A 60,543-nucleotide genomic window follows, 5' to 3' on the forward strand; every position below is an offset into this window, starting at 1 on the left:
AAGCAAGACCTCACTGGGAACCAAATTTGCCAACATCTTAGACTTCTCAGCTTCCAGAATGGTGAGAAAATAAATATCTGTTGTCTAAGGCCCCTGGCCTATTGTATTTTATTACTAAGACTAAGACTTGGGTCCCCTTCTTCTGCCTATGGGCTCAGCAGCTCCTCCACCGCCATCCCCTACACAGCCCGGAACCAGGCTGTCCCAGATCAGCCCGAGTGGGCAGGGTTGAGATAAACATCCTGTTTGCCTAGAATTCTTCCTTGGTTGTGGCAATCAGAACAGCCACCCAGAACAGAGATCCTCACCCAGAAGCTGGGTTCTGTGGAGCCACAGCATCTGAACAGAAGCTAGTCTAGGTATTTCAAACAGAGGGAATTTAACACAGGGGATTTATTACAACAGTGTTGGGAGGGCTGATGGAGCAAGAGGGAGAAAAAGACGTCGGGGTGGGGAAGGGGGAGAAAAAGTGGGGGTAAGGGGCACCTAGGGGGCTCAGTGGCTGAGCATCTGCCTTTGGCTCAGGTTGTGATCCCAGAATCCTGGGATTGGGTCCTGCACCAGGCTCCCTGCAGGGAGCCTGCTTCTCCCTCTGCCTGTGTTTCTGTCTCTCTCTGTGTGTCTCTCATGAATAATAAATAAAATCTTAAAAAACGGAGGGGGGATGATTTCTAGAGGCCAGGAGACAGTGAAGCAATTTTGCTAACAGTGAAGTCATGTTTCGTTTACAGCTGCTCCAGCTGAGTACTTGAATTAACTGGGAGGTTGCAGGTCTTCCCATTTTAGAGACATCTCCTAATCTTGAAATTAAAAAAAAAAAATTAAAACACTGCATGGGCAAAGAAAACTCACCTGTGGGCCAGCTCTGGTGCATGAGGCTGCAATGTGTGGCTTTTCATTAGAAGGGGGAGCCTCTGGTAGGGGCTGCACTGGAATTTCCAGGCAAAGGCAGGAAACCAGAACACCCCAGATCCGACTGGATTTGAAAAGCCAGTTCCCATGTTGGGAAGGGTTCCTCCCATCTCCAGCCGCTGTGGGTGCTGAAAGCTTCCCGAAGGAGTGCCTTTGGTTAGAATACAAATGAAAATCATGGCAAGAACTGCAGCCCCAGCTTATGTAGAACTTACCAAGTGCCAGGCTCTGCCCTGTGGTTAAAAATGAAACTGCTGTTAAGACGGGAAGTAGATTAGTGGTTGGCTGGGACTGTGGGAGACCCGCGGGGGTCAGTGGGGGAGGGACTGCTAATTACTACAGTGTTTCTCTGTTGTATAGTGGGAAGGCCGACAGGACACAAAACGTACCATTTTAACCATTTTAAAGCGTAAGTTCAGTGTCATTCAGTACAATTTCAGATGACCTTCACTGCTATCTCATTCTAGAACATTCTCTTCACTCCTACCCAAAACCCCTGTACCCACGAAGTCGTCACATCCCATCCCACCTCCCCCAGCCCTTAGCAAGCACTAATTTACTTTCTGTCTCTATGGATTATTTGCCTATTCTGGATTTTTCATGTAGGTGGAATAATGTGTTACGTGGTCTTTTGTGTCTGTCTTCTTTCTTTTTTTTTTTTTTTAAGACTTTGTTTATTTATTTATTTGACAGAGAGAGAGAGAAAGAACACAAGCAGGGGGAGTGGCAGGCAGAGGGAGAGGGAGAAGCAGGCTCCTCGCTGAGCAGGGAGCCCAATGTGGGGGTTGTACCCCAGGACCCCGGGGTCATGACCTGAGCTGAAGGCAGACTTAATGGACTGAGCCACCCAGGCTCCCCGTGTATGTCTTATTTCACTTAGTGTAATGTTTTCAAGATTCATCTACTTGCCACGCGTGGCAGTGCCTCACTCCTTTTCATGGCCTAATAATATTTCATCGTGTGAATGCACCACACTTTATTTATACATTTACCCATTGATGGACATCTCAGTTGTTTCTACCTTCTGGCCATCGTGCATAATGCCGCTATGAACATGGACATTTGCAGTTTTGGTTGGAATACTTTGGCATTTCTGCTTGGGGTGGTAAAAATGTTTTCAAATGGATTGTGATGGTTGCACGACTTGGTGAATATACCCCAAACCATTGAGTAGTACATGTTCAAAGGGTGGGTTGTACGGGATGTGAGTTGTATCTCTCTTTTTTTAAAGATTATTTATTTATTTATTCATGAGAGACACACAGAGAGAGGCAGAGACACAGGCATAGGGAGAAGCAGGCCCCCTGCAAGAAGCCCGGTGTGGTACTAGATCCCAGGACCCCGGGATCACGCCCCCAGCCGAAGGCAGACACTCAACCGCTGAGCCACCCAAGTGACCCGAGTTGTATCTCAATAAAACCTGACAATGAACCTGAAACTGCTTTAACATAAGTTCACGTTTCCTTACATAAACTGATAATGGGGCAGGGGGCGGGGGAGGACAGCTCAGGGGTTCTTTACTTAATTCCAGGAGCTTCTCCACCATTTCTGTGAGCGGCGAGTTAATTATAACTGGATTAGTGATGATACCATCAGGGCTTAAATCTTACAAGCTTGAGGAATAAATTCTAGTCCCTGTCAAAACCGCACAATAATGAAACACCCCTCCCTGTAGCACACATGTGAGGCAAGTTTTGTGGTGTCCTTGGCCTCAAGGTCAAAGACGAAATGTCAGCAGGGTGACTATGGTGGGTGGCACCTCTTACTGACAAGCCATTGGCTAAGAGACCAACCGGGAAGCATATTTGGCCACAAAAATGAAATCATTTGTACAGATCCAACTTTCAATCATCCATGCCTTCGGGGATCTTTCTGTGTGCCGGGACAGACTTTCTCACTCCCGACTCCGTTGACATTTGGGGCCTGTATTAGTTTCCTATGGCTGCTGTGACAAATGACCACAAATTCACTGGTTTGGAGCAACACCAGTTTACAGCAGTCCCCTCTTACCCAGAAGCAGATGATCCTCCTTCTGACGTGTTGTCGGAGGTCAAGAGTAGCCTAACATTACATCACGTGCCTACCTCATTCCCCTTCACTTCGTCTCATCACCTGGACATTTTATTGGCTCACGTCATCCCAAGAGGAGGAAGAGTGATACTTTTGAAACTAATATAACCCTGTGTGTTAACTCTACTGGAATTAAAATAAAAAACTTAATTAAAGGATGGGGGAGTGACGCCTGGGTGGCTCAGTCGGTTAAGTGTCCAGCTCAAGTTATGATCTCAAGATCATGAGATAGAGCTCCACGTCAGGCTCCACGCTTGGCATGGAGCCTGCTTGAGATTCTCCCTTTCTGCTCCTCCCCTGCCTGAAAAAAAACCCTTAATAATAATAATAATAATAATAATAATAATAATAATAGATATAACGAGCAAGGTCCCTGCCTTCTTGATACTTAATATCCTAGGTCAGGGGTCAGAAAGCCATAGCTCACAGGCCAAATCTGGCTTGCTGCCTGTTTTTGTACTGCCCAGGAACAAAGAATGGTTATCTGTTTTTAAGTGCTCAGGAAATAACAGAAGAATATTCTGTGATGAGAAAATTATATGAAATCCAAACTTCAGTGTTCACAAATACGTTTTTATTGGAACACCCACACACAAAAGAGGAAGAGTGAGTCCAGTACAATAAGAAGCAGAGCCTGCTTCTCCCTCTGCCTGTGTCTCTGCCTCTCTCTGTCTTTCATGAATAAATAAAATCTTAAAAAAAAAGATATTTTGAGAGAGACCACATTTGCATAACTTTTATTACAGAATTAAAAAAAATATTTTATTTATTTATTCATGAGAAACACACACAGAGAGAGGCAGAGACACAGGCAGAGGGAGAAGCAGGCTCCATGCAGGAAGCCTGAAGCCTAATGTGAGAATCGATCCTGGGACTCCAGGATCAGGCCTTGAGCCGAAGGCAGACGCTCAACTGCTGAGCCACCCAGGTGTCCCTTATTACAGAATGTTGTTGTAATTGTCCTACTTTATTATTACTTATTGCTGTTCATCTCTTACTGTGTCTAATTCATAAGTTAAACTTGATTACAGGTATGTATGGATAGGAAGAAACAGTATATCTGGGGTTCAGTACTATCTGTGTTTTCTGGCATCCGCTGGGGGCTGTCTTGGAATGTGTCTGCCACAGATGGAGGGTGGTGACTCTATTCTCTTCCACTTTTATTTTTATTTTTTAAAAAAAATTTTATTTATTTATTTGAGACAGGGATAGAGAGAGAGAGAGAGAGAGAGAGGGGACATGAGCACAGGGAGAGGCAGAGGGAGAGGGAAAAGCAGACTCCCCACTAAGCTGGGAGACTGATGTGGGGCTCAATCTCAGGACCGGGAGATCATAACCTGGACTGAAGGCAGATGCCCAACCATCTGAGCCACCCAGGTGCCCCTCTCTTCCACTTTTATTTATTTTTAGATTTTAAAAATTTATTTATTCATGAGAGACACAGGGAGATAGGCAGAGACACAGGCAGAGGGAGAAGCAGGCTCCCCGTGGGGAGCCTGATGTGGACTGGATCCCATGCCCCCTGGATCATGATCTGAGCCAAAGGCAGACACTCAACCGTTGACCTACCCGGGTGCCCCGCCCTTCCACTTGTAAAGGTCAGAAATCCAAAATGGGCCTTCATGAGCTAAGATCAAGGCGTCGGGGCGGGAGGGGGGGGCTATATTCCTTCTGAGGGGCCTCTAGTGGAGAATCTGTCTCCTTGTCTTTTCCAGGTTCTAGAAGCCTCATGCTTTCCTCAGCCCGTGGCACCTTCCCACATCCTCAAAGCAGCAACAGTGGGCTCGAACCTTTTCCTGCTGCCCATCTGGTTCTCCCTCTTCCCATTAGGTCTCGGCAGCTGAGGGCCCTCGAGAGGGTACTGTGCATCCTTGGGTGGTCCGGGATGACCTCAGTACCAAGGTCAGTTGATTCAGCAGGCTTTCATTTTGTCTGCGACCTTAAGCCCTTCTCTGTGTCACCTAACAAATTCCTAAATTCTGGGGACTAGGACTCGGACATCTATAGGGCCGTTGTTCTGCGGGATTATTCTCGTGTGTGTGTGTGTGTGTGTGTGTGTGTATACTAAGCATCATCCCTGGCCCCCACCCACTAGATGACAGTAGCCCTGCCCTTGACCCCAACCGTGACAACCAGAAAGCTCTTACTGTCGAATTTGTCCTGGAATGATCACCCAGTTTGAGACCTACGGTTCTAGGCTCTAGGAACCCAGGGGTGAGTTAAGCAGACAAGTGCCGGTCTTGTGGATTTTACATTTTCACTGTCAAACCAGCACATTTATCACATCATCCTGGGGGACACAGTGTCCCCTGCTTCTCCATTCATGTCTCCTGGTCGGTTATACCTTTGGAACCTGCAGCCTGTGGTTTCTGTGTAAGCGCAGCCAAGGCCTGATGGAATTTGGGGCTCTGGTGACAGTGACAGTGACGGTGATGGTGACGGGGCTGGGCGGGAGAGCGCCACGGGAAGCCATCGGCACAGAGGTGGCTTTGAGAAGTGAGAGCTCTGTGCTGCCTAATGAGTGACAGGTGTCAGCCCCCTGGCTCTTATCCCTCATGTCCGTGTTATCTCTCTGATTGCTTTGGCTCCTCTGTGGCCTGTGCCCTGGGACCAGGCCCTGATGCCACTTTACCCTTCCGCCCGATGACACTCCCCCCTACGCTTTTCTCTCTCATACCTGCCCCTCCCTGTCTGCACCCTGGTCCTCAGCCTGCTGTGTTCATTTCCCGTGGTTCCTGTGACAAATGTGGCAGCTTAAAACAACGCATAGGTATTATTACAGTTCGGGAGCATAGCAATCGGTCACGGGTCGCGGGGAGCTTATTTTAGCTGCTGCCAGGGCCTTGTTGCTTCTGGAAGCCCCAGGGGAGAATGCACCTCTTAACCTGTTCCAGCTTCCAGAGGCACCTGCTTTCCTTCTTGGCCAGTGGTCTCTCCACCTGCAAAGCCAGCAAGGTGGCATCTTCCTCTCTGGCCTCTGCTTCCCTCATCACCCCCCACCCTGTACCCTTGTTTCCTTATCATATTGGTTCTCTAGGGCTACTGTAACCACCACGTACCACAAACCGGCTGGTTTGAGACAAAAGAAGTGCCTTGTCACATGGTTCTGGAGGTTAGAAGTTCAAAACCGGGGACGCCTGGATGGCTCAGTGGTTGAGCATCTGCCTTTGGCTTGGGGTGTGATCCTAGTCCAGGGATTGAGTCCCACATTGGGCTCCCTGCAAGGAGCCTGCTTCTCCCTCTGTCTCTCTGCCTCTCTCTCTGTGCCTCTTATAAACAAACAAACAAATAAATAAATATCTTTTAAAAAAAAGGAAGTTCAAAACTGAAGTGCCCACAGGGCTTTTCTTTGCTTCTTCAGCAGGCTTTCCAGCTTCCAGCTTCCAGCTTCCAGGGGTGGCCTTGGGGTCTCTGGCTTGTGGCTGCTTAACTATGCTCTCTGCCTGCATCGTGGTGGAAATGGGCCCACCCACGCAGATAATCCCAAAAAATTTCTCCATATCCACTAGCCTTAATTTAAACATAGCTGCACATTCTTTTTCTTTTGCCATGGAGCATAACATTCATGAGTTCCAGGGATTAGGATGTGGGTATTTCTTGGGGCTCAGGATTCTGTGTATCACACAGCCTTCTCTCTGAATTCCAGGCTTGAGTTGCCAAAGGCCTCCTGGATGCCCCTCTCTGGATGTTCAATGAGTTGTTTCTAGTATAAGTATATCCCACATGTTACATGGGATATACTGATGCTGAAAATTCTTTTTCAAAATTCAAATTTAGCTTGTGTTTTATTTTTTATTATTTTTAAACTTATTTTGTTTTAAAGATTTTATTTATTTATGAGAGAGAGAGAGACAGAGACAGAGACACAGGCAGAGGGAGAAGCAGGCTCCATGCAGGGAGCCTGACATGGGATTAGATCCACCCTGGGCTGAAGGAGGCACTAAACTGCTGAGCCACCTGGGCTGCCCATTTGTGTTTTTTTTTTTCCTGACAACACAACCATAGAATCAAAATTGTTATCAGGAGGGGCACCTGGGTGGCTCAGGGCATGATCCTGGAGTCCCGGGATCAAGTCCCCCATCAGGCTCCCTGTGTGGAGCCTGCTTCTCCCTCTGCCTGTGTCTCTGCCTCTTTCTCTGTGTGTCTTTCATGAAGAAATAAATAAAATCTCAAAAGAAAAATTGTTACCAGTAAAACTTCCCATCTTGTCACATGCCTTGTTGTTTGCCATCCCTTCCCACCAGATGGAGCCCTGGTCACATGGATGATCACCTTGTCCACAAGATAGGCAACCTCTAACTTGGCCCCAAGAACCCCCCCCTCCTGATATTCACATGATTCTGGGATGCGTGTGGGCAGGACACCGGGACTGGCTTCTAACAAATACACGGTGAAAGGGGTGGGATGCTGCTTCAAGGATTAGGTTACAAAAAGACTGGTTCTGTCTCGCCCACCCTCTGTGTCTTACTTGCTCTGCGGAGACTGGCTGCCACGTTGGGAACTGCCGGATGGAGAGGTCCAGAGGCGAGGACTGATGCCTCCCACCAGCACCCAGCAGGCTCCTGAGGCCTGCCCACTGCCACTGGGGGAGTTTGGAAGCAGATCTTCCACCTTGAGATAAGAGGGCAGCCTTGTGAGGCACACAGAGCTATAGGTGCCCAGCTAGGCCGATTCCTGACCACTGGATAATGGAGAGATAATAAATGTTCACTTTTTAAGCCTCTAAGCTATGGGGTAATCCGTTATGCAACAGTAGATACCCAATACATTTGTTTAGTGCCCTCTTCCCCCCTCACTGGACTATGACATCTCTGAGGACAGGGATGGGTCAGGGCCCAGCCAGGGCATGCTTATGCTGGGTGTTCAAAATCTTCCATTCTGGGGGCATCTGGGAGGCTCAGTGGGGTGACTTGCCTTCGGCTCAGGTCATGATCTCAGGGTCCTGGTCCTGGGACTGAGTGCATCACACTCCCTTCTCAGTGGGGAGTCTGTTTCTCCCTCTGCTTGTGCTCTCTCTCTTCTCCCTCAAATAAATAAAATCTTAAGAAAAAATAAAGATGAGGACACTGAGGCGCCTGGCTGGCTCAGTCGGTGGAGCTGGTGACTCTTGAGCCCAGGGCTGTGAATTTGACCCACACACTGGGCATAGAGATTACTTAAAAGAAAAGAAAAAGAAAAAGAAATTTGAGGCTGTAGTAGCAAAGTGGGGGTTTGAACATAGGTTTGTGTGAGCCCAAGGATAGGGCTCCTGACCACAAGGCCATGCTGCATCAAGGAGCCCCAGTGGATTTATCTGTAGATCTTTTGTAACTCATTAAAAAAAAAAAAAAAAGAAGAAGAAGAAGAAGAAGGAAGGCAAGGCCAGGTCCTGGATCCTTAAGTACCATTCAGAGAGTGACACCCTCTTCCCCAATGTCACTTGTCTTCAAGTAGCCCATAGAACTGCAAGGTCTTTGTTGCCAGGTCTTTGGTTTTTATCTCTGCCAGGTCTTTGTTGCCAGGTCTTTGGTTTTTATCTCTCCTACATAAACTCCTTTGGCACGAGGACAAATCAGGGTGAGTGGGAGAAACCTTGTTTTGTAGAAACTCTGCCTCTAAAGGAAGCAGCAATCAGAGGAGGGGCAGCTGCTACAGGGCCCAGAGGCCCCTCCTGCCCTCAGTCAGGTCTGTGCTGGCCCAAAGCCCATCTCTATTCCTAAATAGTGTAGTGGGAAAGAATTCTGAGGCTCTGGGCCAGTCCCCAATTCCCAATCCTGGTCCCAGTGCTTCCCAGTTGTGTGGGCCTCTCTGGACCTTGGTCTCTTCCTCTGTAAAAGCAGCACAGTAGTGGTTTCTCTTCCTAAGTAGTCATGATTTTGTGGGTGAGGAATTTGGAAAGGGTTGGGCTGGGGGTCATCTCCGCTCTGTGCACCATGAGCTGAGGTGGCTGGGGCTTGGAGGATCCATTTTCCAGTTGGCTTCTTCACTCACAGGCTGGGAGCTTGGATTCTCTGGAGCCTTCCCACAGCACAGTGCTCTTACAGCTTTAAGAGACTAAGATGGGGCACCTGGGTGGCTCAGTAGTTGAGGTCGTGATCCCTGGGTCCCGGGATCGAGTCCTTCATTGGGGTCCCTGCAGGGAGCCTGCTACGCCCTCTGCCTATGTCTCTGCCTCTCTCCCTGTGTCTCTCATAAATAAAATCCTTAAAAAAAAAAGGAAGCTACTTTTCCTCTTAAAGCTAGATCCAGCACTTGTATAATGTCACTTGTGTCATATCCTGTTGGTCAAAGTAGGCAGGTGTCCTGGCTCAGTCTAAGAGCACCAGGAAGAAACCTGTTGCGTTGCTTTGCTATTACCGCCCCAACAGTCCGCGCCCCCGCCACACTGGGTTTCCACCGCAGAGTCCTGTTGTTCTCCCATCGACCACCAGATGGCGCGCTGGACCTAATAGTAATAATTGCCCTCAGCAGGCGCGCTGACTCCGCCGTGTGCTAAGTGCTTCTGTTCCTTGGTTGAGAGGAGACCTGCAATTTCTTTTTTTCTTTTTAAAAAGATTTTATTTATTCGTGAGAGACACACAGAGAGAGAGAGGCAGAGGGAGAAGCAGGCTCCATGCAGGGAGCCCAATGCGGGACTCGATTCCGGGACCCCAGGATCACACCCCGGGGAAAGGCAGGCGCTAAACTGCTGAGCACCCAGGGATCCCCGAGACCTGCAATTTCTTTGTTACAAAACAAATATAGGGGTGCCTGGGTGGCTCAGTCTGTTAAGCGTCTGCCTTGGGTTCAAGTCATGATCCCAGATCCCTGGGATGAGCCCCGTGTCTGGACTCCCTGCTCAGGGGACAGTCTGCTTCTCCCTCGAGGTCCCTCTACCGCACCCCCTGCTCCTGCACTCTCTCTCTCTCTCTCTCTCTCTAAAGGTGGATAAAGAAAACCTTTTAAAAAACAACAACAACAAATCTAGAAGAGCCCTGGGCTTTTATTGCATCATGTTTGTGGAAGAGAAGTGATCCTTGCCTGATTTGACAGAGAAGACCTATGATTATTTATTCTTAAAAAAGAAAAGAGAAAGAAAAAGAGTATTTGACCACATTATCACTATGGCAACAAATAATCAAGGAAGATAGCCCATCAGAAATGGAGGCTTCTTGGGGAGGTCATTTTTCTTCAAATATTGCAACAATTTCTAAGAGAGTCTTCCAGACTCTTGCTCAAATTCTTCCCAAGGACAGGCTTAAAAGAACAGGGAGCAGAGGAGGTTGGTAATGGAGCCTCCTGGCTGCGCAGCAAACAAGATGGATGTTTTGGGGATGGTCTCAATCTGTCATTTTCTTGAAGCTGGTTCCTCTTTCTTTCTTTCTTTCTTTCTTTCTTTCTTTCTTTCTTTCTTTCTTTCTCTTTCTTTTTTTTAAGATTTTATTTATTTATTCATAGAGACACACACACAGAGAGAGAGAGAGAGAGAGGCAGAGGGAGAAGCAGGCTCTACACAGGGAGCCTGATGTGGGACTTGATCCTGGGTCTCCAGGATCAGGCCCTGGGCTGCAAGCGGCGCTAAACTGCTGAGCCACCTGGGCTGTCGTCTTCTTCTTCTTCTTCTTCTTCTTCTTCTTCTTCTTCTTCTTCTTTTAAGATTTTATTTATTTACTTGACAAAGAGAGAGAGAGAGAGCACAAGCAGAGGGAGAGGGAGAAGCAGGCTCCCCACTGAGCAGAGAGCCCTACATGGGGCTCAATTCCAGGAGGCTGGAACCACGATGTGATCCAAAGGCAGATGCTCAACCAACTGAACCACTCAGGTCCCCATCGAAGCTGGTTCTCCCCCCGCTTCTCCCTCCCTAGATGGATTTTATGATGCAAAATAGTATCTATCCCTCCCACAGCAGCTGCAGGATAGAAGGAATAGCTCCATCTCTCTCCCACTCCCCACCCCCCTACCCCCACCTCCGTGTTTAAAAATTATTTTTGCAGTGGACATGAGTGCATCTCAGTCCCTGATAATGTTGATGGGACAATCACTTCCATCTCCTCTCCCATTTACTACCTCATACTAAAGAGGTGAAGAAAGCCGATCCTTTCTTTCCCAGACTCCCTTAGCCGCAGGTAGGCAGTGACCCAGTTCTGGCCACTGAGTGTGCTGGCCACTTTTGGGAAATACGTTTGCTACTGGATAAAAGGGGAGAAGCAAGACAGGAGAGGATTGTCACCATCCCCACGTGCCCACTTTTTGCCTGTTACATGAGAAGGTGGTGCTTGGGGCTTGGCAGCCATAATGTGACCATGAGGCAAACAAAACAAAACAAAACAAAACAAAACAACCCCAGGAAGGCAAAGGGCAACAAGAGGAGGAATGAGAAGAATCTGGATTCTTGTAAACCCAAGAACCCAGGTTCTTTGACCTGCTAATTAAACCCAGAAGCCTTTCTCCTCCAAAATTGTAATCAAGAAACTAAGAAATATCCTTATCGTTTATGCCTGCTGTCAGTTTGGTTTTCTGTAACTTGTAGCCGAAACATCCCTGGCTGATGTTTGATCCCATACTGCCTTCCAAATTGCACTAGAGCAGGGCTCCCAAACTCAAGCATCCACAGAGACCAGGCAGCTGGTGTGAGGAGGAAGAAGTGGGCAGGACAGAGACTCTGACAAGTGGAGGATGTGTGCCCCACGGAAGGGGGAGCCAGGACTCAGTTCCAGCAGAAATGCAGGTTGGTGTGGGGAACTTCTTGATGCAAATATTGTGAATTAAAAATTTAAGAACACGGTATGGCAAGGAAAGCTTGTCTGTGGGCCCAGCTGTGTGTGGCCCACGTACCTGCTGTGTGTGGCTCATCATCGGGGTTTCTGATGCATCCCGGGTAACCAGAAAACCTTAGGACTCTGCAAGGCTCCCTAGACCTGACTCAGTTTGAGGAGGAAACACCCATACTGGGGAGTCTTTTTCCCATCTCCAGCAATTGCAGGTGTCCTTGTGCCCTGGAGAGATCCCTCTGGTCACCATGCAGAGAATAATCTCATGAACAACAGCAGCTAAGGCTTCTGCAGGACTAAATGCCAGCCTCTGCCCTCTGCCTGAGATTTTATTTATTCATGAGAGACACACAGAGAGAGGCAGAGACATAGGCAGAGGGAGAAGCAGGCTCCCTGTGGGACTCAATCCCAGGACCTTGAGATCACGACTAGAGCTAAAGGCAGATGCTCAACCACTGAGCCATCGGGGGCCCCCAAATGTTGATTCTAACACTAAGTTTTGGGGCAGTTTGGTGTGCAGCAATAGATAAACCAGACTCGTATGGAATACTGTTTAGTGCTTATCCACAAAGCTATTCCCCACCCCTCTCCCTTCCTAACAGAACCTAGATTTTGTTCAAGTATAAGCCAGAGCTTCCTAGATCTTAATCAGCCCCACTCTGGTCAGAGGGTACCCATGTAACTCAGTATTGGCCAAAGAGATATAAAAAGAGGTCTGCTGACTAATTCTGGGAGAAGGTGTTGCCACCCTTAATGAGGAGAAATTCCCTGCTTTCTCCTTTCTTTCCCCTGCTTCCTGTCTTTGGACATGGTGTGTGGACATGATGGCTGGAGTGGCTGCAGCCATTTTGTGACAATGAGGAGAGACCAGGAAAATTGCAGACTCTGAAACTGACATTGCTGACCTGCTAGATCAACTCCAACAACTTCCATTGCTTGGCTTTCTTGCTATGTTTGAGCCACTATTAGCTGGAAATTCCCTGATTTTTCCCAGAAAATCTTAATGGTGCGCTGGGCTTCCTTTTTGCCTGGTAATGATTCTCTGCTGTAATTTCACTACCTGTCTCACTGTTCCCTAGCTCTACATAGGGCGGAAACTAGATTTCTACATAGGCAGAAGGTGCTATTCAGAAAAGGGGGAATTTGCCCTTGAGCCCATTGCACACCTTTTTCCTCTTAGCTCTAAGCCAAATCCTTATGTGTGAGCACGGGCTGGGATGAAGAATGGAGAAAAATCAGCTAGCCCATTGCTCTCCCAGGAACTTCTGAGGGAGCAATTTCTCCCTCAATGCATAGGTGGCTTTAATTTTTACGAGTTAGGCAGAAAATGAGCCAGGAATGAAAGAGGTCTCTGTGGCAATTTGTTTTGTTTTTCAACTAGTCTCCATGCCCAGCCTGAGCCCAATGTGGGGCTTGAACTCACGACCCTGAGATCAAGACCTGAGCTGAGATCAAGAGTCGGATGCTTAACAGACTGAGCCACCCAGGGGTCCTTGTGTGGTGGTTTTATAATGTGTCCACCCACTCTTTGATGCTCTTCCTTTCTGGAGGTGGAGCTTAATTCTACTCCCCTCGAGTAGGTTTGGACATGGACGCTCACTTCTAACAGGTGGCAGAAGCTACAGGCATGTGGCTTTGGAGATCAGGTCATATAAGGCCTTGCGGCCTCCTTGCTGTCCCTCTGCAACCGCTTGCTCTGGAGGAAGCTGGCTGCCATGTCATGAGGATGCTCGAGGATCCTGCAGAGAGGCCAATGTGGTGAGGCCCCGAGGCCTCCAGCCAACAGCCCCTGGGAATGTTCTATTGCAGAAGCTTGTCCTCCAGCCCCATACAAGCCTTCGGATGACAGCAGCCCCAGCCACATCCTGACTGCAACCTCAAGAGAGACCCCGAGCTAGAAGCGTCCAGCCAAGCTGCCTCCAAATTCCTGACCCTCAGAAACTGGGAGATAGTAACTATTTCCTGTTTTAAGCTGCTGGACTTGGGGACAATTTCCAACCCAGCAATAGGTGATCAATACCAACCCTATAGGGTGCCTCATCCTAGTTTCGGGGAATATCCTCTGTTACTTTTGTACATTGGGAGCAGAGTTGATTGTCCCTGGGGGATAGATGACCTGTCATCCTCATTCTGTTAGCTTGTTTTATTATTTTTCACTTTATCTCAAATCATGCCCAAAGAGTCCATACCTGTGCTTCATTTTTTAAAAATACATTTTTAAAGATTTTATTTGTACATGAGAGACACACACATAGAGAGGCAGAGACATAGGCAGAGGGAGAAGTAGGCTCCCTGCAGGGAGCCCGACGTGGGACTCCATCCCAGGTCCCCGGATCATGACATGAGCCAAAGGCAAGTGCTCAACCACTGAGCCACCCAGGTGCCCCAGGGAGGGAATTTTATACAGGATTGGTTGGACTTTTCTCTCACCAAATGTGATTTGTCAGGGCCCAGGATGTCATTGAGGAATGGGAAAGGAAGATTCTAGGTGGTCCATACAGGCATAGAGACCTTCCACTCTGTACCCACCCAGTCTCAGAACTCTGAATTAATTAGTTATGTCAGTGTGCACAACCAGGAGCTGGGGAAGACCCTTTCCATCTGGATCCCTTGGCTAGTGATTGTTGGAAAGGGGACTAGTTCTTTCACTAACTCTACTTCTTCTGGAGAAGAGGGCTGGAGGCAGAAGTGAACTAAACATATTTGGAACCTGGATGGCCAGGATCCCACCATCAGAGGACCGCTGGCTGAAATCCCCGCTAGAACACACCAAGGATCAGGGATCCAGGTGGATTCTCAGCCTTGATTGGAGCTTCTTAGGCTCCAAATTACAAACACACCCCTGTCCTGGGCCTGAAAAGCCAGAGTGGGGATAAGGCTTGTGCTGGGTGAAATGATGCTGGGGCTGTGAGCAGGTGGGGGTACAGTCACTGATGCAGGAGGAAGATGGGGTGCAAATCAGTGACAGGGTAGTCCCAGGTGTGCTGGCTGACTTCTGTTAGCACAGGTGGGGCGTGTTGCCTGACCTCAGACACTCCCCTGTCCCATCATCCAGAGCACAGAGACACCAGCTCAGAATGTTCAACTCACTCTCCTGAGGGTCCCAGTGACAGGTGCACAAGGAGAGGAGCCTACAATGGCAGGGGCTCTCCCTACCCCAGGCATCCACAGAGGCCACTCAGCCCAGGGCCAGCACCCCCAGGGACTAGGGGGTTTCCTCCCCCAGGCCCAGGCCTACCCTGGCTTACTCCATGGTGATCTCAGTAACTGTCCCATGGAGGTCCCTGTGGTCCTGAGGCAGGCACTTTCTAGAATGGCTGAAGCACTTCCTGAGTCTGCTTCTGCATCTAGGTGTCCCCAGGTGGGGCTCAGGCAGTCCAGTTGGGCTGTGAGGGCACCCCCAGGCCCCTGTGCCTCCCTTGAGACATGGAGGGAGGGCCCTCCTGGCACATGGGCCTGTCACCTCCCGGGGACAGGAACTAGCTGAAACACACACACACACACACACACACACACACACAGCCCCAGGACAAGAGGACATGAAGCAGTATCCAGTGGAGAGAGCTACTGAGGGGACAGGCTGAGAGGGACAGGAAGGGCTGATGTCCTGTCCACCACCCACACACTGACACCCACACCCAGACGCAGCCACACTTGGGACAGCAGGAGTGACCCCCCAGCTCTGAGCCAAGAGTGGGGGGAGGCAGAACTCGGGCCTGGGCTGCAGCCCCCACCCCACCCCACCCCAACCCCGGGGCCACCTCCTTCCTCTCCACACCAGTTCCTGGGCAGCTCCTACACTGGCTGGACCAGCCCAGTCCCGGGTGCCCCTCAGGGTCCCCTCCCATGTTTAACTCACTCAGAGGGAAAACGGGGAACCTTTTGTCGCCTTAAGCCAAGGGCTCCCAGGCCAGTGCTGAGGGGCCAGTGAGGCCACAGGACAGGGGGGACAGCTGTGGGGGCGACGGGGGTGGTGAGGTGGTGGCAAGGAGACCACAGCCTGTTGGACATTTGCTGCCCTGCGCCACCAAGGAGGGAAGCCAGAATCTGGATCTGATGTGCCTGAAAACGGTGCCAAATACTTCAGAGTTTTGGAAATCGCTGGGCGGCCTGAGTGACAGATCCTGGCCTTGGCCTTAGGAGCTGGGTCACTTGTCTCAGCTGCTCCTGGGGAGGCAGGGCTGGTGCTCCCGCCCTCTCTTCCTCCTCCTCCCCCGCCCCCCCTCCCCTCTCCCAGAGGACCTGCCCTCCCCTAGGAGCTGCCCCTCTGCCCCTCAGATTCCTCTTCGGGAATCATCTCCTCCCCCAGGCAGGGAGGATGGGCCTTCGGGCCTCAGCGCCACGCTGACACCCACTGCCCAGCCGGGGCCCGGCTCCATCCCAGACCCCAGGCCCTTGAGACCGGGCCGGGGACAGTGGCCCACAGACGCTGGCCAGGAGCAGGTGTCTGGAACCCCGGGGGCCTCACCGCCTGAAAGGACCGTGTGGCAGGGCGGCCTCCCCCTGCTCCAGGGCCGCGGCCGCGCTCACCCCCGCGATCAGCCCCCGGGGAGGCCCCGAGACCCCGTCCTGTCACCGGGGCCGCGGCGGGCGGGAGGCGCCCGCATCTCTGTCCTACCCCCGGGTCGCTCCGCCACCTGCGAGGCGGGGACTGACAGGCGCGGGGAGGCCGGCGGGGAGGCGGGGAGGCCGCCCCGGCGCAGGGAGGGGGGGCAGCGCCCCGGTGCGTCCGCGCGGCTCCGGGCTCCCCTAGCGGCACCTGGGGGGCTGCCCCCGCCGCGCCCAGCCTTCCTGCCCCGGGCGGGCTCTGAGCCGTGGGCCCCGGCGCCCGCGCGCCCCTTCTTTTGCCGGGGCGCGGCCGCCTGGTCGTGGGCGCGCGAGTGCGGAGTGACGGCCCTTCCGCCGCGGCCTCCCCCCGCCTCCCGCTCCGCGTCCGCCCGAGCCCGACGGGAAGGGGCCGGCGCCCGCCTCGCCCACCTCCCTGCACGCCCGCGGCCCGCGCCCCGGCTCCCCGCGCTGCGCCGCCCGCACGGCCCCCCGCAGCCAGCAGCGCCAGGACCTCGCCCAGCCCGCCTCGGGCGCCGCCGCCCTCCCGCCTTGGCGGCCGCCTTCCCGGGCCTCCCGCGCGGCCAGCAGGCCACGAGCTCCAGGAGGTGCCCCTCGCCGTCCGCCCAGCCCTCGGGAGGCCACGCGGCGCCCTCTCGCCCCGGGAGCGGAGCGCGGCCGGGCGCGGCCAGGGAGCAGAGGACTCCCGCAGGCTCCCGTCGCGCGTGGCCTCCCGCAGCGCCACGGCGTCCACCCGGCGGCCTGCGTCCTCCACCTGCACGCGGGCTCCCCCGCCGTCCCGGGCCATGACGCGGAGGACCTCGGGGGGCGCATCCGTCCGCTCTGTCTCTGCTCCAGCCCAGGACCTCCATCACCGCCGCGATCTTCTGCAGCTCCTCCCGGGCCGATGGGTCCGACGGGTCCGTGGAGGCCACGATGGCCACGAACTCGGGGTGCTCCAGCCCCTCGTCGCCGGGCTCCCCGTGTGGCCGCGGCGGGCCGTCCGCAGCGTCGCCGTCGGCGGGCTCCTGTCCCCCGCGGCTCGCACGCCAAGCAGGGCCGCCAGGTCCGGGACGGCCTCCCGCCCCGGGGCTCCTGCTCGGCTCCGTGGGTCACCGTCCCCAGGGCCAGGAACTCGCGGGGCCCCTCTCCTGCGCGCTCGGCAGGGCCCACTCCTTCCTGCTCAGCTCCTGGGCGGCCTGGTGCAGCGCGGCGGACAGCGCGCTCGGAGCCTCGGCGGCGCTCTCGCTCGGGTCGCCCTGCTCCGGCCCCTGCAGCACGACCCCCAGGCTGCCCTGGGCAGAGGCGTCGAGGCGTCCGACTCCCGCCTGGCGTCCGTGGGCCGCCCTCCCCGCTCGGCCTGCCTGCCCCCCTGGGACCCCCTGCTGCCTCTGCCTCTGTTTCTGCGCCCCCGGCGGCCCCTCCTCGCAGGGGACCAGCCTTCCTGGCGGCGGGCTCTGCGCCCTGGGCCCGGGTCTCCGAGGAGGCCGAGGCTGCAGACGGGACACTGTCCCCGGGGCCCCCGGGCCCTGCGGCCTGCCGGGGCTCCTCATCCAGCAGGAGGCGTCTCATCTGCCTCAGGACTCCTGTGTCCTCGGCCGGGTCCTGACACACAACCCTCCGGACGCCGTCGGTGCCCGGGATCTCCCTGGGGACGCGCGCGGGTTGATGTCCTCCACAAACTCCACCAGGGCAGCCTTGGCCTTGTGGTCTGTCGCCGCCCGGGTGTTCCACAGCCTGAAGGTGCCCAGGGGCAGGAAGGCCGGCTGCAAGAGGCTTCGATGGCTGCCCTCTCCAGGCCGTCCGGGATGCCGGTGACAGCAGGGCCCAGTGCGCGTCCACATGCAGCCCCTGGCACCAGTCCTGCAACAGGCTGGTGGCCATGGTGAGGCTGCCCTCTGGCGCCGATCGCAGGGCAGGGGGGATCTGGGGCGGACGTGGGCTGCGGTGCCGGGTGCAAGTCCTGCCCTGGAACAGCCGGAGTCTTGGGTCAGGTTCAGGTGAATGTGGCAGGTGGGGCTACGGAGTCAGGGCCTCTGCTGCCTCTAGCCCGCTGACGCTGAAGCAGCAGCCTGTCCTGATGCCCCCTCTCCTGGGCTGTTGGAGAATCCGCAGGGGGCTTACATATCTGCTTGCTGGTTTGGCCTGGGTTGGCTGGTCTGGCTTTCAGCAAGGTTGAAGCCCCAGGGAGCAACAGCTCTCCTTTCCACCCCCACTGCCTCCAACTGCTGGGCAATCCTGGTGTGGATCACTAGTCTCCCGCTCTAGCCAAGTGTGAACATGCACCCCCCTCTTCATCCTGGCGGTTTCTCTCTGCCAACCCTAGTGTAGGAAGCAGGCTTAGGCTGGGTGCTGGCATCCTTCTTCCCCCCATTGGCTATTCGATTTCCATGGCAACCCTTTTGAGACTGTTGCCAGGGGCTGAACATTTGAAGGAGCTCACTGGGACCTTTCCAGTGATTCAAGGAGGCAGATCTCACCCAGAGAACTAGGTCTCAGTAACCTAGGACCAATCCCAGGAAAGCAGGCTTTAGTGGGGGGTTACTCTGTGATCTGAGATGAGTTTATGTTTAGGGCCAGGGGGTCTGGATTGAAGCTGAAGCTGAAGCTGGGTGTGGGGGGTGCAAGTGGCAGGTCCATGTCCAGGCAGGGCTATGTGGCCAGAGGTGGCTGGATGAAACCCAGGCTGAGCAGACCTCACCCTGTGGGCCTGGCCTGCTGGGTGCTGGTGCACCACCCCTGTCGAGGTCCCACAGACTTCTGAGCAGCCACTGCTACCAGGACCACGGTCGGGATTTCTCTGTAGTACAGAGTAGGTATGGGGCCCAGAGGTGGTGATTGCCCACAGGAGGGCCTTTGGGCTTTCAGAGAATTCTCTAGGACACCACAAATGATCATATCCTAGTGACCCCCAGGAGGTCACTCTAATGATATCTCCAGTGCTGCGTTGACACTCGAAGTGCTGCCTGACTACGTTTCAGGGCTGCAGCCTGTGATGTCTCCAGAACGGTCCCCTCCTGCCCCAGGCCTGTCCTCCCCTCCTTTCGCAATCTGGGCACATGGGTAGTGAGCCAGTCCCAGGCCACAGGATGAGTCTTGGGTAACAATGTTCTTCCTCTCCTTCCCTCTGGGCAAAATATCAGAGGGGAAATCAGTGATTTAACTATCTTTCCTTTTTTTTTTTTAAGATTTTATTTATTTGAAGAGAGAGAGAGAGAAAGAGAGAGAAAACATGAGCAGGTGGGGGGAGGTGGAGAGGGAGAAGCAGGCTCCCCACTGAGCAGGGAGCCAGATGTGAGGCTCGATCCCAGGACACTGAGATCATGACCTGAACTGAAGGCAGATGCTCAACTAACTGAGCCACCCAGGTGCCCCTTAACTATCTTTCTTTCTTAAGATTTTATTTATTTATTTGAAAGAGAGAGAGAGAGAGAGAGAGAGAGAGAGGAGAGAGAGAGAGAGAGAGAGAGAGAGAGAAAGAGAAACAAACAGGGGGAGTGGCAGGCAGAGTGAGAGGGAGAACTGAACAGGGAACCTGACTCAGGGCTTGATCCCAGGACCCTGGGATCATGACCTGAGCCAATGCAGATGCTTACCCGACTGAGACACCTGGGTGCCCCAGAATCATGATTTCTTTCTCCTCAGGCTACCTAGTGGCTGAGCTACCAGGCTGCCCAAACATGGGTCTGTCCTGCAAACACTACAACTGACAACTTGCCTGCCCATGGGTCTGGGGGAGGGGCAAGGGCAAGGCATGGGTGGGAGGGTTAGTGGTGCCCCCCCAGGAACCACCTGGTCATAGGCAGGGGAGGAGGGCTCTCCAAAGAAAATGGAGGTGAACCAGGTAGGAGATGGAGGTGGACACTGGGCCAGAAAAGCTGGAAATTCTGTCCCAAGGGGATGAAGGACAGTAGTGAGCTTCACTGTACTTGGACTGGGGAGAGCCCAAAAGGGAGGATGGGACCTCTCCTTGCCTGTGAGTGTTTTGGGGGAGAATCTCTGATTCCTGGTTGAGTGAAGAGTATTCACCCATTTAGGTGCTCGCTGAAGTCACCCCCACCCCAGGGAGTTCATTCATTCAATGTTTCTCTAATATGTATTCTCGGCCCCATCTGTGCAGGTTGCTGGGGACCTGTTGAGTGAGGTAGGCCGTGGATCCTGAAGCTCAGAACTATGGTCACACAGGGTTGTGAGCATTAGCAGGGAAAGGCCTGGATTTTCAGGGAATGTGGGTCAAAAGAGCTGGAGCTGATTCTGGATCAGGGAACGGCAGCTCCCTCCCCAGAACTGCTGGGGGTCTCCTGGGTGAGGGTCACTGCTCTCTCTCCTGCAGCAGATGAGCCAGAACGGGGGAGGTGACCCTCTGTGGGGTAGAAGAAGAGCTTTCCAGGTGGTTGATATGCAAAGGCTCCAGTGGCCGGCTGGAGAACGGGATATCTGAAATGCTCAGGGTAGTGGAGTGTGGCTGAGTGGGGGAAATGTCAGGGCCAGGCCCACGAGGATTTGTGGAGGTGACCAGAAGGCTTTGTAGGGTTACCAGAGCTGCAAGCTTCTCTACAGTTTGGGTTGCTGTGTGACACCGGGAAAGTTAAACAACATCTCTGAGCCTCACGTTCCTCCTTTTTAAGCTACTCGAAGCTGCTGCGTGGAGTTAGACGCGTGGAGGCTGTGTAGACCAGTGCTAGGGTGCAGGCGGGCTTTAGGCAGTGGTCACTGTCCTATAATCGCGCTGCAAGAGGGATTTGCTGGATCAGCGCGCCCTCTGGTGGGCACATGGCGGCAGTTCAGGGAAGAAAGCTGAAACCAGGGGGTTTAGAGGTCCTTCCTCCCTCCTTTCTTTCTTAAAGATTTTATTTATTTATTCATGAGAGACTCCGAGAGAGGCAGAGACACAGGCAGAGGGAGAAGCAGGCTCCGTGCAGGGAGCCCGACGCGGGACTCGATCCCAGGTCTCCAGGATCACGCCCTGGGCTGAAGGCGGCGCTAAACCGCTGGGCCTCTCTGCTTTCTTTCCGATCTTCCTTCCACACGCACCCTCACAGGACCTGCTCCTGCCTAGCTGGAGGCCCAGCGATGACGGAGGCCGCCCAGGCCCCGCCCTCCTGGGGTTCACAGTCCAGTGGGCTCTGGGGAGGGGGGGACCCAGGAATCCCCGCCCTCCCAGTCGCGCGCCCCAGGCTGGAAAGATGCCCGGGAGGACGCGAGGAAGGGGGGGGGGGGGCGGCGGTGAAGCGCTTGTGCTTTCTCCCCGAGGGTAGGGGAGCCACAGAGAGGTTTAGAGCAGGGGAGAGGCAGGGTCAGGTTTGTGACGTCCTGTGGAGGATGAATGGCAGATGGATGAATCTCTGAAGGCGGGAGTAGGGCTGGACCCAGAGGGGGGATTTGTGGGGGGGGGGCGGGAGGGAGGCCCCAGTCTGCTAATCCTTGCATTCAGAGATCATCCCCAGTCTGCTAATCAGTCCCATGGGGCTCCCCAGCACAGGCCTCCAGATCTGGCCCAGGTCTCCAGTCCCCAAGCAGAGCTCCTGCTGGTGGTGGGGCCTCTACAGCCCAAGGGTCCCTGTGCCCTGCTCCCCCAGGGCCAGTCAGGCAGGCCACTTGGGGCAGGCTCTGTCTCCACTTGGGCAGAAAGACCTTACAGCTCCTACAGGGGGTGAGAGGTAGGGGACACTGGGTCTCTGGATGCATGTCTAGGGGTCTCCCCATAGGGCCAGTGCTTTTGTTCACATGCCTGTAGATGTGGGTGTGGGTGCTTCTTCACGGGGCTGAGGGGGATGGAGCCAGTGCTGTGTGTGACGATGACTGCATCCCTCTGCGGGTATGAGTGGGACGGGTCTCTCGGTGTTGGTGAATGGGTTTCTGTGTGTCTCCTGGTGTGTGTGTGTGTGCATGTGTGCGGAGGGGGGAATAGAGTGGTTCAGTCCAAGTGTGTGTCAGTTAGCCTCTATGGGTACCAGCGTGTGTGTGAGCGAGTGTGTGTGATGTCTGTTAGAGGTGAGTGTGTGTGTGAGGTGTTTTTGTGAGTGTATCGGTCTGTGTGTGTGAGTTAGTGGTGTTGGTGTGATTATGACGTGAGCTGGCAGGAGCCCAATGGCGCACCTTGAACTGAGCAAACCTCCAGCACCAGTCCCTTCAGTTCCCAGGCGGTGAGTTAGATCTAATCCTTGAACCTGAGACCTCAGTGCCCAGCCTGGGCCTCCGTCCCTCAACTCTCTCCCTGCTCTTGGGGAAGTTCCAGGTCCTACAATGGCAGGAAGCAAAGAGTGGGGGCTCCCAGCACAGTAGACAAAGCTCTCCTGGTCCCCAAGAGCAAGGAGGGGGTGTCAGCTTCCTTGAGCTGTGGCACCTGTGTTCCCCACCTCTTCCATCTTCCTGAAGCCTCTAAGAGAACACAATCCTCATTTTTAGGCACCTAAATGGCACTTAGAGGTAAGTAGCCAGGAGCAGTGCAGGGTTAGGGAGTGAGGGGTGGGAGTGTAGGCAGCCCCACTCCAAATAACCCCCTCTATCTACTTCAACTGTCCCCATATCTGTCAACCCCTTCGCCCATAGTCACCCCCACCAGGGGACCAGGAATGTCTCCGGAGGTCCCCCTCGTGGGACAGCCAGGCAGACCGTCTCCCCTTCACATCTGCATTCTGTTGTTCTCTTTGAGCATGTCCTGGGGATTAAAAAAAAGAGATGTGTAAATTTATTTGTAGTCTGAGAACAATGAGCCACAATTTGCACTCACTAAACAGACAAATCTTTGAAGACAGGGTAATGTCCAGTTTTGGGGAGAGGGGTTGGAGGGCACAGGAATCCTCAAATGCTAACGGTGGGAGTGTGGACGGGCACGGTCATTGCACAAGGTGACTTGCAGGGCGTGGAAGAGTTTGCAATACACAGACCCTACCTCCTGGTAGCCGGGCTTCTGGGATGCATGCCAGGGACAGTCTCATTTGGCACAAAAGGATGGTGTGAGGTGTGGATCGTGGCCTCTTTTGCGGCATGTGGGGAGAGGAAGAGATGGAGACAGATGTGTGCCAGTTACTTCTTTTTCTTTTTAAGGTTTATTTATTTATTTGAGAGAGAAAGAGAGAGAGAGAGAGAGTGAGCACCCATGAGCAGGGGAGGAACAGAGAGAGAGGGAAACAAGCAGACTGCGTTGAGTTGGGAGCTTGGTGGGGGTTGGGGGACTGTATCCCAGGACCCTGAGATCATGACCTGAGCCAAAATCAAGAGTCAGATGCTTAACCGACTGGGCCACCCAGGTGCCCATGTGCCAGTTACTTCTGCTATGCACCGAACGACCCCCAATTTAGTGGCATAAAACATCTGTTTATGCCTATGGATTCCGTGGTCAACAATTATAAAAGGGCACAGTGGGAACAGCTTCTCTCAGCTCTACGATCGATGTCTGGGGCTTTAGCTGAGGTGACTCCAATGTCAAAGGTCTGGAAACACCTGGGAGCTTCATCGTTCATGTGTCCAGTGGCTGGTTTGGGGTGACTTGAAGACTCCTAGCAGGTGCTATTAACTTTCGTGCCCATATATGGTCTGTCCATGTGACTTGGGCTTTCTCACAGCACACAGCTGAGTTTGAAGCAAAAGCCTTTTATTTTTTAATTTTTTTTATTTTTTATTTTTTGCAAAAGCCTTTTATTGCTGGCTTTGGAAACCCAGGACATCACTCCTGCCACACTTAATCGGAGGGGGCAGTCCCAAGCTTGCCCAAGTTCAGATTCAAGGAAAGAGGATGTGGACCCCACCTAGAGAGGTGACACAGAACTTGCAGCCATGCTTTATTTTATTTGAAATATTTTTTTATTTATTTGAGGTTGAGAGGGAGAACATGCGGGGAGAGGGAGAAGCAGACTTCTTGCTGGGCAGGGTGCTGGATGCAGGGTGATCCCAGGACCCTGAGATCACGACCTGAGCCGAAGGCAGTTGCTTAACCAACTGAACCACCCAGGCACCCCTGCAGCCTTGTTTTAAAACTGTAATGTGCAGTTTGCAAGAACGCATGAGAATGAAAGGACATGGGAAAAATAGAAAGTGGAAAGAGTTGCCCAGGGACAGGAAAGAATAGGGGCCGAGGATCCAAGGGCATTTTAGGGACCCGGAGGCAGGAGGAGTCCACAGCTCCTTGGGTATAAACATCCTGAGAGGCAAGCAGGCTACCATGATCCAGACACCAGCGAGTTAAATGTGTGTTGGTTTTTTTTTTTTTTCTTTCCTTTTTTGGTGGAGGATGCTCTGATATGGTTTCCCTGGCAACGAGGCTAGAGAGAGGGGAGCAGAAAGATAGTGGGGTGGGACAAACCCAGAAATGCACTTCACTTCTGTGATTCCATTATAACTCGCTGCAGAAAAACAGCCCCCCCCAAATCTTTTCTTTATTTGGAGAGCCCCCAGGAACATTGTGTGGTATCTAACATAGCAGTTCTCAAACCATTTGGTCTCAGGACCTCTTAAATGATTGAAAATGATCAAGGGCCTCCCGAGGAGCATTTGTTGATGTGGGTTCTGTCTGTTGATATATCCCGTATTAGGAATTTCCACTGAGAAATTAAAAGAATGTTTATTTACGAACTCTTTTTTAGAATAGCAATAGTATCTTTGTTACGTGTCCCTATAAAGAACATATTTTATTAAAATAGCAATATTTTTCCCAAACAAAATAATTGCTACGTTCTTGCAAATCTCCTTCATATGGGACTCAACAGGAGAGGCTGGATCCTCGCACCTGCTTCTGCGCTCAATATCGCACCCCATGTAGCCTCTGGACAATTCCACTGAGCACTTGTGAGAGAATGAGAGTGGAAAAGGCAAATAATGTGTTAGCACTTTTATGAAAACAAGTTTGATCTCATGAACCCCCTGAAATGCCTCTGGGAACCCCTAGGTGTTCCTGGACCACACTTTGAGAACCCCTGCCCTAATGGTGGTATTACTACTTAAGCAGGCTCAGGTTTTTGTTTTGTTTTTCCCAAACATGGGGAGGTGGGAGAAGAATTATGCAAAACGTTTAATATGCTGTTCTCCTCCAGCTGTTTCTACGGAAACTGTGGAGGCAGTAGCCAGGGCTAGGCAGGACATTTGGGTTTCTCAGTGACCTGCCTGGCTGCTGCCCATTTGATCTTCTGTCCACTTGGCTCAGAGTTCAAGCTTACTTTGATTCTGTGTCCTGGAGCTTCAGCAATGCTGTAGGGACCTGCAGCATCTTGGATGCCACAGTCTTCTGGAAGTTTCTGAGCGTCTCTAATTCTTTACTTATTTTTTGGGACCATGCCCCCACCCACTTGGCCCCATTTCCACCCCATCAGAAGAGAAATGAATGGGGACCACCCCCGAGGGACAGAGCAACCAGAAAGTAGAATGAAGAGGACAGATTGTCATACCTGTGGTTCATAACTAAATGTGGATTTAGAGGAGGGGAAGCCAGATGGAATTATTTAGGAAGGATGGGGTGGGGGAGCCTAAAATGAAAGCAGGCTTAGTCATTGGTGATAAAAACAATGTTTAGGGGTGCCTGGGTGGCTCAGTTGGTTAAGTGTCTGCCTTCATGATCTCAGGATCCTGGGATTGAATCCTGCATCTGGTTCTCTGTCCCTCTCCCTCTGCTCTCTCCCTTTGCTCTCTCTCTCTCTCTCTCATACTCTCTCAAATAGATAAACAAAATCTTAAAAAAAAACCCACCATGTTTAAAAAGATGCGTTGTGTTTGTATGTAAAGCAAGGTTAGGTTCTGAGCTCAGATCATTGTAAATCGATCCATCACAGACGTGAATGCCTGGTGAGAGACCTGAAGGCCATGGAAGATGTGTAAGGATTCACAGTTCAGGGCTGTTCATGGGCATCCCTCTCACCTAGCATCCCCCGGTGGCCCGCTGAACGCTGGTGGTGCCCTGATCGTGTTTGCCAACTGCCCCTCCCAAGGCGGCTAGGTAACATTTACAGCTTCTTTGTTGGAAGTAGAAAGAGGCTCCTGCTCTGAACCAACTATTGTAAAAACTACGCCTTCAGTTCCTCAAATGGTTAAGCAGAGAATTACCCCATGACCCAGAGATACTGCTTGGTATCTCTCAAGAGAAATGAAAACACAGCTTCACACAGAAATTTGTGCATGAATGTTCACAGCAGCATTATTATAATAGCCCAAATATGGAAGGAACCCAAATGTCTATCCACTTATGAATGGATACACAAAATGAGGCATATTCACACTATGGAATAGTATTCAGCCATAAAAAGGAACAAAGCATGGGCACACGCCACAATGTAGATGAACCTTGAAAACATCATGCTAAGTGAAAGAAGTCAGTCACAAGAGACCATCTATTGTATGATCTCATTTATAGGAAATGTTCAGGCAAGTCCATGGGAACAGGAAGTAGTTTAGTGATTGCCAGGGGCTGGTGGGGACCAGGTGGCAATGGCTAAAGGGGTACAAGGTTTCTTTTTTGGGGTGATAAAATATTCTGAAGCTGGTTGTGATGGCCACACAATTCTGAATAGATTAGAGCCATTGGATTGTATACTTGAGTAGGTGAATTATAAGGTATATGCACCTTCGTTTTCACAAGTACTCGCCCATGGCCATCCACACCAGACATAGAAAAAAATGCCAGCTTTCTGTTTCTCTTTTTTGTGACTGAGTTTTCCAATCTTGCAGAGTTATAAATAACACAAGTATAAATATCCTTGTACTGAACATGTCCATACACACACACAACACAAATTCCTCAGAATAAATTCTTAGTGGCCATGTGTGGCCGCTGAGCCCTTAAAGGGCTGCTCCGAAGGGACTCGTGAAAAATAGAATGTTTAATATCTCATTAATAGTTTCATATTGATGACATATGCAAATGACCATATTTTGTATATTTGGAGGTACATGAAATCTATTTTTAAAAATACTTTTATTTATTTATTTATTTGAGAGAGAGAGAGAGCATGAGAGAGCAAGAGCAGAGGTGAGGGGCAGAGGGAGAGAGGGAAGCAGACTCCCTGCTGAGCAGCTTAGCAGCAAGGAGTAAGACTTGGGCTCTATCCCAGGACCCTGGGATCATGACCTTAGCAGACAGCAGATGTTTAATTGACTGAGCCACCCAGGCCCCCAAAGAAATCTATTCTTAAAATTCATTTCACCTTTTTTTTTTTTTAATTTACTGAAGGTGGCCAGTAGCAAATTCTACACTACCATATTGCTTGCCTTTGGGGCTCCAATTAGATTTCTGTTGGACAACTTTGCTCTAGAGAAGGGTAACCTCCATCTGGGGATCATGAAGGTGAGAGAAGAGAAAAACAGAGAAAAGAAGGGCTACAGAGGGGTTGGTAGGGGAGTGAGTAAGCAATTTGGTTTGCCTAAGGCCCAGTTGCCATGGTAACACTGCTGTAAACTCTCTTCCTACATAAAAAAGAAGCAAAAAACCAAGGTATTCTGAGTCCTTATTTATTTAACAAATACTTATATAATGGTTAAGTTCTCAATAAATCCTTTTCATAGCCATCTTATATGGAGCACCAACTCTGGGCTAATGTCTCTTCCAAGTGCTTTCCTGGATCAGCCGCTTTAACCCCCATCAGGATCCTACAATATAGGGTTAATGGCTATTGTTATTTCACCAAGCAAACTCAGCCTGGAACAGCTCAGGAATCTTCTCAGAGTGGAGGAGTCTGGTCCAGGCGCCAGGAAGGGTAGAAACAACATAGAAACCCCACAGCTGGACCACAGAGCTGGATATACATAGAGTGAGGGGTCCAAGGATGTGAAGCAAATGTGTATTTAGTAGCTACGATATTCACATGTCCCAGCCAGGGGGAAATGATTTCTTGGGGAACTGGAATTTCATGTCTGATCTCACTGATGATCATACACATACACAAATCACATACAAAACCAAGACTGAGGGATCCCTGGGTGGCGCAGCGGTTTAGCGCCTACCTTTGGCCCAGGGCTCGATCCTGGAGACCTGGGATCGAATCCCACGTCAGGCTCCCGGTGCATGGAGCCTGCTTCTCCCTCTGCCTATGTCTCTGCCTCTCTCTCTCTCTCTCTCTCTGGTGTGACTATCACAAATTAAAAAAAAAAAAAAAAAAAAAAAAGCTCAAAACCAAGACTGATTGAAGTGCTATTCCTTTTGCAGGAATATGGGCAGGAATGAAACCTGGTCTCCGGGAGCTAAGCCTACGCACCCGGAATGATACATAGACCTAACAGGTGAGGCCTGAGTGACCCCCGGGACTCGGAACAAGGCTTGGACCCAAAAGCGAGTCTGGTACTCACACACTGTGTGAGGCCAGCCCCCCTTGACTTAGGCCTCCTATCCTGACCTCCACCTGTACACCAGGGAGGCGGATTATGACCGATGGAAGCCTGTACTCTCTTGAAGGGGCCCTCGATCGGCTGAACGATGCGGGTCCCCCTGATTGACGTCTCGCCGTCCCCTGTGAATTTTGACTTGTGTGGGCTCATCAATGAAGGCGACCACGCTGCCCATCTCCACGTCCTCCTTTCCTGCGGCCCTTTAAGAGCGGCTCCTTGGACCCGGCTCCAGCCCGCAGCGTTACCACGGAGACCCGGCCCAGCTGGGGAGGGGCGAGCCCAGGGCGCAGGCGTAGGACCCAGCAACCCCTCTCAGCGCAATCCTCAGAGCTGTGGGTGAGCGCCCAGACCTGGCGCGTGCCCGGCTGCCCTCCCCCATGCCGCTCCAGGTGAACACAGTGGAGTCCTCCCTTACCCGTGAAAGGGGGCCGCGTCACTGAGGCCATTCTCAGGGACAAAGGTCGGAGCGGCGGGCTGCAGCATCCCTGAGAGTGACACGTAAGCCCCCTGCGGATTCTCCAACAGCCCAGGAGAGGAGCGAGGGCATCAGGACAGGCTGCTGCGTCAGCGTCAGCGGGCTAGAGGCAGCAGAGGCCCTGACTCCGTAGCCCCACCTGCCACATTCACCTGAACCTGAACCCAAGACTGCGGCTGTTCCAGGGCAGGACTTGCACCCGGCACCGCAGCCCACGTCCGCCCCAGATCCCCCCTGCCCTGCAATCGGCGCCAGAGGGCAGCCTCACCATGGCCACCAGCCTGTTGCGGGACTGGTGCCAGGGGCTGCATGTGGACGCGCACTGGGCCCTGCTGTCACCGGCATCCCGGACGGCCTGGAGAGGGCAGCCATCGAAGCCTCTTGCAGCCGGCCTTCCTGCCCCTGGGCACCTTCAGGCTGTGGAACACCCGGGCGGCGACAGACCACAAGGCCAAGGCTGCCCTGGTGGAGTTTGTGGAGGACATCAACCCGCGCGCGTCCCCAGGGATTTCCCGGGCACCGACGGCGTCCGGAGGGTTATGTGTCAGGACCCGGCCGAGGACACAGGAGTCCTGAGGCAGATGAGACGCCTCCTGCTGGATGAGGAGCCCCGGCAGGCCGCAGGGCCCGGGGGCCTCAGGGACAGTGTCCCGTCTGCAGCCTCGGCCTCCTCGGAGACCCGGGCCCAAGGCGCAGAGCCCGCCGCCAGGAAGGCTGGTCCCCTGCGAGGAGGGGCCGCCGGGGGCGCAGAAACAGAGGCAGAGGCAGCAGGGGGTCCCAGGGGGGCAGGCAGGCCGAGCGGGGAGGGCGGCCCACGGACGCCAGGCGGGAGTCGGACGCCTCGACGCCTCTGCCCAGGGCAGCCTGGGGGTCGTGCTGCAGGGGCCGGAGCAGGGCGACCCGAGCGAGAGCGCCGCCGAGGCTCCGAGCGCGCTGTCCGCCGCGCTGCACGAGGCCGCCCAGGAGCTGAGCAGGAAGGAGTGGGCCCTGCCGAGCGCGCAGGAGAGGGGCCCCGCGAGTTCCTGGCCCTGGGGACGGTGACCCACGGAGCCGAGCAGGAGCCCCGGGGCGGGAGGCCGTCCCGGACCTGGCGGCCCTGCTTGGCGTGCGAGCCGCGGGGGACAGGAGCCCGCCGACGGCGACGCTGCGGACGGCCCGCCGCGGCCACACGGGGAGCCCGGCGACGAGGGGCTGGAGCACCCCGAGTTCGTGGCCATCGTGGCCTCCACGGACCCGTCGGACCCATCGGCCCGGGAGGAGCTGCAGAAGATCGCGGCGGTGATGGAGGTCCTGGGCTGGAGCAGAGACAGAGCGGACGGATGCGCCCCCCGAGGTCCTCCGCGTCATGGCCCGGGACGCCGGGGGAGCCCGCGTGCAGGTGGAGGACGCAGGCCGCCGGGTGGACGCCGTGGCGCTGCGGGAGGCCACGCGCGACGGGAGCCTGCGGGAGTCCTCTGCTCCCTGGCCGCGCCCGGCCGCGCTCCGCTCCCGGGGCGAGAGGGCGCCGCGTGGCCTCCCGAGGGCTGGGCGGACGGCGAGGGGCACCTCCTGGAGCTCGTGGCCTGCTGGCCGCGCGGGAGGCCCGGGAAGGCGGCCGCCAAGGCGGGAGGGCGGCGGCGCCCGAGGCGGGCTGGGCGAGGTCCTGGCGCTGCTGGCTGCGGGGGGCCGTGCGGGCGGCGCAGCGCGGGGAGCCGGGGCGCGGGCCGCGGGCGTGCAGGGAGGTGGGCGAGGCGGGCGCCGGCCCCTTCCCGTCGGGCTCGGGCGGACGCGGAGCGGGAGGCGGGGGGAGGCCGCGGCGGAAGGGCCGTCACTCCGCACTCGCGCGCCCACGACCAGGCGGCCGCGCCCCGGCAAAAGAAGGGGCGCGCGGGCGCCGGGGCCCACGGCTCAGAGCCCGCCCGGGGCAGGAAGGCTGGGCGCGGCGGGGGCAGCCCCCCAGGTGCCGCTAGGGGAGCCCGGAGCCGCGCGGACGCACCGGGGCGCTGCCCCCCCTCCCTGCGCCGGGGCGGCCTCCCCGCCTCCCCGCCGGCCTCCCCGCGCCTGTCAGTCCCCGCCTCGCAGGTGGCGGAGCGACCCGGGGGAAGGACAGAGGTGCGGGTGCCTCCCGCCCGCCGCGGCCCCCGGTGACGGGACGGGGTCTCGGGGCCTCCCCGGGGGCTGATCGCGGGGGTGAGCGCGGCCGCGGCCCTGGAGCAGGGGGAGGCCGCCCTGCCACACGGTCCTTTCAGGCGGTGAGGCCCCCGGGGTTCCAGACACCTGCTCCTGGCCAGCGTCTGTGGGCCACTGTCCCCGGCCCGGTCTCAAGGGCCTGGGGTCTGGGATGGAGCCGGGGCCCCGGCTGGGCAGTGGGTGTCAGCGTGGCGCTGAGGCCCGAAGGCCCATCCTCCCTGCCTGGGGGAGGAGATGATTCCCGAAGAGGAATCTGAGGGGCAGAGGGGCAGCTCCTAGGGGAGGGCAGGTCCTCTGGGAGAGGGGAGGGGGGCTGGGGAAGGGGGGTAGGGGAGGAGGAGGAAGAGAGGGCGGGAGCACCAGCCCTGCCTCCCCAGGAGCAGCTGAGACAAGTGACCCAGCTCCTAAGGCCAAGGCCAGGATCTGTCACTCAGGCCGCCCAGCGATTTCCAAAACTGAAATATTTGGCACCGTTTTCAGGCACATCAGATCCAGATTCTGGCTTCCCTCCTTGGTGGCGCAGGGCAGCAAATGTCCAACAGGCTGTGGTCTCCTTGCCACCACCTCACCACCCCCGTCGCCCCCACAGCTGTCCCCCCTGTCCTGTGGCCTCACTGGCACCTCAGCACTGGCCTGGGAGCCCTTGGCTTAAGGCGACAAAAGGTTCCCCGTTTTCCCTCTGAGTGAGTTAAACATGGGAGGGGACCCTGAGGGGGCACCTGGGACTGGGCTGGTCCAGCCAGTGTAGGAGCTGCCCAGGAACTGGTGTGGAGAGGAAGGAGGTGGCCCCGGAGTTGGGGTGGGGTGGGGTGGGGTGGGGGCTGCAGCCCAGGCCCGAGTTCCGCCTCCCCCCGCTCTTGGCTCAGAGCTGGGGGGTCACTCCTGCTGTCCCAAGTGTGGCTGCATCTGGGTGTGGGTGTCAGTGTGTGGGTGGCGGACAGGACATCAGCCCTTCCTGTCCCTCTCAGCCTGTCCCCTCAGTAGCTCTCTCCACTGGATGCTGCTCCATGTCCTCTTGTCTTGTGGCTGTGTGTGTGTGTGTGTGTGTGTTTGTGTTTCAGCTAGTTCCTGTCCCCGGGAGGTGACAGGCCCATGTGCCAGGAGGGCCCTCCCTCCATGTCTCAAGGGAGACACAGGGGCCTGGGGGTGCCCTCACAGCCCAACTGGACTGCCTGAGCCCCACCTGGGGACACCTAGGTGCAGAAGCAGACTCAGGAAGTGCTTCAGCCATTCTAGAAAGTGCCTGCCTCAGGACCACAGGGACCTCCATGGGACAGTTACTGAGATCACCATGGAGTAAGCCTGGGTAGGCCTGGGCCTGGGGGAGGAAACCCCCTCGTCCCTGGGGGTGCTGGCCCTGGGCTGAGTGGCCTCTGTGGATGCCTGGGGTAGGGAGAGCCCCTGCCATTCATTGTAGGCTCCTCTCCTTGTGCACCTGTCACTGGGACCCTCAGGAGAGTGAGTTGAACGTTCTGAGCTGGTGTCTCTGTGCTCTGGATGATGGGACAGGGGAGTGTCTGAGGTTGGGCAACAGATGCTCCACCTGTCCTAATGGAAGTTCAGCCAGCACACCTGGGACACCCTGTCACTGTTGTACCCAGGGTCCTCTGCTTCCTCACTGGCTGTACCTGGCTCAGCCCCTGACCTAACTGCAGCCATAAAATTCCTCCATGCTTTAGTCTACCTGCCCCCACTCCTGGCCTCCCTCTCCAACTCAAACGCAGCTGGCTGTCGCTATATTTTATCTTATCAGGTCCCAGCACTCCATAATCTTTAGGATGTCGTTCCTTGGCCCATCCAACTGCACTTTCTGGGGCTCAGCCATCACCCCTAAATCTGGTTCCCACCCTACTCCACATTTAATCTGATCCTTGTCTCTGCTCTATTCCCTAGTCCCCACAATAGTCTCTGCCCAACTATTCCCATCGTGGTCCCGTGAGCTCTGTGGTGTAGCCCTCTATACCCAGCTCCCAACTCCCACACTTCACCATGAGGACTGCCCTCGCACCAAATATCTGCCCTAAACCCATCCTACCTCCACTCCTGGGATCCGGCCTCTTCCCCTTACCCCTCTCCCATTCAAGGCTACGAGGTTGCCGGAAGGGCCCTCTTAGAACTCAGTCTAATGTTTGATTCTTTCACAACCTCTCCAAACCCTTCAAAGGCTTCCTTTGTCCCCACAGGTTAAACTGAAGCTCATAGTGGTCTAGACCTGCTCTGTCCAATAAGGTAATACCTGGTCCCAGGGGACAATAAATTTAAATAAAATTAAATAAGATGGAATATCCATTTCCTCAACCATATCAGTCACGTTATAGGTGCTCAAGAGCTGTGTGGCTGCTGGCTACCATTCCAGTGCAAGAATAGGACTTTTCCATCATTGCAGAAAATTCTCTGGGACAGCACTGCTCAGCCTTTTTATCTGCCTTACTGCTACCACTCTCTCCTGCCTTCAGATGCCCAGATCTTGTTGTTCAGGGCACATGTGGAGTCTATTCCTACCTCAGGGCCTTTGCACTTTCCCCTGGCCTGGAGTGCCTTTGCCCAGGATATTTGCATAGCTCCACCCTTCACTTCATGCCAGTTTTTGTTCAACTGTCAAACATTCCCAGGCAGGCCTTCCCTGACCACCCTACAAAAAATATAGCCCTTCCCACACATCTCACTTTATCAAGCTCGAATTGGTTGCCACCTGCGACACTAATTTGTTCCCAGATGACCCGCTGACTGTATTTGTCAGGGGGTGTAGTAGAGGGATCGGTGACACAGGTACCTCAGGCCCAAGTGCAGAAAGGGAATGTCAGGTGGCCCCAAGGTTAGGAGGTCCCCGCCCGAGCCCCCACCCAGACCGCAGCCCCGAGGACAGCGAGCCTGGAGGCGGCGGCGGGAGGTGGCACTCAGGAAGAGGCGGCAGGGACCCTGCGGGTCACGGGGACACGGAGCCCCGCCCGGTGCTCGGCGCTAGTGCGGCGGCGGGAAGGACCCTCGCGGGGCGCGGGGGACGGGGGCGCCGGGGAGACGCTTCTGGAGCAGTGCGCGCTGGGCAGCATCCCGGAGGCTGCCGGCTAGCTGCGGCGGGGCAGGGTGCCAGCACCCCCCGTGGGGGTGGGGGTGGGGGGTGGGGGTGAGGAGGGAGAAGGGCTGGGGGACGCCCTCTCGCAGCAGGTGCGGCTGAGCGAGGACCCGAAGAGGTGAGGCCTAGGGCAGGGGATCCCCAAGGGAGGCGCCTTCAGGCCGCCCGACGGCGGGCACAAGCCCCGAGCAGGCCCGTGAGCCAAGGGCTCATTCGCGGGTGTTCCCGGGCCCCTCCAGTGCCACCCCCGTGCTGTGTGTGTCCTTGTGGGGTCTGTGGGGTGACGAGATTGGGGCTGGCTCGTGTGTGTCCTGTTTTTGATCCTGTGCGTAGAATAGGGTTGGGGAGATAGGATGGGCGAAGGCAGGTTTTCACTCCCGTTTCCCAGGTGACGAAAGTGAGGCTCAGGAGGCGGGGAGGGGAGCTCGAACCCGGATTTGTCCTATTCCGGGGCTCCCTCGCAGAACCGCTTAACGTTTCTGAACCTGTGGCCTCAGTGTCCGCCGCCCCGCTGATCCCCACCAACCTCGCCTCCCCCCCCAGGCCTCCCCCGCACCCCCCCCCCCGTGCCGGCCCCTCGGCCCGCTCGAGTCCCAGGACTCCTGCGAATGGGGTCGGGTCCCAGAGCTTCTAGAGGGAAGATCCAGCGACCCGAGGCCAGCAGACGCCGCCGGATCCGCCCCCGCCCCCGCCCCCGGAGAGGGGAGAGCGCCCGCACCCGCCGCGGCTCCCGCCAGGGGGCGCTCCAGGACCGCTCGGGGAGGGCGCGGGACGCTGCAGACCCTGGCCCAGGGCCTTCCAGGTCAAAGCTCCACCTGGGAGCGTCAGGCTGCCCAGAGTGCACGTTTCTGTAGCTCAGGGCCCTTCGTGTGAGGTCCTGGGATCAGCAGCACCAGCTGCTCTCACCCCGAGCTTGAGCTGGACGAGATGCATCTTCCCGAGCCCACCCCACACCTAGGGAATCACTTGGGGTTGGGACCCAGCAATCTGTGGTTTTGAAAGCCTCCCAAGGATTCTGCTGCACGACCAGCTGGAGAGGGTCTGCTGTGGGGTCTGGTCATCTCCCGGAGCCCTCGGGTAGCAGTGGTCAGTCCCGGGTGCACACTGGAATCACCCTGCAAGCCCCAGGGCTCTGGGAGCCCCAGCCTCACCCTGTACCACTTGCATGACAATCTCTGCATATGCAGGCTGGCCAAGGGTGTTGGGAACCTCCCTGGTCGGTCCACCTACCAGCCAGGATGGGAACCAGGGTCCTGGGGGCCCCAATTGGGGCTGAGACATCTGGTGAAGTTCTGGCTGCTTCTGATATGGAACAGGAATAGGACAAGGAGAGATGATGTCTGTTGGGGCTGATTTGAGCTTTAATACATTATGTCTTCTTCAATCATCTCAGGTAGGGGCACAGAGAGGCATAAATTAGCCAGCCCAAGGTCACACAGCTTGTGAGGGGTGGTGCTAGGGGTGATATAAGCCCAAATACCTCCTTACCCTGTCTCCCTAATGGTTCCTCCTGTCAAGGCACACCACCATGGGGCACTCAGAAAGTCCTTGCTATTGCAGGGTGGCACCTCTTTGGCCATGTTCTGTTGTTTTTCTCTTTGGGGACACTTAGGGGTGTCCAGATAAAGGCCAGTCTGGGGACAAAACTCTAGTTTTCTGGTGCTTCCCCCCCCCCCCCCCATGAAAATCCTTGCATGTTTGAAAGCACAATCCTGGAGGCATCAGTGGGCTGCATCGTGGCCTGGGCCATTCAGGTGTTAAATGAAATCCCCTTGGATTAAAAATATGAAAGCCCTGGTACAATTTCAGGGAACCCAAGGGACCTCTGACTCCTGGGCATTACTGGATGTTCATGCCTGGAACACTGGGGATGGGAGGGACAAACTGAGAATCAGCAGGGGGTGGGGAGTGGGGTGGATTTGCCCCCATATCTCTCCTGGTATATCTCACCATCTCCACTCCCACTTTCTTTCATCCTCCAGGACCCCAAACAGACTAGGCCCTCGTGATCATGTGGCTGCTCTTCTCCCAGAGGGGCAGTAGCTATGGAGAGCCCCCCTCACCAAGTGCTACCACTAGCCTGGCATCCAGAGCACCCACTGGGCACTCCAGGGCCAGCCGCATCCAGCGTGGTAACTCCCCAGCCCCTGGCAAAGTCCATCCCTCCAGGTGGGGTCCACACCCTGTCTTCTAAATCCCCTTTTTCCTGCCAGGCTTGAGCCATTTACTGTACCAGTGCAAAGCAGCTCTTAGCATCACTCGGAAGGAGCACCAGCAGCTCCTCTTTCCAGGGTGGAAGTGGGTGCGGGCATGTAATTCTTTTAGTTCCAGAGGAAAAAGACTAAGAGGCTTAGGCCAGGACTGCAGCCTTAGCCAAGACAGAGCTGGCCTTCAGGCCTCTCTCCTCCCTGACTTCTCTTTGCTCTCGCCCTCAGCGGGGCTGGAGTTGGGGGACACAAGACAATACAGAGAGAGGTCCCTCAGTGCCTACGGGGCCCTAACAACCCAGTCTTTCCCTGATTATAAGCGCCAGTCACAGCACACTACACACTATACCACCATCCAGCTTTTTAGCCTGTTCCTATTGCAGTTTTCGATGTGTCCAGTGATCAGTCTGCCCCAGGAGATATTTTGGGGGCTCGATCGAAACAGATTCCGGGGGCACACAGCCCACTCCAGCAAATCCACAGCTCTGGCATGAAGGGCCCCGGAATCTGAATTTCGGACACATTTCCCAGATACTTCTGGACCCTGCAACCAAGGTTGGCGGGGGTGGTGGTTGGGGAGAGTATATAAAAGTGCAGGCCCTGGGCCGGAACCCAGGGGCATGGGGATGGCGAGCAAAGTGACATAGACAGGCAGGTCACCATCCAGGAGGGTGGGAGTGGAGGGGACACAAGGGAGTGACAGCATAACCCTGGAGCATTCTTCAGCTGCCCAGTCCAGAGCCAGGAAATCACGTGGTAAGCATTTTATTTGCATGTCGGCTCGCGCCCCTTTTTTCTTAAGTTCAAGGAGGCGGTCAATGTTAAGTGTGCAGGAGAAAAGAAGAGAAAGGGGGAGGGGAGGAAATTTCTCCCTAGCATCCTGCCCCCACCAAGCTGAGCACCTAGAGTCGCATTTGAGAAGTTAAAATCATGAGTGATGCAACCCCTTTGTATGGCTCTGTTTCTTTACATTCCTTGGGTGACTAGAAAGAGTCTTTAAAAAAAAAAAATCAATGCATGAAAGATAAACTTTTAGAGGAAAGACGGGTGCTGGGTGGAGATGGGAGGACCACTGCCCGACCCTTGTCCACTTGCATTTTCAAGTATGGTGGCAGGAAGGGCATCTCCACCCAAGTGCAGGGGAGGGAGGGCCGAGCCCAGAATGGTGATGGCATGGCAGGTGGCTGCGAGCCCCAGGGCACCCCTGCCCTCACCTCACAGCTGGTCTTCTCGCTCTCCCTGCTCTGCTTCTGCTCTGGCCTCTGCCCTTAACACTCTAAGGCTCCTGGCCTCGCCTGCCCTGGGGACTCTCTTGGGCAGGGTTGGCAACCGGGGAGTGTGCCAGAAGGCTCTCCGGCGTTTGCGAAACCATGAAAAACGTCCAGGGGTCTGGAACCTCACTGTCTTGACCTGTTTCCGGGCCTTAGCTCCTTGGGTTGTCCCTGTGGCCACCTGGGCAGCTGGGGCTTCTGCCCTTTGGTTATGTGCCGCTTCTGCCCTCTGGTTGGCTATGGCTTCTGCCCCATCGGATGCAGCCTCTGCCCCCTGGACAACTGGGACCTCTGCCCTTTGATTATCTGGAGCCCCTTCCCCCTGACTACTTGCAACTTCTGCCCTCTGGACAGCTATGGCCTCTGCCCCCTGGACAGGTATGGCCTCTACTCTTTGATCATCTGCAGCCTCTGCCCTCTGATTATCTGCAGCCTCTGCCCTCTGATTATCTGCAGCCTCAGCTCTCTGATTATCTGCAGCCTCAGCCCCCTGATCATCTGCAGCCTCAGCCCCCTGATCATCTGCAGCCTCTGCCCTCTGATCATCTGCAGCCTCTGCCCTCTGATTATCTGCAGCCTCAGCCCCCTGATCATCTGCAGCCTCTGCTCTCTGATCATCTACAACCTCTGCAACCTCCTCTGTGGATGCTGCTTCTTCCCTCCTGTGACGGCGAAAAGAGGCCCAGTTGATTTTGGGCCTCCATCGTCTTGGGGGACTCTCAGGCACCTGCTCAGCTCCTGTGTTGCCCACATTAACCCCCCGGCTGGCTCTGCCCAGTACGGACGCCCCAACCCTCTCCAGCCTGGTAGAGGCCTGCCGGGCCTCGCCCACCTCGGGGCTGGACCTGGGCGCCCAACCCTTCACCCTCCGCTTCAGCTTCCCCCAGGACACCTGGCTGACATACTCTCGCCACCTGTCAGCCTTGGACAGCTGCGGCCTGGGGTTGTCCTCGAACATGGGCACTGGCAGGTTCACCCGGCGGCGGGCAGGTGGCGCGCTGGGCTTCTTCTCCCCTCGCTGCAGGAAGGCCTCCACCAGTTCCTCGTCGTCCTCGCTCTCCAGGTCGCTCCCTAGAAATTTGCTGCCCAGGTAACTGACTGGCATTTTGCGCACCTTCCTGCTGCGCCCTGCACCTTTGTGACCTTTGTCACCCTTGTCACGCTTGTCTCTGGAGGTGTCGAAGTCACTGAACTCGCTGTCGCTGGCATTGCTGCTGTCATAGGTGCCCACGACCAGGCGTGGGGGAGGGGTCACCATCTGCTGGACTCTCCTCCTCCCTCCGGGCTCCTTGGGCTTTCTGGGGGGCTGGGGCGGGTGTGGGGTGCTCTTCTCAATGATGCGGGCCACGTCCTCCAATGTGCGGCCTTCTTCCTCCAGAAACTGGATCAGCCGCTCCCGAAATTCCGCCTCCTTGGTGGCAGGCTTGGAGATGACCCTCCACACGCCTCCGGCCAGCCTGACCTCCCGGGGGATGAGCAAATAGTCAACGTCCTCCCCGATCTGCAGCATCCCCACCGTGGAGTCCTCCTCCCTGCGGAACACCTTGCCAATCTTCTTAAAGGTCCCAACGGGCTTCAAGGCTTCCACGAGGACGTCCAGATCCACATCTTTGCACACATCAGGGACGCTCCAGAGGATCAGGGAGTCGGGGGATGGGAGGAAGCCCCAGGGGAACCAGCCCCCCACGTGGCTTTTCTCGAGGGTCTTTAAGATCTCCAGGGTGAAATCTGGGCTGGGGGCAACGACCCCAAACTACAAATAGGCCTGAGTTTTGGGGGTGGGGGTCCCAGCAGAACTGCCCCCGGGGAGGGTCTCACCTCTGCAGCCAAGGATGAGCCAGCCCCTCCCGACTCCTCTGCCCGCCACAAAGTCCAGTCTTGACCGAGTCCGGCTCCCCGCCCACCACCGAGGACTGGCGGGAATCAATCCCCAGGATGCTTACGTGAGCCCGGGAGAGGCGAGTCCTGGGGCTCGAAGCCCACCGCCAGCTGCAGACGTGGAGTCCCGGCTCCAAGCTAGTGGGGGCGCACGGGCTGCCCCGTGGCTCTTCCTGCCTCGGGACGCGCCCGCAGCTTGGGAGAGGCCTTCGCACACGAAGACGGCTCTTCAATAAGGCCGAGGCGCTTGGGGGCCGCAGCCCGGCCCCCCAGGGTCTCCCGCCCCCGGGCAGGCGGCCACCCCAGTCCCAGGCCGACCTTGACGCGCCCACAGCCTCCCCAGCCCGAGCGCTCAGCGCCGAGGAGCGCGGGCAGGAAGTTCCTCCTCGCTCTCCCCTCGGGGAGGCCCACCTTCCCCTTCTCATCTTACACTCCCGGACTCGGGAAGACTGACAGGGGGGCTGTCCACTCCCTTCGGGGCGCCCTTATTCCCCTCCCCCACAGGGGTGTGGCCGCGCTCCGGGCCTCCTTGGGGCCACCGCTCCCGAGCCGGACGCCCCCGCCGAGGCCCACGTCAGCACCTTCCCTGGGGGAAAGGCGGCAGTTCCCTAACCTGCCCTGCTAAAGCCGGGGCTTCCAGCCGAGCCCTGGAGGTGGCGGTGCTCACGGGGCGGTCCTTTGGAAAGCCACCGGCACTGGAGGTGACCACTTCACACCATGTGACCTTGGGTACCAGCCACTGGCACTGGAGGTGACCACTTCACATCATGTGACTTTGGGTACCAAGAGGTCCCTACCTCTTTAGCCATACAGGTTCCGACCTCCTTACAGGTCGGTGGAGAGATTGGTACCAGGATCGTAACTGCGCTAGCCTCTAGCACCAGGCTTGGCACACGGTAGGTGCTCAATAAAGATTGTGGGGGTGAAGGAAGGAACCGAAGTGTTCATCAGGAGGCGCTGGCTTGGTTGTACGGTTCTCGCATTGAAAGACTATGCAGCTCTGTAAAAAGAAGCATCCGGTGAAAAGGAGAGTCAGGTTTTATGGAGCGTCTCCTGCGTCCTTAGACACCATTCTAAGTGCTTTCTGCAGACTAACTCATGAAATCCTCCCTATAACATTATGATACAGGTAATATGATCATTCCCATTTTATTTTATTTTATTAAAAGATTTTATTTATCTATTTGAGAAAGAGCGCAGAGAGAGAAGAGAAGCAGACCCCCTGCTGAGCAGGGAGGGAGAGGTGGGGCTCCATCCCAGGACCCCTGGATCATGACCTGAGCCCAAAGCAGCCGCTTTAGCGGACTGAGCCACCCAGGGGTCCGATCATTCCCATTTATAGCTGAGGATGTAAATATCACCTACTCGGGGTACCTGGGTGGCTCAGGCAGTTAAGTATCTGCCTTTGGCTCAGGTCATGATCCCAGAGTCCTGGGATCGAGTCCCATATTGGGTTCCCTGCCCAGCAGGGAGTCTGCTTTTCCCTCTCTGTTCATGCTCCCTCTCTCAAATAAATAAAATCTTTTTTTAAAAAAAATCACTTACTCAAGGTCCCACTGCCAGAAGTAATGGAACCTGGATTTGAATCTGAAACAGTCTGACTTGTGTGTATGGGGTTGGGGGCAAAGGGCCTAGATATGCATCTATGCATCCTGTCTAGGCAAAGGGCCTAGATATGCAACTTAGGTCAGGGGACACCTCTCAGGTAGAAGCGCCGCCAACAGTGGCTGTTTCTGGGGGGCCCCAGAATTGGCAGAGACATGTACTTTTCCTTCAATATCTTTTTGGATTGCTTGGATTTTTAGGAGTCAGAACTGTTAATTAAGCAAGTTAAATTTTTTCTTAAAGATTTTATTCATTCATGAGAGACACACAGAGAGAGACGCAGAGACACAGGCAGAGGAAGAAGCAGGCTCCCTGTGGGGAGTCCAATGCAGGACTCAATCCCAGGACCCCGGGATCACCACCTGAGCAGAAGATGGAGGCTCAACCAATGAGCCACCTGACACCCAAGCAAGTTCAATTAAATCAAAGGTCCTCAGGGACACCTGGGTGGCTCATTGGTTAAGCATCTGCCTTTGGCTCAGGGTGTGATCCTCAGGTCCTGGAATCGAGTCTCACATGGGGCTCTCTGCATGGAGCCTGCTTCTCCTCCCTCTGCCTATGTCTCTGCCTCTCTCATTGTGTCTCTCGTCAATTAAATAAAAGTTCCTCAGACTTGGCTATGGACACAGCAGGTCAGGATCCCTGGGATGTGGGGCCCAGGATGTGTGAAGCTTCCCAGGTAACTCTGAGGCAGCTAGCTCGGCAACAATGAGCACCACAAGGCATTAGTAATAATAGCAGTTAACTTGCAGGAAGAGTTTCCTTGACATCAGGCACCCTGCTGTGTGCGAAATGGGACTGTTGTTAGGAATTCTCAGAACTATCTGGTAGGAAAAAAAAAAAAAAAAGAACTATCTGGTAGGGTGGATCCATGCAAACAGCTTCCTGCTTTCCCCCTCAGGGTCTGCAGTGACCCCAACCTAGCAGCTGGAGGAATTTTTTAAAAACTTAGGTCAGGGGACGCCTGGGCGGCTCATTTGGTTAAGCGACTGCCTTTGGCTCAGGCTCCTGGATTCGAGCCCCACCACTGGCTGGCTTTCTGCTCAGCAGGGGAGTCTTCTTCTCCATCTACCTCTGCCCCTGCTCTGCCCCTGCTGGTGGGCTCTGTCTTTTGCTCACTCTCTCTCTCAATTAAATAAATAAAATTAAAAACAAAACAAAACAAAAAACACCTAAGTCAGATCTATCTCTACTCTTTCAAAAATCCTCCATGTTACTTGGAGTAAAATTAAAGGCCTCACCTCCTCTACTTCCCTCTCGCTTTCTCTCCTTCTCACTGACTCCACTCCAGCCACACCTGCCTCTTCACTGTCCATCAAGGACACCAGGTTCATGTCCGCCTCAGGGCCTTTGCACTTGCCCTTCCCAACCTCCAGAATGTTATGGCCCCACCTTCTCTTTGGAGATTTCCCTCTGCTCAAATGACACCTTTTTTAGAGAGGTCATTCTGCACCCCCCTCAACTACAGAAGTGGCCTCTACCCTATCTCAGGAATCCTTATTCCTTTCTAAATCCTATGAGGCTCTTTTCATGATAAAGTTTTTCAATGCATAGAATTGCATCCACTGGATGACAAAGGAAACCAATTGTAATGAAATACAATTTTTTTTTAACAACGGTTAAAAAAGAAAAAAATTCAACAACGGCAAAAACCCCTGTGAGAGAGTGACTTTAATACAAAGGTATAAAAAAGGAACGCCTGTAATTCTATTTAACTGGCGATGTGGGATTTTACTTCTTGAAGGAACCCGGCAGATGTGGAGAGAAAGAGGGAAGGGAGAGAGGGGAAAAAGGAGGATGCTTGGCGGGTGGGGTTGGTGGAGATCTCAGCGAGGCCTCTGCACAATTCCTGGCTCGCTCGGGTTGTTTTTGCTTTGCGGAGCCGGGTCGATAGGCTTTGCTGGATTTTCTCCTCCCTCTCCCAAGCTCCAGCCCAGCAGGCTCGCGCGCCCCGGCCTGGCCTCCCACCGCCCCGCCCCTCCCCTGTGCCGCGTTTAGAGCCGCCCTGCGGTCTCCACGGCAACGAGCCGCCGCGTCTGTAGAGCGAGTCCCTAATGGGAGGCGAGGGTCCGGAGGTGGGGGGGGCCAGCACCTCTTCTGAGCTTCTCACCCCTTCCTTAGGCCTGATCCCCCCACTCAGCTTCCTGAAAAGCTACCGGAAACTCAAAATCCCTAGGCTTACCCGTTTGAGGAATGCCGATTTATGAATCCAAGTCCCCAAAGTCAAGAATTCCAAGTGGAATGACCTCGCCTGTTGAGACATTTGTGTTCTGCAATTGGTAAAAGGTGTGTGTGTGTGTGTGTGTGTGTGTGTGTGTGTGTGTTTATGTGTGGGAGTGGGGCCGGGGTAGGGAGGGGAAGATTATCCTCGAAATGAAATGAAAACCTCAAATATCCAACATTCTTACAAAAATTGCCAACCCCTGAGCAGTTCCACTGTGGGTATTTTAGATTACTCAGATCTCTGGCAGGGGAGAGCCTTCGCCAGCCGGCCCAGAACAAACGATTATCACAGCTCCCACTATTATACTTGGTTAAAAGACATGAAAAATCCAAAAAGAATGGGGGAAGAAAGCAAAACATGGCCTAGATCTCTCCACCCAGCGACACTTGATTGCCACTTTTAAAAAATCATACTGAAAGTGACACATGTAAGAAAACGAAGTGCCAAAAAGGTATAAAATGAAAACCAAGTCCCCTCTCCCAGCCTCGAGCCTCCAGTGTCTCCCGGCAAAGTAATTACAGTGAAATACTTCTGTATTTTTCCAGAAAAAAAATGCTTACATGTGTAATTTTAGAATCTACCCCAGGGGATTCTTCACATCATCCTGAATTATTTTTATCATGGCACTTACCACTTCCTAGTATTTCCTTATTTATTTATTGTCTCACACTATTGGAATACTTGTCCCAAGAGGGGAGGGATATTTGGTTTGGTCACTGCTGACTTCTCAGAACCTAGAGCGGTGCTGGTAGGTGCTCAGAATGTTTGCTGAATGAATGAAGGAGAGGATTGCACTAGATATATTCCTATAAATTTTGTTTTTTACTGATAATTTACTTTGATTGAGCACCTATTTTGTCCCTGTCCCCCTGCATTTTTTCTTTTACTCCTTACAACCCCTCTTTTTAAAATTATTTTTTTAAGATTTTATTTATTTATTGAGAGACACAGAGAGAGGGAGAGACACAGGCAGAGTTGGAGAAGCAGGCTCCATGCAGGGAACCCAATGTGGGACTCGATCCCAGGACTCCAGGATCACACCCTGGGCCAAAGGCAGGTGCTCAACCACTGAGCCACCCAGGGATCCCCACAACCCCTCTTTTTAAAAAAGATTTATTTATTTATTTGAGAGAAAGAGAGAGTGCATGTGCACGCACTTGCAGGGAGAGGCAGAGGGAGAGAGAATCTCCAGAAGATTCCTTGCTGAGCTCAGAGGTGGGGGGGGGGCTCAATTTCACAACCCCAATCTCATGACCCTGAGATCATGACCTGAGCTGAAACCAAGAGTCTGAGGCTTAACCGACTGAGCCACCCAGCTGCCCCACTCCTTATGACCCCTTTTAAATAAATACTTATTCCCATTTTCCAGATGAGAAAAAATGAGGCCAAAAAAAGCCACACAGCTTGTAAGTGACAGAGCTTTGAATCACTTGGGTTCCTTAGATCCCAGCCCCTGTACTCTTATGCCTCCTTTATTTTCCCAGTTTCCTATGGAGGGTAGAGGATGGGGAGCAAGGTTGATGAGCAATCCCTAAAGACTTCTCTCCCAGGTGACATTTGTAAACTTTGGCACAGTCACTAGATTTGACTTCAGTCTCAAATGCCCAGGAATCAGATCCCTGCCTAGAATGAATGGGATATAGATTATCCACACTTTTTAACCAGTGGGCTCATTGATGGCACATAGTAGGTCCTCAAGAAGTACAGCAGGAAGGAGCCTTATGGTTCACACTCTGGCCTCCAGAACCAGCCACATAGTTGGGCCACCTCTGCCTCCCACCTCTTCAGCACAAAATTTGGAAGCTGTTTGGTGAGTGTGGAAGCAAAGCTGACAGAATAGCTGTATATTTGAAAAATCATTCATTCATTCATGTGGCACATTTCTCTAAAGCACAGATTCCCAAACCTGGTTGCACATTAGAATCACTAGTGAGGGACGCCTGTGTGGCTCAGTGGTTGAGAGTCAGCCTTCGGCTCAGGGTGTGATCCCAGTGTCCTGGGATCTAGTCCCATATCAGGCTCCCCGCACGGAGCCTGCTTCTCCCTCTGCCTGTGTCTCTGCATCTCACTGTGTAACTCTCATGAAGAAATAAAATCTTAAAAAAAAAAAAAAAAGGAATCATTAGCGAGAATTTTAGAAATCACAATTTCTCAAGTCCAAACTACTGGATCAGAGAATGTTAGGGTGGGGTATTTCATTAAAAAAATAATCTCCCCAAATGACTCTGACAGAGGTGATGGTTGGTGGGGCTGGGCAGAGGCAAGGGAGGTCCTTGGCCAGCTGGAAATACCACCCGGCACCTGCAAAAGAGCCAGATTGGAAATTAGGGTTTCTCCAATTTTAGCAACATAGAGGGACCCTTACAGGGGGTGAGGGATGGGAATCTCTGAGATCTTGTAATAGTTTGGATGATGGATGCCCATGGATTGCAGCTTCGAATCCCTGGAATTTGAAAATGTGACTTTATTTGGAAAAGGACCTAAGTATCTTTGCAGATATTGTGAAGGATTTTGAGATGAGATTAGCCTAGATTATCTGGGCAGGACTTCAAGAGTGTCCTTATAAGAAAGAAGCAGAGAGAGATAACAGACACAGACGAGAAGCCATGAAGACTCAGTGGAGGCGGGGTGACCACACAGGCAGAGATGGGGGTGATGTGGCCACGAGCCAAAGAGCACCAGGAGCCACCAGAAGCTGGAAGAGACAAGGAAGGAGCCTCCCCTGCCTAGAGCCCTCGGACAGAGCTCAGCCTTGCTCACATCTTGATTTTGGACTTCTAGCCTCCAGAAGCCTGAGTGAATAGATTGTGTTACTCTGAGTCACCCAGTTTGTGGCGATTTGCTACAGCAGGCACAGGATCAAGTCTAGACCCGCCCCCGACCCTGCAGTGTGGCCGCTAATTCTCCAGACTCCAATGAGGAAAGCTCCGAATGAAAACATCCAAGTTTTATTGTGTGACCTTGTCTCTTAAGAACCATTATCCCGGAGGTGAAAGAATTATCGTGCCGTCCTCTGACCCCCAGAATCAGATATGGGTGATGAGACCTGTGGAAGTGTTTTCACATGCTCGCTGTCCCCCCCTCTGTGGACTTCCCTCTGCTGCCTGCCCCTCATTGCTAGCCTCACCCCAGGGTGATCCAAACACTAGATGTCTCTTTTCTCAGGAGTCTGTGAAAACTTTGGCATTACATACCTAATTTTCCCACAAAGATGCCTCTTTTTGCATCTTTATGACTGCCCTCAGCAATGGGTACTATTATCAACCCATTTCACAGATGAGGAGATTGAGGCATGGAAATGAAGTACTTCCCCCAGGCAGCCCACCTCCCAACTGCCCCACTCTTGGTTTCATTTTTTTTTAAGATTTTATTTATTTATTTATTTATTTATTTATTTATTCATTCATTTAAACTGCTGAGCCACCCAGGCATCCCAGTTTCATTTAAAAAAAAAAAAAAGGTCAGCTCTTGGGATCCCTGGGTGGCTCAGAGGTTTAGCGCCTGCCTTTGGCCCAGGGCATGATCCTGGAGTCCCAGGATCGAGTCTGCATCGGACTCCCTGCACGGAGCCTGCTTCTTCCTCTGCCTGTGTCTCTGCCTCTCTCTCTCTTTCTCTCTCTCTCTGTATCTCTCATGAATAAATAAATAAAATCTTTTTAAAAAGTAATAAAATAAAATAAAAAAGTCAGCTCTATTGGAGGTATACTTATACAATGTAGTCTTTTTAATGTTCCATGTGGTAAGATTGATTGATTGATTGATTGATTTGAGAAGAGAGAGAGAGAGAAAGAGAGAGAGACTGAGAGAGAGAGAGAGAATGTGTGCACAGTATGGAGGAGCAGAGGGAGAAGGAGAGAGACAATATTAAGCAGGCTCCATGCCCAGCACAGAGCTGGATGCGGGCTTGATCTCACGACTCTGAGATCATGGCCTGAGCTGAAATCAAGAGTCAGATGCTTAACCCACTGAACCACCCAGGCCCCCCTCCAGAGCATACGTTTTTGATGCATGGTGTACGCTCTCTTTGCTGCAAAGAAATTGTGGCATGGGTAGTATCAGCTCCACTTTACAGATAAGGGAACAGGGCCCAGAGAAGTAAAATCACCTCCCTGAAGGCACACAACTAGTTGGTGGCAGAGTCAAGATTTGAACCCAGGTCTGTGTGTGCAGCTCTGAATCCTTGGACGCTCTCTCCATCGTGTGCCCTGGTGATGCTAGGGCACAGGTTGGGTACTGTCTCCCGAGGGGTATTACCCTGGTGTACTCACTACTTTGCCCAGATTCCAAAGCAGCCTTTTGTCAGAACACAGCATATTGTCTTAGGAAGCTGGGCACACGGTTAGTTCAGGAATCTGAGCTATGAAACCAGGCTAATGTGTTCTCTGTGGATGAAAAACACAATGGTCACTGGACCCAGGATCCCAGTGGCCAAAGCTTAACAGCTTCCTCCATCTTAGCCATTGTTCTAAGTCATTTATATGTCTGAATGGATATAGTCCTCCCCACACCTGGTGAAACAGGTTACTACTATCCCCATTTTCAAATTAGCAACCCTGAGACACAGGAGGTTCAGTGGTTTGCCCAGGCTCATGCTTTGGGAGGGAGAGGAGTCAGGACTTGAACCCAGGCCATATAGCCAACACTAGCCTTCATCTCCAAACCTCCATACACCAGGCGGAGGCATCTGCTGCCTTAACTGGCAGGTTGCCTAGTGAGAAAGCCAATTTAGAGGAATTTCTGATTCGATTTCCTTATTTACGTCATAGATATTTATCTGCATTCTATATTTATTGCCATAATAACTGTGTTTTTTTATTTTCCATATTCTGATGCCTTGCTATCTGGGGCCTGGCTGGCTCTTGAGGGGCTGCCCCTCCTGGGGTCAGGCAATTCCTAGAGAAAGTAAACAGTACTTGCCCTTGAGCATGTTCTTGAAATGCAAACCAGAGCCCACACCTCCAACTACCTCCTTTAGCAACCTTCCCATTCTGGCACCATCCACCTGTGCTATTCACCCCAGGGCCAAGTCTCAGACAACTAGGGACAGCCCCTAGACCCCAAAATCTGCTGAAATTATTCAAACTAGCCAGTCGCGTCTGCTTATCCTGTCTCATCCACTCCTTCCTGCAGAAACCACAGTGGCATTTAACAAAATCTACACAAGTTAATCACCATCGAGAGATATATCAAGCCAGAAAAATATAGGGGAACAATGAGGAGATAAAATAGGGGGAATAATCCATCCTGGGGTGGCCTGGAAGGCTTCCTGGAAGAAGAGACCTGAGGGTTAAGAGTCGGAGGAGTCCTGTAAGAGCATCCTAGGCAGAGACAGTACAGAGACAAAATTTCTTTGGGTGGGGGAGGAGGGGAGAAGGAGTATGTCTGGGGGTGGCTAGAAATGGGGAGCCAAGGCAAGTGGGGATCTTTGGGCTATAAAGATGTCGAACTTTCTTCTGAACGGGGATGGAGTAAGCAGAGGAGTGACCACACCGATTGATTTTGATTTATCGTTGTAGAGGGATACCGCAGTCCCCAGAAAGCAGAGGGAGCCCAGTAGCCAGAGCACAGGGAAGAAATACCCCAGCCTCTCTTTCCTCCTGCCCTCTGACTCCTGCCGCTGCCTCCCATTGGCTGATCCCAACAAGGAAGTCTTAGGGCACAGGAGCTTTGGTATACAGGGCTCCAAGGTGGCCTCCTGGGGAGCAGAGCAGGGTGGAGAAGCACAAAGAAGCAATCTGGGGAACCCATGGAGAATCACCAGCGCCAGCCCATGGGAATCACATATAGGTTGGCTTCTCGGAGGTTCTGAGCCCTCCTTCAGAATTTTTGGCCCTCAACGAGCACTGTTGAAGGAGCCTCAAAGAGACCCAGTCCTGAGCCAGGAGCACAGATTGTCCTCAGAAAGACCTAGGCTTCTGTCCTTTTGAGCCTTCCTATGTTGTTTTAGGCAGGTCACTTAACCTTTCTTTATTCATAGAATGAGATAAAGTAATAATATACAGCTCATAGTCACTAATCTCCTCTTTTGAAATCCAAAAAAACTCAGAAAGCTTTGCATCACGCCCTCCCTCCATAAAAGCAAGGAACAGCATTTAGAGGCACGATCTAGATTTACATAAGGTTATTTATATTCTTCATTTATTTCCCTTAATGTCAATATCCTACATTTCCCTACAGAATACTAATGGGTTTGATTATGGGAACTGCCCAAATCTGCCCATGGGGTGACTTACACAATACAAGATATAGTCACTGTATCAGTTTTCTGACATCCCAAACTCTCTGAATTCTTTTTTTTTTAAGATTAAAAAAAAATATTTTATTTATTTATTCATGAGAGACACACAGAGAGAGGCAGAGACATAGGCAGAGTGAGAAGCAGGCTACCTGAGGGGAGCCCAATGCGGGTCTCAATCCCAGAACCCTGGGATCATGACCTGAGCTGAAGGCAGATGCTTAATCACTGAGCCACCCAGGCTTCCCAATTCCTTTTTTTTTTTTAATTTTTCATTTATTTATGATAGTCACACAGAGAGAGAGAGAGAGAGAGGCAGAGACACAGGCAGAGGGAGAAGCAGGCTCCATGCAGGGAGCCCGACGTGGGATTCGATCCCGGGTCTCCAGGATCGCGCCCTGGGCCAAAGGCAGGCGCCAAACTGCTGCGCCACCCAAGGATCCCTAATTCCTTTTTTTTTTTTTAAGTTTATTTAAGTAATCTCTACACTCAATGTGAGGCTCAAACTCACAACCCCAAGATCAAGAGTCACATGCTCTTCCAACTGAGCCAGCCAGGCAATCCCCAAACTTTCTGAATTCTGAAGCATGTCTGACTTAAGATTTTGGATAAGGTGTTGTGGACCTATAGTGTCATACTTTGGGGGTTGGGAAGATATAACAAATTAATGAGTATGAAAGACTGTGCACAGTGCCTGGAATACAGAATGGCTATTATCTTATTCCAGATAAACCATTTCACCATTTCCATCAGTCACTAGGAGCCGAAAGTTGTGTGTTTTGTGTTCTATTGGCCATGAGATCTGATGACACTGCTTTAAAAAAGATAATATAGCCCTGGAAAACTTCAGGCAACCCATGGAAGCAGTTTTCAAAAAAAAAAATTTTTTTTAGCAGCTAGATTATTTTTCCCTTTTAATTAAATTTATTTTTTGAAAGATTTTATTTATTTGATATGGAGAGAGAGCACAAGCAGGGGGAGTGGCAGGCAGAGGGAGAGAGAGAAGCAGACCTGCTGGGGAGCAGGGAGCTTGACACGGGTTTTGATCCCAGGACACTGGGATCATGACCTGAGCCGAAGGCAGATGCTTAACCGAATGAGCTACCCAAGGGCCCCTATTTTTCCCTTTTTAAAAAAGATTTATTTTAGAGAGAGCATGTGCGAGTGAGGGGAGTGGCAGAGAGAGAGAGAGAGAGAGAGAGAGAGAATCTTGAGCAGACTCCCCACTGAGCGTGCAGTCCAATGTGGGGCTCAATCCCATGACCCTGAGATCATGACCTGAGCCGAAACCGAGAACCAAATGCTTAACCAACTGAGCCACTCAGGCGCTTCTAGATTATTTTTCTAAATTAGATCTAGCATAGATTCCCCCAACATATCAAAGAGCATACTGTGATCGCATTAACATACATTTATTTTATAAGTTCATATTTGTACAATAGAGCATCAACCATAAAGAACAGTGAAGAATTATAACAGAACCCACTCTTGGAAATGGGGGTTCACCAAGGCCAGCTGCGGGCTTCTATATCAGCCAGCACGTCCAATTTTGGGGGGCATTTTCACATAGGATTTGCTGTATGCCAGCCAGGTCTCAACTCACACAGATAACTGATTTCAAATGGTAACAGGTTTGCACAACTGCTTGCTTTGCTGTGTTAGGAAACTCTTCCAGAAAACCTTGAGAACTGGTAGATTTGGTTCTGGGGGCAACAATGAACATTGACACACACTCACGTTGTGTATCACAAATATGAACGTTATATAGGGAAACACCCGAAACTCACAATAAGCACAAATACAGTCTTGATACTGCAATAAGACTATAAGGAATGTCACACTGTCCCTTGTCATGATACAATGACTGTGCCTTGGTGGGAGAACAGCATGCAACAAGCAAATGTGCCTGAGGTCTTATTCAAGCCCGGACTCTGAGGAAACAGTGAACACAGTAGCACAATACACACCGTGAGTACGTTTGCTCAGGCTGGAAAGTTACAAGGGCGAAAAGGATCAAGAGAGGACTACAAACTTCTAGACCACAGATGCACTTGAAGAGTAAATATATGTGTGGGGAGGGCAGGAAAAGCTGGATCCCAACCATTGCACAGGAGAAAAGATGGTTGAGGCGATGATTCAGAGCCAGCTGGGGGAGTTCACAGAAATCAGAGTCTTCCAGATTTTAGGTTGTCAACGCAAGGGAACTCTTTAAAAATCCCTTCTGTCTTGACCATTGCTGGGAATGCAGGGGCCTAGGAGGAATTTCTGACCTCCTGAGGGTGGATCCGTTGCCTGTACCCTGATTGCCAAGGTGAAGAGGTGGGTAGAGAATCTCCACTTTTTGGCCCTGTTAGGGGGGCCCCAAGGGGCAGCCTCACAGAAATAAGAACAGGGCTTGGATGCTGGAAGTCATAAAAGTGACCGATGCCCACCACAGTAATACATTAGGAGTCTCCACTCTTACGATTTGGTAGGTAGGAATCTGAGCCTCTGGGGGTGTGGTGTATAAATTGTATTTAAACAAAAAACAAAAACAAAAGAACTTCAACTCAAACCTTTGCAAATCCCTGAACTAATGGAAGTTTGCAAAATCACAAATCAGATCTCCCTGAAATAGAGCTCTGTCTACCCATGGACACTTGGATTTTACTTGCTTCATTTTTTTGCCTGTTTTTTTTTTTTTTTTTTTTTCTCCACCATCACAGGAGACTCCAAAGTTAATGTTGTTAATGGGTAACTCTTGTAGGTGACCTCTTAATTATTTACCTCCTTTTGGACTATTTCCTGAAGGTCTTGCCTTCTGTTCTTTAGAGTGGGGAGCCCCCTCTGCACAAGTCAGAGCTTCTGGAGTTGAATTTGGGGAGACCCATATCCTAACCCCATGTGCCAATCAGAGCAGAAGAGTCTTATGTCTGACCATCCTTTGTCCTTGTAAGGGAGACTGAGGGTGTACAGAACAGTGACAGCTCTTGACAGAGTAGGACACAGAGCACTGAGCTTCTCAGGTGTGGCAAGCAGGCAACTCACTTTGTCAGGCATGGCTTCTGCTTGCCACATGGGAAACAGTGTGGCCCACTCTGGATGAGTTTGCACCAGAGGTGCATTCAAAGTCCATCCTTTTAAAAGATTAAAAAAAAGGGGGGGGCGGTGTTTAGACTTTGCAATAGCAGGATTTCCAGCAAGGCCCAAAGCTAAAAGTCTGTGTGTCTTCCTGGCATCAGGTACTCAGCAAAAGGGGCTGTCCCCGACATCAGGCCTGAGGGGACAGGAGGGCAGGTGATGGTTAAGGAGATAAGTGGCTTTTCTCCAGCAGCGGATTTCCCCATGTTCCTCCTGCTTGGCTTTTCCTCAACTCTGGCAAGAGACCTTCTGCAAACCCTTGAAATCTGGGACCCCGTTTCTCCTCTTGTGGTTTCCTGCCAACACCTGCTCATGCAGGGAGGTGGGGGTGGGGAAGCCCGCAATCTCCAGGTTAACAGTGTGATGATGGTGATGATGATGCTGATGTGCTTCTCTCTAAGACTGCGAGCGACCTCCCGGCTCGTCCCTTGGGGTCTCCCGGTTGTTAGACGTCGTTTGCCGGGTGTTCACTCTCGCCCACTCAGACGACACTCACACACATACCCAGGTGTCACTCCCACAGTTACAGGTTACCCACAACTACTCAAATATTACCCGCTCTGACTCATACGTTGGGTTCAAACTCAGATGCTACCCACGCACTCAAACAGCACGATGCTCATTCAAGTATTCAAGTAACTCAGATGTACCCGCACCTACTCAGGTATTAATACGGGTGCCAGGAGGCCAAGGTCTGGGTCTCTCTGCTCCCTGCCCAGCGCCTGGGACAGCGTCTGGTATACACTGCGGGCGATCAGAAAACGTTTGTTGAAAGGCGGAGTGATCCATACTCAACCAGATGTTGCCTCTGTCTCCTCAAATGGAACCCACGCCCAGATGTACCCCAGTAACTCCCGGGTTCCCCAGACTCCACCAGCGCCGTGAAGGCAGGGTCTGTGTTTCTGTGTTGGGTTTGCACCCGGCTCCTGGCTCCTGGAACAGTGCCTGGGACATAGCAGGTGCACAGTAGATGTCTGTGGAATGACTGAATGGCCCACGCTCACCCAGACGTTCCCCACCTCACTCAGATGTCACCCACAAGTTATTCACTCGGGTGGAAATGCCCCCCTGCTCACTCGGCCGCCACCGCCCCTCGCCCCGCTGCCCCTCGCCCTCTCCCCACCTCACCTCACAGCTTCTTGTCGGAGGCATGGTGTCGCCGACGGTTTTTCTTGTGCTTCCGTTTGCCTCTCTTGTCGTCTCCAGCCTTGCTCTGCTTCTCCGCGGGGTCCGGAGGTGGCGCCCCGACCGCGCCCGCGCCCGCACCCGCGGTGGCCCCGGCCCCTGGCTTCTCCCCGGGCCCGGGCGCCCGGCACTTTCTGGCAGGTGGCTCTCTGGGGCCCGTCACCGTGGGGCACAGCTCCTGCCGCAGGACCCGGGCCACGTCCTCCACCGTCCTGCCCTCGCTCTGCAGGAAGAGGTTCAGCTTGGTCAGGAACTCAATGTCCTGCTTCCGGGGCATGTAGACCACCCTCCACATGCCGCCCTTGCCCTTGACCTCCCTGGGGATCGCGGCATAATTGATGTCCTCCTCCAGCCGAATGATGGCTGCCTTGGTCCGCTCTTCTTCCAGGAAGGCCTTCCCGGCCACTTCGAACTTGCCCAGGGGCTTCAGGGGCACGCGGATGATCTCCTCGAATTCCTCATGGTCGCAGTCCTCCGGGATGCCCAGGATCATCAGGGACTTGTAACTGTCCACTTCCAGGGCCTTGCAGCCGTGCTCCAACAGAGCAATGTCCTTCACCCCAAAGAGCATCTTGCCCAGCTCCCGGAGGCAGCAGTATGCCCGCTGGTGCACACCCGAGCTGCCTCGGGAATCCAGGGAATGATCCAGGATGCCACGATCCTTCCCGAAGGCTAAGGAGGAGAGAGGCCTCACGGGCCGGTCTGTCCAGACTCCAGTCAGGGATGCTCCTGGCCCTGCCCTCAGGGCTGCAGCGTCCAGATTTCTGTCACCTTCTCCCGAGAGGGCTCTTGGGAATTCCCAGGGACTTACACGGCAGGAGGCAGAGGTGTTCTCTGCCAGCTGGCTGGCGTGGGTCCCGGGTCCGGGCAAGGCCGTACCAAGGAGGGTCTGAAGATGCACTTCGCCTCTCTTGGCGATGGTCTCCAAAGGGCTCACCCGTCCTGGCAATCTCGGCAGATCTGGGACAGGGGACCTCCTTGGGGCTGCTGCCACCGGGGTGTCGTGGGTGAGGGCCCAGAAAGCAGGGTGGCTGGTCTCTGGCGGTTGGGCCGGAGGTTGCCTTCGGTGCCCTGTGGCCCTGCTAAGACAAGGATGTGCCTGCTGCACTTGCTCCCGCAGTGACGTCACCGCCTCCTTCCGCTCTTCGGCCCTGAAGTCTCCATGGCAACCGCTGGAGCATCCCCTCTGCCATTGGCTGGGGCCGGCCGCATTGAAATCAGAGTCCAGGGGGGTCACTCAGGGGTGAGGGGTCAGCCATCTGCCTTCGAAAGCACCCTCCCTTCTCCTTTGAGAAAAGGGCTGATTCCAGGGGAGAGGGGACAGAGAAGATGCAAGAAGAGCCTGGAACATCTTTTTCTGGGTCAGAAGGTAAGGAAATGCTCCAAGAATGATGAGAACAAGTGGAAGTACAGAGAGCTAGCTTGAAGGACTCCCACTGGCCAAATCGGGGACAATTTGAGCATCAGTATTAAAAATGAGATCATAGGGACACCTGGGTGGCTCAGCAGCTGAGCATCTGCCTTTGGCTCAGGTCATGATCCCAGGGTCCTGGGATCCAGCCCCAGATGGGGCTCCCTGCAGGGAGCCTGCCTCTCCCTCTGCCTATGTCTAAGCCTCTCTCTCTGTGTCTCTTATGAATGAATGAATAAATAAATAAATAAATAAATACAATCTTTTAAAAATGAGATAATAAACCGCTTGATAGAATAAGAATCCATGAGTCTGTGTAGTTATAAAAAAGTTAATAAATGGAAAGTTCGGTGGAGAAGTGTGGGCTATACGTTGTCTCACAGAAAACTTACAAATCAAAAGGAACAAGTGTCTCTTTCCCTTGGAATGTCCTTGTTTGTAGGTCACACCCACTACAGCATGCAGGGCACCATACTGGCAATTTTCTCCCAAAATGGTTCAGAAGGGAAAAAAGTCCTTTGTTCTGTACTTGCAACTTTCCTGTAAATTTGTGACTGTTTCAGAGCTATTTTCTTTTTCTTTTTTTTTTTTAATTTTTATTTATTTATGATAGTCATAGAGAGAGAGAGAGAGAGAGAGAGAGGTGCAGAGACATAGGCAGAGGGAGAAGCAGGCTCTATGCACCAGGAGCCCGATATGGGATTCGATCCCGGGTCTCCAGGATCGCGCCCTGGGCCAAAGGCAGGCGCTAAACCTCTGCGCCACCCAGGGATCCCAGAGCTATTTTCAAAAAGAAAAAAGAAGTGCCCCGCACGTCTGGTCCCCTTCACAATGTCCATTTCTCCCCCTTTCTGTCCCAGTAGCAAAAGCCAGAGTTTGAATTAGATCGACATCCTCCACAAATTCCCAAACTCAAGAGTTGGGCGAGGAATGGCTTGAACTAATTAGCATAATCCCACCCCTTTGCCACAGTGATTGGTTCAAAAATGGTCACCCAGGTAACCCAGGCCTAAGCCAGTCAGTGTGCTGTATCTCCCTGCTCACGGGAATTGGCTAAGGGCTGGACACCTGAACTCAGTGCAATTAAAATGAAGCTCTGGAGTTTTGAGACTAGTTATGAGGATTATGCTCCTCCCAATAGATGTGAAAGAACCAATATGGGAGGTGCAAGAGGTCATCTTGAAACCGTGAGAGAAGCTGTTCTGAGGATGAATTCCACATCCAGAGGAAAGCAGAGCGGCGGGAATCACAGAGAAACCAAACCATTGTCCCCGCTGTCTTCACAGACTTCTGGATCAAACCATGCCTGAAGCCGAACCGTCTGTAACCTTATTATTAACTTTTTAAATGAAATGCATTTATAATGAGAAGTGTACAAGTTATAAAGGAAAATCTAGAAACTGAACACATTGTATAACCAGCACCCAAATCCAATAAATGAATGTCATCAGCATCCCCGGAAGGATGTCCTCTGCTTTCTTCAAGTCACTATATCCTGTCAAGGGTAGTCACATCCCTGAGTTTCACTAGCATAAATTCATCTTTTCTGGTTTTGTATTCTACATAAATGGAATCGCTCTGTGGTTCTTTTTTTTTTTTTTAAGATTTTATTTATTTATTCATGAGAGACACAGAGAAATGCAGAGACATAGGCAGAGGGAGAAGCAGGCTCCATGTGGGGAGCCTGACTCAGAACTCGATCCCAGGACCCTGGGATCACAACCTGAGCTGAAGGCAGACGCTCAACCACTGAGCCACCCAGACACCCCCACTGTCTGGTTCGTGGTCAACATATTTGTACGTATCTGTTGGTTATAAGCCTCAGCAGATGTTAAGCTAGTAGATACTCCCAGTTTCTCAAAGTAGTTGTATAATTTTACACTCCCCTAGCAGTACTTGAGAGTTCAAGGTCCTTCACATCCTCACTATCACTAGCTATTGTCAGAATTTTCCACTTTGGCAACTTGGGTGTGTGTCTCTCCCTGTGGTGTCTCCTGAGTGGAATCTCATTGTGTTTTTAATTTGAATGTTCCTGATGGCCAGTGACATTGAGGATACTTTTTTCAGAGGCATATTGGCCATTTGGATACTTTGTGAAGAGTCTGTTAAAGTCTTTCACTTTTTTTTTTTTAACAATGAGATTGTCACTTTTCCTTATTGATTTGTAGTTTTTTAATTTAATTTAATTTAATTTTTGATTTGTGATTTATATAATCTGCATATTGTCTCGATTGCTTTAAGCTGATCTGACTTGGATTTTCTGCAACTTGTATCCAAAATGCAGCTTCATTAATACAGAGAGACTTCCAAGTATTTACTGCATGCAACATTTGCTTTGTCTTTTTCACACCTTGTAATTGTTGTGGCCATGATTATATTATATTATGTAGGCACAATGTTGGGCTAGTATTTATCATGCAACTTCTCGGGGTCCCTGGGTGGTGCAGCGGTTTGGCACCTGCCTTTGGCCCAAGGCGTGATCCTGGAGACCCGGGATCGAATCCCACGTGGGGCTCCAGGTGCATGGAGCCTGCTTCTCCCTCTGCTTGTATCTCTGCCCCTCTCTCTCTCTCTGTGACTATCATATAAAAATAAAAAAAAGAAATTTCTCTTTCTCGCTCTCTCTTTAAAAAAAATTTTTTTTATTTAGATATTCATGAGAGACACAGAGAGAGAGAGGCAGAGACACAGGCAAAGGGAAAAGCAGGCTCCATGCAGAGAGCCTGACATGGGACTCGATCCCAGGACTCCAAGATCACACCCTGGGCTAAAGGCAGCGCTAAACCGTTGAGCACCCGGGCTGCCCTCTCTCTTAAATTTCAAAGACACCTCTCCAACTCTCAAAGTATTTCCTCCTCTGAGTTATCTTGGGAGCAGAATATACAAGTGGAATGTGTGAACATGGGGCACCTGGTTGGCTCAGTAGTTGAGTGTCTGCCTTTAGCTCAGGTCATGATCCTGGGGTCCTGGGATTGAGTCCTGTATTGGGCTCCCCCCAAGAAGCCTGCTTCTTCTTCTGCCTAGGTCTCTGCCTCTCTCTTGGTGTCTCTCATGAATAAATAAATTTTTAAAATTTCAAAAAGAAAAAAAGAACATGTGAACTTGAGGGCAGGACTGGCAGGGACCTGGAGGTGACCCAGGATGCGAAAAACCCTTTAACTGGGAGTCAACCTGAACTCCAAATTTGGCCTCTCCAGGAGACCCTGCCCCCAGCGCCTCACAATGGCACCTCCCTTCATCTGTGAGTGCCCACACTGAATGATTGGTGTGTTAAGTCAGTGAGAACATAGGGCAGCGCGCGGTGATAGAAGGACCTTGGACAATATCTTGGGGACTATCCATTGTAAGTTGGAGGGAATTGCTTAGGTCAGAGGCCACCAGCTGCAAGCCTACACACGGGAAATTAGACTTCAGATTATTTGTTTTTTCTTTGACAGAAAGTGAGAGAGAGCATGAGCCAAAGTCGGGGGGAGGGGGAGAAGCAGACTCCCCATGGAGCAAGGAGCCCGACATGGGGCTCGATCCCAGGACCCTAGGATCATCACCTGAGCCAAAGGCAGATGCTCCACTGACTGGGCCACCTAGGCACCCCCATATCAGTTTTATTTGGCCCACCCTACTTTCCAAAAATTTGAATCAATAGCCAACTTTTAAATTCCAAATTTGGAATAAAATACAGATTTCTGGCTTCCCTTAAAAATGAGAGAATCTGTCAACATAGACCCTTATTCTCATTCTGTTAAAATCTGTTGAGGCTGAGAAGCTTGTCTCTCTTTAATGGAATCCCTGCTCTCTAGTTTTTCACAGACCCCATCAGCCCCAGTTGTACCCCACCCCACTCTATAGTTATGCATCTACATTATCTACATTGTCTTTGTAGGTGCTAGAATTTGACAGGTCTAATTTTTATTTTTTTTTTGAACAGGTCTAATTTTTTAAAAAAAGATTTCATTTATTGATTCATGAGAGACAGAAAGAGAGAGGTAGAGACAGAGGCAGAGGGAGAAGCAGGCTTCCTGTGGGGAGCCAACGCAGAACTTGATCCCAGGACCCCGGGACTAGATGCTCAACCACTCAGCCACCCAGGTGCCCTTGACATGCCTAATTTACACCATTAAATGCATCACTGTTTGTTTTGTTGTTTTTGTTTTTTTAATTAATTCACCCTTCAACATCTTTGAGTTATTCTCCACAAAGGGATTTAACCATTAATGGTGTAGATACCAAGTTGTCCTGGGCACAGAAACCTTCACTTCTGTGTCAAGCTCCCCTGCACCTCACTGATGCCTTTAGTGGGAACACCCCTCAGATCCCATCTTTTCTCCTCTCCCCTTCCCACCATTCTAGACCCTGTTATGTCACTTCTTCCCCTTATGTCATTTCTTCCTTTTTCCAGCCCATGTGTACAATGGTTCCTCCATTAGCAGAGCTAAATTACTTTCAGGTATAGAAGAAAGTAGAGAATAGTTGAGGTCTGTTTGATGCCAGATTGGGGATCTGTAACAATATTGATGCTGACAATAATAACACCACCACAAATACTAAAACTATTACCAGTAGTTTTTCTTTAAATTTTATTTATTTATTCATGAAAGACACAGAGAGAGGAACAGAAACAGGCAGAGGGAGAAGCAGGCTCCGTGCAGGGAGCCTGACACGGGACTTGATCCTGAGTCTCCAGGATCACACCCTGGGCTGAAGGCAGCGCTAAACCGCCGAGCCACCTGGGCTGCCTTATTACCAGTAGTTTTAACATTGATTGGTTAACTTCTCTATTGGTCAGGATAAGTTAAGTTATGCAGCTCATTCTTTCCTTCTTTGGGCTGTGTGGTGATTTTGTTCTATCTTACTTAGCTAAGCAGGGCTTATGTACCTTTCCCTGAGTGGCTCTGGGTTAGAGCTATCTAAAAAAAAAAAATTGGGGGGCGTCTGGGTGGCTCAGTAGTTTAAGCGTCTGCCTTCAGCTCAGGACCAAGCCCCGATCTGAGCAGGGAGCCTGCTTCTCCCTCTCTCCCTCTGCCCTTCCCCTGCTCCTGCTCTCTCTCTCTCTCTTTCTCTCTCAAATAAATAAATAATAAAAGAAAATTTTGCATGGGGTTTAAATGGCAGATAGTCACTATAGAAG

General features: G+C 52.7%; 3 protein-coding genes and 1 long non-coding RNA gene across 6 annotated transcripts; 1 reads left to right on the plus strand and 3 right to left on the minus strand.

Annotated features, from left to right (window-relative positions):
* Window positions 1-16,249: 16,249 nt before the first annotated feature.
* On the minus strand, window positions 16,250-18,669 carry PNMA8B (PNMA family member 8B). Its single transcript, XM_077893051.1, is given in 9 exon segments — window positions 16,250-16,893; window positions 16,896-17,107; window positions 17,109-17,359; window positions 17,426-17,566; window positions 17,569-17,684; window positions 17,687-17,920; window positions 17,923-18,030; window positions 18,033-18,077; window positions 18,080-18,669. Coding segments are annotated over 9 exon segments (1,812 nt in total). The 5' UTR covers window positions 18,141-18,669.
* A 2,397-nt stretch (window positions 18,670-21,066) lies between these two features.
* Window positions 21,067-55,159, minus strand: PNMA8C (PNMA family member 8C). Of its 3 annotated transcripts, none has more exons than XM_077847805.1 (2): window positions 53,951-55,159; window positions 21,067-22,917 (listed from the first exon to the last, which is right to left on the minus strand). In XM_077847805.1, the coding sequence occupies exon 1, from the start codon at window positions 54,576-54,578 to the stop codon at window positions 53,952-53,954; it is 627 nt and encodes a 208-aa protein (XP_077703931.1). In that variant the 5' UTR covers window positions 54,579-55,159; the 3' UTR covers window positions 21,067-22,917; window position 53,951. The 3 variants fall into 3 exon arrangements, with proteins under 3 accessions (XP_077703931.1, XP_077703909.1, XP_077703920.1); XM_077847783.1 differs by lacking the exon at window positions 21,067-22,917 and adding an exon at window positions 40,501-40,638 and having other exon boundaries at window positions 53,951-55,158; XM_077847794.1 differs by lacking the exon at window positions 21,067-22,917 and adding an exon at window positions 52,227-52,958 and having other exon boundaries at window positions 53,951-55,158.
* On the minus strand, window positions 35,622-40,515 carry CCDC8 (coiled-coil domain containing 8 subunit of 3M complex). Its single transcript, XM_077847769.1, has 2 exons — window positions 40,413-40,515; window positions 35,622-40,362 (listed from the first exon to the last, which is right to left on the minus strand). Exon 2 carries the CDS (start codon window positions 39,268-39,270, stop codon window positions 37,705-37,707), a length of 1,566 nt encoding a protein of 521 aa, XP_077703895.1. The 5' UTR covers window positions 39,271-40,362; window positions 40,413-40,515; the 3' UTR covers window positions 35,622-37,704.
* LOC144283543 (uncharacterized) lies at window positions 54,886-56,871 on the plus strand. The gene is made up of 2 exons (XR_013352095.1): window positions 54,886-55,376; window positions 56,560-56,871. It is a non-coding gene; the product is annotated as an uncharacterized LOC144283543 (long non-coding RNA).
* The last annotated feature ends 3,672 nt before the right edge of the window (window positions 56,872-60,543 follow it).

The sequence above is a fragment of the Canis aureus genome, chromosome 1 (genome assembly GCF_053574225.1).
Source record: "Canis aureus isolate CA01 chromosome 1, VMU_Caureus_v.1.0, whole genome shotgun sequence".
NCBI classification, from domain to species: Eukaryota; Metazoa; Chordata; class Mammalia; order Carnivora; family Canidae; genus Canis; species Canis aureus.

What these genes read in the sequence shown, in the direction of transcription:
- PNMA8C (XM_077847805.1), bottom strand. Translation starts at nt 54,578, where the DNA reads ATGCTCTTTGGGGTGAAGGACATTGCTCTGTTGGAGCACGGCTGCAAG.
- CCDC8 (XM_077847769.1), bottom strand. Translation starts at nt 39,270, where the DNA reads ATGCTGCAGATCGGGGAGGACGTTGACTATTTGCTCATCCCCCGGGAG.